General features: G+C 38.4%; 1 protein-coding gene across 1 annotated transcript; it reads right to left on the reverse strand.

The window, feature by feature from the left end:
* Window positions 1-28,273: 28,273 nt before the first annotated feature.
* rpa1 (replication protein A1) lies at window positions 28,274-59,461 on the reverse strand. The gene is made up of 17 exons (XM_060888395.1): window positions 59,284-59,461; window positions 57,835-57,882; window positions 56,192-56,270; window positions 55,626-55,734; window positions 54,744-54,832; window positions 53,015-53,113; window positions 52,067-52,184; window positions 51,858-51,960; window positions 51,692-51,760; window positions 51,183-51,375; window positions 50,365-50,501; window positions 49,415-49,563; window positions 42,242-42,371; window positions 35,263-35,439; window positions 34,201-34,308; window positions 32,722-32,808; window positions 28,274-28,944 (listed from the first exon to the last, which is right to left on the reverse strand). Exons 1-17 carry the CDS (start codon window positions 59,314-59,316, stop codon window positions 28,840-28,842), a joined length of 1,833 nt encoding a protein of 610 aa, XP_060744378.1. The 5' UTR covers window positions 59,317-59,461; the 3' UTR covers window positions 28,274-28,839.
* Between the last annotated feature and the right edge of the window lie 1,487 nt (window positions 59,462-60,948).

Raw genomic sequence — 60,948 nt, forward strand, 5'->3', positions numbered from 1 at the left:
GACAGAGGGGAACAAGAAGAATGTGATTTGTCAACTTGTATGAAAACATTCGAAGATGTTTGTGCTGAGAGACACACTGTTAATGATGCTAAGAGCTCTACAGGCTAAACTGCAATCTTGTCAATGCTGTCAGGTTCTGAAAAAAAAGCAGCAGCTCTAGCAACAATTCTGCTTCCACGTCGGAGTGTTAGTGGAATTTATTTACAATTGAAACGTTTCCTTACAGCTACTAAATATACCTCTTCCATTTAACACGTGAACAAAGGATTAGGAAATGTATGACACTGACTAAATTGGAGAGGGTGGAGAGGTGAGCTGCAAGAAGAAGGGTAGAGAAAAAGAGCAGACAGAGAACAGATGGTAGGAGGTTGGAAAAGGTGGAGGATTTATCATGGGGCACACAAGGGTCCAGGAACTGCTGGAAAACAGAAACGGTAATAATGAGGACCAAAAGTAAATGCAAATATGGGATTACATTTGCGCTGTGTGATACGACTGTATATTGCTGATGAAAAAATATCCATCATAGAAAGCTTATCAAGTCGAGTCTGAGGAAGAAGAGAGCATACATGGGTCTTACTGCTTCTTCTTCTTTTCTTTTTTTTTTTACTGCTGTGCGAGTTTGATGCTTAATTAAAAAGCATGCACATAGAAAATTAAAAAGGCAAGCAAGCAAGAATGACAGAGAGATGGGGAGAGAGAGGAAGAAAGTGTGTGTGTGTGTGTGTGTGTGTGTGTGTGAGAGAGAGAGAGAGAGAGAGAGAGAGAGAGAGAGAGAGAGAGAGAGAGAGAGACCAAATGAGGAGAACATGATAATTAACAGCGAAAAGAATAAATCACAAACACCAAAGCACCTGGCTCTTAAGCAAGCTCTCCTCTCCCCTTCCCTCATTCTCTTGCTTCTTCCCCAGGTCCCTCACTCCCCAATCAATCACAAACTAATATTGCATCCCTCTATAGAAGCCCTTCAGTCTTTCTGCAGTGCTTTTTATTCCATTTATTTATTTAGCCTGAAAATCCTATCAGTCCTCTCACAACACCTCACTCCCTCCAGTTGAAGCGTCTGCATATAAAACAGCAGAATAAAGTTATCTCGCTCTTCTCCACCCTCTGTCTTAGCTGACCATAGAAGCCTGTGATCTTTAAATTCTGATATAAAGGACCTAATTACAATACTGCTGCAACAGAAAGTGAATATTTCTGGCAAATCCCTTGACTGTTGACTTAGTTGATTAGCAGCCTGCTTGTACTTTTTCCTAGAGTTCCGACTTGGACTGTGTTTGGAAGTAAAACCCCTGCTGTGGTAACACATCTTGTGATGTTTCCATTGGCTTTCCAGTGATTTCCAGTGGAAGTTTATTACATTCATTCATTCATTCATTCATTCATTCATTCATTTTCTACCGCTTATCCAAACTATTCTCGGGTCACGGGGGGCCTGTGCCTCAGGCATCACCGGGCATCAAGGCAGGATACACCCTGGACGGAGTGCCAACCCATCACAGGGCACACACACACTCTCATTCACTCACGCACTCACACACTATGGACAATTTTCCAGAGATGCCAATCAACCTACCATACATGTCTTTGGACTGGGGGAGGAAACCGGAGTACCCGGAGGAAACCACCGAGGCACGGCGAGAACATGCAAACTCTACACACACAAGGCGGAGGCGGGAATCGAACCCCCAACCCTGGAGGTGTGAGGCAAACATAGGTTTATTACAGTCTTTGGTAAATACAGTGCCCTATATACAGTGCTGCTCTACCTTGCAGAGCTCAGACTCACTGAAGGCACTTCTGTCAGGCCTGCAGCTGATCAATGACTGCAATTAACAGAGCAGATCGATTTGCACGAAGGGAGCCCAGGGAGTGCGAGCCTCTAGCAGCATGGCCCATAGCCCCATCACTCCTGCACAAATCCCAAGCTGAGACAAGCCCCTGAGCAGCACGCCTAATGACACACACACTGAACTATCTCTCCTCTGACTAATCACACACACCCTGCCACTACACCATATACACTTCAAACTATGATGGCACTTTCCCCAGGCTATAATTACAAGATTCAAAGGGAAAATAGACAAATGGTCAGTGATGAATATAGACAAAATGATGTAGAGTATACCAAATGTGTGTCTCAAATGTATGAAGGGAAGAGAACATAACAGGATTTGCACTTATAGCAAAATAACAAATGGCTGAATGATGTAATGGGCCCAATATTTCACTAAATGCATGTGTTTTCCTCTTATACCACAACAATTAGGTAACAAGTACAGTTTTATGTTTATTAACCAATAATGTACATTTTATTAATTTATATTTGCATGTGATTAACAAATGATGGAATATACATGTCCATTTATTAGTTATGTTATAGCAGTTATAAATAAGTCTTTTTCTCGCCAGGATCTTTTTACTTTTTTTTTTTTAAATGACTAAAATGAAATAAACCACGCATCAGCTTACCAAGAAACCGGAAAGTACAAACAAAGGCAGACACCAACGGTTACGAAGTGCTTTTGGTTACTCAGGTTACACAAGCCTCCTTCCATAAGTGTTCTGACAGAACATCTGAGAGAAATCTTCTCGGTTTATCATTGGCCTTAGATTGTGGTGCGTGTCTATCATACAAGTCCCTGTGTATGAGTTGTAGAATGGGTACGTTAATATAAACCTGTGATTTTTATTCCCAGTTATTAATTAACACCTTCTGACTAATCAGATTCAAGAATTCAATGGAGCTTTTGCATAATTCCTTTTGTTGTTTCATTAATATTGATGAACATTTGTCTGATTCACATTAGACACATCTGTGGTGTTTGAGCTATTTATGCTGAAGCAGGGATACCTTAGCATACATCCCTGAAACCAGGTCAGAAGAAACAAAACAAAACTTTAAATCCTGGACTTCAAAAAACACAGTTTTTCAGGTGGTAAGAAGTGCATTTATGGACAGAAGTGGGCTTGAATATCACACTCTTCTGGCAAATTTCAATTGTCTCACCACCTGTCGCCTCACTCCACCCACATCAGTGGAGGCATGGTTTCTTCCGTTCGCAAAATAGCAGCTGAGCGCACACGGGAAAAAATAGCTTCACACACCCAAATTAGAAACGCACTGGAAGTAACGAGTATATAACACTTGCACAAAAATCTAAACTTGCAGTCTTAATGGCATCCTGCAAGTACAGCATATTAGCTCTTAATTTAATCCACCAACGGCTGAATCAGAAAGATGATATTTTAAGCTCACAAACCTCTAGAATGTGAATGTAGAAATGCTAAGCCTTAGTAGAATTAGAGGATTCTCACATGGTGAGCAAACAGCCTCAAACTGACCAAGCAATTAAACTGGAGTGTCAACATCTGCTGAGAATCTGTAGTTTATCCTTGTGGGCTGTTTTTGTTTAAATTGCATCATACAAATCATTAATCTTTATGGATAAATAACCTGCTCACATTCAGACATTCAGAGGTTATAAATGTATTCAAGTAATCATCATGAGAATAGTATGTGATCATTGTATATATACCACATCCATTCATTTTCTGTTTTAGGATACGCAGGGAATCTGGAACCTATACCAGGGGACAGAAAGCAGGCACAATTGCACACATACTTTTAATTTAGAGATGCCAATAAGCCTAGAACACATGTCATTGGACTGGAGGAGGACACTGGTGTATGTACCTGGAGGAAATCCCCAATGCACAGAGAGAACCTGCAAACTCACAGGTTCAGAGGCTGGAACTGAAACTTCAACCATGGAGGTGCAAAGAAAACATGCTAATCACATAGCCATCATGCACCTATAGTAAAAAAAAAAAAAACATACTAAATAAAAATGTCAATCATACCATGTGAAAAAAAGTGATTATTCACATCCTTTACATTACAGTAAAGGATGAAGTTGAACAATTCAAAAACTTGACATGTTTTTAACTCCAGTTATAAAAGTGGTCAAAAAAACATGACTTTAAACCCACACTAATGGCATGAATGAACAAGAAAGCTTAAAAAGAAATGAAAAGGAAGAAAATGTTTTGTTCTTTTTTAATAATGGATTTGATTACAAATGAACTTCAAATTTAAAAAGGGCTAAAGAAGACTCAACATGAGGTCACTGTTGGCCATTGAGTTAGAGCTTGTTAAACAGTAGGAACTTGACAGTTTGGTAGATGAGTTTGCATGGTGAAAAAAGTGGGAAAAAATGGCCTAAGTCACCTAATGTAATACTGCCATCTGCTTATCACTGAGATGACTAGAATAATCATAATAGACTTGTAATGTATATAAAAGGTTGATCGGGCTTCGTGCATTGGTTGGTGTGTGGGAATTGATGAAAGCAACCTGCTTAGATTTCTTCCCACAAGCTAATTATTTACTAATCCATCCCTGAGTAATGTGCATCATTAGTATTTTAACACTTCTGTACCATTTTATCTCCACATAAATATTCATATATGGATTTATGAAGTCATACACACATCAAATCAGATCAGAAACACTACATATCTAATGCCTGAGCTCATTTTATCAGTTGTCACTCATTTCTCCCTCATCGCTGAATATAATCGAAAGCCCAGCAGGAATGCAGGAGTGTTTTTATTAGCATATAACCTGAACCATCCACACAAACTCTTAGTGGTGTTATCCTCTCTCATCATCTCTGCTCTTTTCCTCTCCCTGTGGAGAAGCACACGACCCCCCTTGCAGCTCTTCCTAGATTGCAGTGCTGCATAAAGTTCCATCTTCTACAACATAAGAAGAAGACACACATGGAGTTTGTGTCTCTCTCCCTCCGCCTCCTCACTCTCTCTCGCTGTAGGAATCCGCGGCTCTTCTGAGGCCGAGTTCAATCTCGCCCTTCCATTTCATTCACTCTTTTTTCACTCTGTCCTGCCGATTTTTGGGCTCTGTTCCTCCTCCCTCTTTCACTGCGTTCCTGCCTGCAGCATCAGCAGCCTTTCCATGTACACTTTATAAACCCACAGACACAACAGACAGATCAGGCTGTAGAGATCTCTCTTTGCACTTCAACACAATCTCTCCGGAAGGCAATTTTTAGAGTTCAAAAAAGGAACTACTGTATATTAGAAATTATGATGCAGAACATGTCTCTGCATCAACAATGAAAACATTCCCATTAATATCATTTTATTTTGCATTTAACAGTGAACATCTCAGCTATGATTTTCATAAAGAGAAAAACACACACACACATTCTATATTGATTATGGTTTTATTTGAGGCATATTTCTACTGTATTGGGTAAACAGTGCTATACCTACAACAAACCCCAAACTCCCAATTTTTTTTTTTTTATTTTTTTTTTTTTTATAGTTTTATCATCAAATATAAAATATTTAATAAATGATAAAAAATATACATGGAACAATATATATTCATACATTCAGTCCATAGCAACATTTCTACACTATAAATCTGACAGAACTTTGTTTCTACAAATGAGTACTAAGTGCCACTTGATTCTATTCTGATTGGTCAGAAAGTGATGGTTAAATTTCTTTTATTTCTGCAATGATAAATTGTGAATTGTGTAACGCCCCTGTATCAGATAGGTGCTACAGAAAATGGATGGACGAATGATTATTTTCTTAACAGCACACCCTTATTCCTTATAAAATTTACAATAATCTTAGCCTGTGCCATCAATGGATTAAAATGCAATTTGTTTTTACAAAATTATTCAGATTGTCATTTCTCTCTCTCTCTCTCTCTCTCTCTCTCTCTCTCTCGCTCGCTCTCTCTCTCTCTCTTTCTCTCTCTCTCTCTTTCTCTCTCTCTCTCTCCCTCTTTCTCTCTCTCTCGCTCTCCCCCCCCCCCTCTCTCAGCAACACACTCACACACACACATACACATCCACACACACATCCACACATGCCTCTCTGTAACACAAACACCGGATATATCTGAACCCCAGGTATCACCAGCCTGAAAACTAGCTGACAATGTTTACTGAAAGCAAACTGGGGTGAATAACTCAAACAGAGCACGTCTGGCCCTCGTCCATACAGCCATTCATACCCTACCTGACACTTTTGCTCTGACACAAAGCAAATGTCAATCAGAAAAATTAGGGCTCTTCAAATAATAGGTGGTGAATAAATCACTCCTAATAGCTGAATTCATCTGGGGGAAATAAAGCCGAAGCCTACATTGTTGATGGCGATGTCTTTTATTTTCACAGCAGATCAAGCACTCACATGAAATAAATGTCCTCGGCGTACAAAATTACAGCATGTCAAACCAGCAGCCGAACAAGCAGGAGTTTACAAAACATCCTGATATAGGCTTTTTTTTTTGCTTTTGTGTTCCTGCTGTCTATTATTTCCTCAGGATAAAAATCCATTTGAAAAATCAACATAATTCAAATGTCACAGCGTGTCATATAAACTGTTTCCGTCTACTTGGATCAGTTTTCAAACAGAAACAGTCATTATGTTATCTCCAGCAATCACAATGTCAACAGTGGATCCAGTCAATATGTTCAAAGTGAAAAAATGTTAAACATTACAGCATGATATTAATAAAATCCACTTTAATGAAAGAAATTAAATTTCATGAGTAGGAACATTATCATAGAATTTGTTCAAGCCGGTTTGGATTGAAAAAAAAGCCACTATTTATTACAATAGTTTTTGTAATGTAATTCAGAAGGATGTGCTGAAATCCACTCAGGAGCTTTGAACAATGGCCCATGTTAATGTCCCTATTTATCAATCCATCTTCATGTCTATGGACAGGCGCATCAAGCACATGGTGCAGCCACGCTCAGGTGAGTCATTTAAGCACCATTACTTGGTTGATGGAGAGAAAGAGCTGTTTCATCACTTTCTTTCTAAGAACAGGAGGAGGAATATTATTGTTTTTTGGGAGGCATGGTTGTTGCTGTATTAACATTTTTTGAGCTTTGTAGACAAGCATGAGAGTTTTAAATCTGTGAGCTGCTACAGAAAGCTAGAGGATGAACACAGTAGTGGCGTGATTGTTGGAGAACTTGGGAAGGTTAAAAAACAAGTCATGCCGCTTCACTGTGGATCAGTTGCTGGGGTCAGATCGCATATATGAGAAGACACACCAGGGACAAGTTGCAGTAGTGTAAATGAAAAGACTGAAAGCACCTGAGTGACCTGTGTGGAGAGGAAATGCCAAATCCTACTGATTTTATAAGATACGCATCATTGTTGAACTAATGGATATAAAAATGCATCAGCTGTAGGGACATAACCAAATCCGAAAACATCATTCACATGAATGGCTACAAAGGTACAAATACACATATGAATAGGAGATACACTATTTATTTTTCTTTTCCTTTTTAGAAGGCTTTGCCAGAAGAGCTTACATGGCAATTAAGCATTGTTAACAAGTGAATTAAACAATTCAAGGAGTTAAAAAAAAAAAACAGATAAAAGTCTCATCTTGTTTATTCTCTAATTGAGACAAATTATTTATTCATTTGTTTTCAAAGACCATGCTAACAGTATTTCAACCTCTAGTTTTTTTCCAGTGTTTTTCCAAAGTAGTGCATATTTATTGCCAAAATGCTTAGTCCTAAAAAAAACTTCTACAAGGCTTTGAGTGGCAAGATATTTCAACCGAATTTGGAGGAGAAATTCCTGAAAAAAATAGTTCTATATTAATTGTATTAAAACAAAACCATATAGCATCCCCATGTTAATATTATATTATATTATATTATATTATATTATATTATATTATATTATATTATATTATATTAAAATGACACTAACATTTTATGTGAAGCATACGATATACTGAAGGTGTTTTTATTACAGTAATAAACAATGAATAAGTGTCTTCTAAATCAATGCTGAAGAATTTATGAAAGTTTTATGTCAAAACACATGAGCTGATAGTAGCAGATTATTGTGGCTTTGTGTTTGCATGAAAATAATAAAGAATGATCAGTCATCATCATGGGAACATGGATAGAGGTAGAGATTATTACAGCACTACTTTTATACATTTTTTAAAATATTGCACTCTTGTTTTACTAACAGTGAAGTCATGACCACTTTTGAGGGCAATAAAAATCAATTCAACTAGCATCTATATGGACTTTTTAAATAAGGGATGTTTTATTGTACAGATATTTCATATAGCTGTGCGAATGGACTATTAGCACTTTAGCTGAAGAGCAATCAATTTCCCACTCGTACAAGAGATACAATAAAGACAGTAAAAACACATGACAGGTAGACACTCACAGATCACAGATGATTGCCTACTACTTCATGAATGTGAAGTAGAGATAAAATAATAACCTCAAATATTTGATTAAAAAAAAGAAATTTGTGGCACAACGGTCTGGAACAGCAGGTAAGTCACGGTACTGGCCAAAGGCTTTGGACTACTGATCATACAGCTGGGGGTTTGAACGAGGCCCTTAACCTGGAATTGCTCAACATTTTACTGTCTCATTTGAAGTTGATTGAATTGAAGCATCAGGCAAATGATTAAATATACATGAAAAGTCATCCCATATTTGTAATAAGTCTTTTTCCTCTCTTTAATGTGAACACAAAGCAATATACAGAAAACTATACAAATAAATGTACATAAAATATGCAATTATAGATTAGAAAAATAATTTATAATTTATAACACAGGCTTTGGCCTACCTAATATAAATCTTGTAGTTATGCTTCATAAACATCTTATGAAATGCTTATTCATGTGCTCTAAAGGAAAAGTCCATAATTGCATGTGTTATTCATGCTATTAATTTTTGCTCATTTTCATGATGGGTCCGGTAATTTTGGAAAACACTGAATGTAATATTATTTACTGTTACACCCTGTTACACCCTGAACAGAATTTGAGTCCTCCTGCCTTCCAGTATATGACAGAGAGGGGGAGAGATAGATAGATAGATAGATAGAGAGAGAGAGAGAGAGAGAGAGAGAGAGAGAGAGAGAGAGAGAGAGAGAGAGAAAGAGAGAGAGAGAGTATTCACTCCCTAAAACAACCAAAAACCAGAGACTGACCAGCATGAGGGCAGCTGCAGCTATCCATTCCTACTGATGAGGATGAAAACACCAGGGGATAGAGTGGGTGATGAAACATGAGTGACGAAAGAAAATCCATGCAGAAAATTGTGCACAGAAATGTTCTAAAAATATTAGCTCCTACACAATGAAGCTGACAGATTTGAGGGATGGCAAGATTAAATGCAGAGATCAGAGGAAACAGAGAAGCAATTCGAAGGATGTCTAGGAGGACTTATTTTTAATCTGGGAATAAAATTATTTTAGGTGTTTCGGTGTTTCACAGCTCCCATCTGCTGTAATGACTTGAAGAGAACTTGCACAAGAAAGGTCTAAAAAAATAATGCTGAGAGGATGCCACTCTCTCAAGGGGCGTTCTCCACAGGAGACAGCGCTCCATGCCACAACCCCATAACTCTGACAGCCTCCAGGAACACAAGCTTAAGAGTGCCACTCTGCTACTCATGCACACACAAACACACATACTATGTTGGATGGCTAAAAATACTGCAATCAAGTTCACTTCGGTACCTCAGATTAGAGGCTCTGGGGGATGAACCACATTTGGTTTAGCTTGTTTTTCTTCCATGTGACATGTAAAGGCAGATCTGTTCCTCTCATAGACATTTTGACTTGGTAGAGTGTGTAAAACTGAGCAATGCTACTTTATCCTTTGAAGGCAAGACCTAGAAACATAATCACTGTAGATTACTCATCAATTAGGGCTTTGGAACAGGCAAGACTTTTTGATATTTTCCTGCTAGAATTGCAACCAAATAAATCTTCTCGGTTTCTGAATGACATTTTGGCATCCAGCTCAACTATGAGTTCAGTTCAAAGCCCAGCTGAGAGGGTAAATTGAGAGTGAGAGTGAGAGACATCCAGTTTCTTTGTCCACATCCTTCTTTCTCCATCTGCCCTTCTCGAACCTAACCCAGTCAATTAAATTCAGGCCTGTCAGATCAAACAGACTTCTATTTACTTTTATACGCATAACAACCCCCAGAAGAATGCAAGGAGAAGGATGGCAGGGCGTTGACTTTTATACTCAGTGAGGAGAGGATCAGGAGAAGAAAGCTGACATTTGAGGAGTGGCGAGAGTCATGCCCAGAGATCCCGTGACGCATGCACTGCCCCATCAACAACTCACAGCTGCTTGTGTTCAATTAGGAGAGTGCCTACTGACGGTGTTTGATGTGCTTTTAGAGCCAGAGAATAGGCCAATACTTCATCTTTACTTAACAGAAGCATAGACATGCACAAGTGAACACAGACACACACAGTGAATCTTTTTTCTTCTTGTATTGTTGATTAATGTCTTCATAAGTTGACTGCTCATTTTCTGTCATGAAAATTGGCCTGGTCATTCTGCTGAAACTGCACATAACCCACAGCATGTATAAAGAAAAATAATGGTTGTGAGTCTGTAGTGACATTTTTAAATAAACGACAAATTTATGTATGAGTATTAGCCAGTCAGCCATGTTACAGTATGACATAGAGAATGTCTGCAATACCGCCTAGAATTAAGAACCCTGAAGGGATGAGTCTGATCTTGCAGAATTCATAGTCCCTACTACTGATGCTGAATTCTGACCCAAGAATCTACATGCAGCAGCGGAAATCAACATTCCTGAACACCAGGCATTATTTATCTTCTAATCTTTAACTATTTAGTTTCTATGAGCCTGTTCACGCTGTAACTTCAGATTCCATGGAGTCCATTGTGAAATTTTGCTGCTCTAGCTCATCATCCCACTCAAGGTTCAACACGTTGTGCATTCTGACATGCTTTTAAGCTCATACGTTGTAAAGAGCCGTTACTGTAGTTACTGTACACTTCCTCCTGTCATCCATACAGGTTTACACGGAATGGAGCGAAAAACAAAAGAGAGATCAGAAGAGAATGATAAAACTTCAGTGGTTCAAGCTGAGAGGAATTCTAGAGGCTCCAATTCATATCCACCACTCTTTACAACCATGATGAGCAGAAAAGCATCTCAGAATTCACAACACATTAAATGTTAAGTTAGATAAGCTTTAGCAGTAGAAGAACATACTCCAGTCCTGTTAGGAAGAACAGACTTCTGAGGCTACAATGAGCAATGGCTTTCCAAAAACAGACAGCAGGCAATATTTCTGTCCAGTTTCAGTGAGCTTGTGTATACAGTAGCTTCAGATTCCTGTTCCTGGCTTGTTTAATGACTTGTGGTCATCCAGTCCTGTGGTATAGAAAATTTGGGAAAGATTGTGGAAAATAGGTCTCACAAGGATATTCACTATATCTAGTTTTTCTGTTTCTTTTTCATACTTCTGTGTAGGTGTTAAATCTCTGTGCAAAAATCCACTTTAAAGCTGTCAATATTGTATATTTATTTTTCCCTGGGGTGCTCACTTTAAAAGTGTCCACCTCATAAAAAAAACACTTTTAGCGTCTTGCTGAGTCACATGGAAAAGCAATCCTTAAACACTGAATTACCAACTAAAGCCTGAGAAAAACAGGCGTGCTGGAGGAAATCACATTAAACTCGACTATCCCACCATCCCACAGGATATTCAAACAAAACTAACGTTTCTGAGCATCAGTCAAGGAGAATATTACAATGAATAAGCCTGATTGATCATTTAGTAATTCCCTCATCCATTCTTCATTAACCGTGTAATACCAGTTAGGGTTGTACTGTTTTTTCTGTTTTTTCAGCTGGACACTCTGGATGGGATGCCAGTCCAGCATAGGGCACAGATTAAACCCAAACACACTAGAGCTGTGAGGTTGCAGTGACCTGCTGGCATTGTGCAACTTTCCAACCAAACTGAGATAATGGAAATGTTCTTAAATTGTTTTACCCCCTTACTGAGTCATAATTTCTGTAATATTTGGTGGCAGTGAGTTTATAGAAATCGTTCATGCAACTTACTACAGCTCCAGATCAATTTATATAAAAAATTTAATACAATGTTTCTGTTATATTGAGGTTTCAGCCCTTAGAGTATATTAAATACATCTAGCAAGATTTACAGAATATTGCTCCTAATTGGTCCTTACTATTTTGTCATCGAATTGCCAAACCTGAGCCTTTGAAATGATCATATTCTGGATTTTTAGGCAAAATGAATAAATAGGTAGATGCAGAACATACCGAGAAATAAGATTCCAAAATAAACACAGTAACATAATAAAAATAAAAAAAAAGAAAAAACACCCCCTCCCTCTCAGCCAAAAGTGCAAATGAGGTAATTTTCTGTATTTATTTATTTTTTTATAATATAAAAACTTCATTAATTCATTTTCTACCGCTTTATCCGAACTCCCTCGGGTCACGGGGAGCCTGTGCCTATCTCAGGTGTCATCGGGCATCAATGCAGGATTCACCCTGGACGGAGTACCAACCCATCGCAGGGCACACACACACTCTCATTCACTCACGCAATCACACACTACGGACAATTTTCCTGAGATGCCAATCAACCTACCATGCATGTCTTTGGACCGGGGGAGGAAACCGGAGTACCCGGAGGAAACCCTCAAGGCAAGGGGAGAACATGCAAACTCCACACACACAAGGCGGAGGCGGGAATCGAACCCCCAACCCTGGAGGTGTGAGGCGAACGTGCTAACCACTAAGCCCTGTCCCCTAATGACTACAGCCCCATTGACTCTCTATGTAAGTGCATTGATGAAATTAACAGTTGGATGCGTCAAAACTTCCTCCAGTTAAACAAAGACAAAACCGAAGTCATTGTATTCGGAAATAAAGATGAAACTCTCAAGATTAACACACACCTTGACTCTAGGGGTCTAAAGACACAAAATAAAGTCAGAAATCTTGGTGTAATTTTACAGTCTGACCTTAATTTCAGTAGTCATGTGAAAGCGATAAGCAAATCAGCTTACCACCATATCAGAAATATAGCCAGAATTAGATGTTTTGTCTCAAGACAGGACTTAGAGAAACTTGTCCATGCTTTCATCACCAGCAGGGTGGATTATTGCAATGGACTCCTTACTGGGATCCCCAAAAAGACCATTAGACAGCTGCAGCTCATACAGAATGCTGCTGCCAGAATTCTGACCAGAACCAAAAAATCTGAGCACATCACTCCAGTCCTCAGGTCCTTACACTGGCTTCCAGTTACATTTAGAATAGATTTTAAAATATTGTTACTCGTTTATAAATCACTTCATGGCTTAGGACCGAAATACATTACAGATATGCTAACTGAATATAAACCAAGCAGACTACTCAGATCATTAGGATCAGGTCAGTTAGAGATACCAAGGGTTCACTCAAAACAAGGTGCATCAGCATTTAGTTATTATGCCACCTATAGCTGGAATCAGCTTCCAGAAGAGATCAGATGTGCTTCAACTGTAGACACTTTTAAATCAAGATTAAAAACACATCTGTTTAACTCTGCATTTACTAAATGAATACTGTGCTGCTTCACACTGACTGTGCTTTTTATTCTGTTTTATTCTTTTTAACATATTTTAAACTGTTTTTATCAAAATCACATTTATTTTTTTTAATTGTTCTTTGTTTTTATTATGATTTTATCGTGTGTCTCTTATCTTTACATATATTTTTTTTTTCTCTCTTATAAACTGTTTTCTAATTTCTATGTAAAGCACTTTGAATGACCTCTGTGTATGAAATGTCCTATACAAATAAACTTGCCTTGCCTTGCCTATTATTAATAGTAGTAGTAGTAGTCGTCGTAATAGAAGCAGCAGCATTATTAACATTATTTATCCCTAATATTTTGTCCCCAGACAAATCTATAGACTGTAGAAACTGTACTGATGTTTAAAAGTGTTCCATTTCCCTGCAGTTTACCACGCACTTGATGATCAAAGAAAAAAAAGATGTTTCATTACACACGCTTTTGTTAATCAGTGTTCCATATCACAATCTAATTAGGAAGTTGATAAATTACATTTCTTTGTCGTTGTTGTTGTTGAAATGATACTAATTCTGAAACAGAATTCGAAACAGAACCTCCTAATTACCGTTTACAGCGATTAGCAGACATAATAAATCTATTTCAACAAACGGAAGAAAAACATTAGGATGCTTTAAATTTCTCAGTTCAAAGACAGTCTTAAAGAAAGGTGAGACTAGGCCAATTAATGCACCAATAAAAACAATGGACACATTTCTGTGGGAGAAAAACACAGTAAGAATGCACCTGACCTGAATTCCAGATTTTGGTAAAAAAAAAAAACAAAGACAGCTATGACCATTTCAAAGAAAGACTGTGAATAAATAAGAGCTGCCTCCATGTACCAGATTTGTGAGATTCCTGTTTGTTGTCTCTGTATCTTTGACCCTGTCACACAAACCACAAGAGTCTCTATACAATGCCAAATGCACTGAACAACAGGAGACATCTCATTTCAAAGAAATGATCAGAACGCTGGCAGGGAGCGGGTCAAGTCTCTTTGTCACTCGCACGGCTCCTACTCGGAGCAGCATTTTCTCATCACATGCTTTAAACATGTCAGAAAAAAGCAACATTTACTCAGGTTTACGCATCTAACCTCATGAACACACCCGGGTGAAAGGTCTCCCTGATGTCACTTGCCATCTCATTTTATTCTATGAATGGCCTGACAGCGCAGACATGAACAGGTCACACAGGTCTTGCGATGTGATTGAAATTGGACATAATCTGATGAAACGCCACAGCCAATGACTGTCTCCCGTCTCATCAGAGTGAGAATCAACAGGTTTCAGCAGAGGTGGCAGACAGCAACCATTCTGACACGAAAGGCCACTAAGAACAATGGCAAAAAAAAAAAAAAAAAAGACTAATTAAAAATAATAAATGTGACAGAATTTAGGTTATAGAAGAAAAAAAAAAAAGTTCACCAGCTGTCAGACCATCGGCAGTCTAAGTATCAAATTAAACTAACTGTCCTTCAATTGACCTTCTAACTCCTCTAGCAGGATAACATCAGCGTAATTGTTCACTGCTGGCTGACCTTTTCTTGGTGTTGGCACCTAATGGCACCTGTAATAATTATTCATTTATTCATTCACCTTCAGTAACTGCTTTATCCTGGACCTGGCCTGGGTCATGGGGGATCTGGAGTTTATCCTGGGAACATAGAGCACAAAGGCAGGAATACACCACTGATGGAAAGCTAGTCTATCTCAATGCACCAAGCACTGAATTTTTCAAATTATTTTGGTCAAATAAAATAATCCTATAAAAGATTATTTATAGATCTGCATGTCTAATCTCACGCCATCACATTCCTCTGCACTTAGTTCTGCTGGAACTTGTAATGATCCAAATATTTTTCGTAAACTCAGTAAAAACATTGGTATTACTGTAGTAAGCATTACAGCAACAGCATTACTCAGTGACACTGTTTAAACACATATTCAGAAAATCTAACATTTTATTTAAGAGTAGTGTTGACAGCTGACATTAGATGTTAATATAATATTGTGTCATAACAAAAACCCATATATACTGACACTGTAGCCCAGCAATCTTCAGGTATGTTAGACACAATATACAAGACAACATATCCCAAAAATCCTGAAGACACTTGACTCTGGTTATATGTTCAAGATTTACTGACACATCTGACACCAAAAATAAAAAGGTCTCAAAAGTTATTTATGTCACGAAGGCTTTATGCAAGTGTCATGAAGCCTTACAAACACTACCCTTAAGTAAACTGTAATCAGGAAGTAAAACTGTATTTTATGTTTGATGACACTTGGATAATGATGAAGAAACAAGCAAATACATTCATTGTAATCAAAGCAGGAATGATTGTAATGCAATGTTCAGGTCTATAACTGTGCTTCGTGACTACAATACATATAGAGGTCTGTTGAATTCTTCTCTTATTTCCAGCATAATGATATACATACACTGTCACTCCCAATTTCTGTGACAATTAGCCCGTGATCTTGTCATATGACCCCTGTTGCATTTCCAGCACTTACTGACACTGGGGCATCCAAGAACCTCATAGATGTCAAAACAATTTATCACTTAAGGATTTCTGTACAATCACTTAAGACTCCCTGAAAGAGCAAAGAAACATGGAGGAAGCAAATACACCACATAACTGCATTTTTTTTTCTCTTTTCATTCCATACTTAATTTCTTTTGTTTATCCAGCTGACCTTAGACTCTAATAAACTAAAAATTCACAAATTCATAAATTTGATGTTTTGTGGCTAGCATGAGAGCCTGCAGCTTTATCAGCCTTTTGTGAAATAGATTGAAGACTGTTGATTTAATATAACAGTGAAGTAACTACAAATTGCAACTGTCACATATTTCGGCTTATTCCCAAACTTCCATCTTGCTATTCAAGCATGTCATTCCTGGTCTGCTAGATGAAGCAACCATCCCTAGTGAAACCCCAGCACAAATGCTAGCCATTGAAAGAAGACTTATATACTCTATAAGGTCGATTCCTTGACTCCTGTCACTGCCAAGGGCAACTGCCATACCTTAAACACTGGAAAGGCTCTGAGGAATGCTGCTGGGTCCAGGCACACAATGTCCAAACAAACACCTATTTCCATTTACAATCTCCACATTGGATTCACCTTTACACAATCACCTACACGCTCATAAAAATACCCTGACACTCTAACAGACTTTGCTAAGTCTCACTCCAACATAGCCCCTTGAGAATTTGTTATCTGCCTATTTGCCTCTTTGTTTTGACCTTTGTCTGCTTATTGTTATCCCATTAACCTTTTTTAATTTATGCCTGTTTGCCAATTCTGTCTGGCCTTTACCCTTTCTCTCATTTTGAGCATTGCCTAGCCTTTTTTTTTGTATGCCTGAGTGTTTTATTAAAAAACATCAACCTGTACCTATGGACATCTATCCAACTCAATGACATAAAAAAAAAATAAAAAAAACTCAACATGGCCATAAACAGGAGCATTTAGGATCTAACAAATATTTTCACAATTATCTCCTAATTTAGTCATTATACATTCCCAATTATGTTTCCATTTTTTATACAGCAACTACCAATGCAAAAGGGTAAAAACATCTAATGTATCTTCTTAATCTGCCTCTCGGGTGACATCATAGTACAGCCGGAAAAAATGTTAAAAACATGATATTGTTATAGAAAGCCAGTGGTTAATGAAGAAGTTCAAACTCAGCACAAAATAGTGCTGCTGGCAAGTTAACAAGAACCATGAGAGAGGCTGATAAGCCTGAGCTGGATGATTATTGCACTATATAATGACTCCATACAGAGATAAATATACATTAGCTTACTGTCATTTTGTTTATTAAGAAACTAACATAGAGATAGGAAAACATGACGGACAGTTACGTCACATTCAAAAAACAATTCTCCAGAAACAAAAGGTTGCGGTGTTAAGAGATTAATTTGATGTCATTTCAGATTGGGTTTGTGAATTCTTTGACCTAGCAGCAGGACCCGAAAAGCACACACAGCTATACGATTATCTGCAAACAGCCCATTACTTTCAGTTTTTGACCTCATTCTGGCTTGCCTTCACAATTCTTTTATCTATCCTACACTATCTCTGTTGCCTGTTCTGGCCAGCCGAGCTTTCAGTCTCCATTGCCTCCTAATCATACAGCCTTTACTTAGGGCACAGTCCATTGAAAAGCCATCTGAAGCCATAATCAATTACAGCTGAATCAATAACACTTGGCTGGCAAAGAGCAAAGGGTGACAGAGTGCTCATTGAGTTGTCAATCAGATACTTACTCTTATCTCTGGATTTATTCTGTCCTGCACTTACAGGGGTATTTGAGGGTGTATAGATACTATATACATGGCAGGAATTACTGTCAGATATCAGTAATACTAATATGCAATATGTTGAGTCAGTAGTTACTTGGTCTTTGATACACTACCTTTGAATGCTTCAGAGTATTTGACCACTGTGCACATGTAGCCACAGGGCAAATTATCAGATCGTTTGTGCACATGCAGTACAAACTATAGAATAATAAATATGTGAAGCCATAACTCTGAGAGATGTTATGACAATAACAAAGAGATCTGTCTCCGATCACAAATAGAAGTCTGGAAATAAAGATGTTAGACTCATCCGTCAGCTCACTCCATCACCACCAAGTAATTGAAGACTGTTCCATCAGTGTGTTGGATTTATTGTGGTGTGTATGTTTACGAACCTAGGCTTCAGAAAAATGACAAAAGATAAGTGGGTGAAAAGTGATTTATGATACAGAGCAGAACCTCTTAGCAGGATTTCAACACACACACACCCACACACACACACACACGGTAGTTGCTTGCTGCCATTCAGTTATGTTGTGCCAGTGTGTGTTAACAGTAAGTTACAGTAATGTTCACAAAATAAGACCTTCGTGTTTTTTGGTAGTGTGTTTTAAGGTCAGTTTTAAAGCATATGCATTCATTTTAAGACATTTTGTCAATGCCAAACAAACCACTGTACATACAAATGAATAAAAATAGCAAGTATCTATACCACAGTAGGATGTACAAGCATGTTTAAGGGGTTAGATCAAACCCAGTAAGTAGAAGCAAAATCTTCAAATCCAAAGAAACAGATTCCTATATAGCACGTAAGTGTGTTTTAAACACGCAAGAATTTGCAAAAGATTAAAGCACATTTGTATACTAAAATGCACAAGCTCAGTGCTCAAGAACGGCATGAATGAATGAATGAATGAATGAATGAATGAATGAATGAATGATACAGACTGATCAAGTGATTTAAGAGGAGGGAATCTATGCCTAATTCCAGTATCTGGAGTTAATCTAGTTGCATTAAAATGTTATGTTAGAGAACTGAAAATAGTTTTTACAATGTAGCATGTATGTTAATTAGCTTTTGTACGTTATTGCAGCCATTCTATTTGCCCCAATATAGAACAAAGATACCATTAATCTGTTTTCTCCCCAACTTGGCCACCTTCTAATTTCCCTTGCCAGCTTTCCCCAGTCATACAACAGCAACCATGCCAGGGGGGCAATCTTCCTCCAAGACACGTGAAGCCAGGGAATTAAGTCTGCTCATGCAGCATCACAGGGAAGGAAGTGTAACACACCGTGAAAAAGGTATGTGAAAAACCTCTTCCGCATACACAATGCTCATGATTGACTAGTGTCACTGTGATTGATAGGGAAAATAGAGCATGCCATTCTTCCCAAACAAAGAACATTTTGCTCTTTTGACTTTCTTGGTTTGGTATTTAAGCAGAATGTCCATTTAATTATGCACACTTTAATAATGGTCCCTTAATAGTTCATAGCATTTTCCCCTTTATTCCACATGCATGCATAATGACACATTTCCAATGATGTTGAAGTACTGTGTATAAACAGGTTAGTCAGTTGGAGAAACTGACAGATGATTGCAGTACAGTTTAAACACTTTACTCTTTTAACAGCTTGGTATTCTTCATATTTTTGAATACTCAATCAAGAACAAATCTTGAGAAAAAGGGACAAAGGGGTTTTTGTTGCTAGCTAGCTACAATACAGTACATGTGAGACTGATTGTTCAGCGGGGTTGATTGTTCTGCACCTCTGATAATCATCCATTAAATCTTGTTGGCATTACAGTGCTACTGAGTGTTGCAGTCTACCAAAGCTAGCTGGCCAATATTAACCAGACAGATGCAAAGCACCTCCAAGTAGGCCGTTTAAGACTCTCATTATTTTAGCATCAAATTTCTTTTTCTTTGATGTGGCAAAAAATGGCTTCTATAGTCTGCTGATTTGATACATGAGAATCCAAATTATGGGGAAAAAATCCATGAAAAGAGACAAATATTGGAAAATAGTCTGTCAGAGTTGCTAAAGCAGACTGTGTCTGCCAAAAATCTAAATCTTTATCTATTGATCTATTACTTTTTTTGGAGCCTTTCCCAGGAACACTGAATGCAAGGTGAGAATACATCCTGTACAGGGTGCCAGTCCATCACAGGACACCATGAAAACACACATTAACACACTTCTTCACATCCAGCGGATAATTTACCTACCACCATGATCTTGGGCAGTAGGATGAATCAGGAAAAAACCTACATTGACACGAGTACATGCACGGTATCTCTGCAAAGTAACCTGAGCTAAAGATCAAGGGAGCAGTGCTTTACTGGCAATAGTGGCAGGCTGGTTAAGACATTGGGTTAATGACATACAGGTAAGGAATTCAATTCCCAGCACCAGTAAGTGCTGCTTGACCCATGAGCAAGGCCTTTAACCACTCAGCTGTATCCTGTCTTAGTCATTTTAGATAAAAATGAGAGCAGATTTGTATTTTTGCTCTTTGACGAACATAAACCTAATCAAAGAAGAACCCTTATTTCCATGTTTTGAAGCATTTCTATGTATGTCCTCAACCTCAAGAAATTCTCGTGTTATTTTTATTACAGGTACAGCTTTTATTAAGGTGCAGCTTCATGTTGGTGCCTGGAGATTCATGATGTATCTTGCCAGACCTCCAGCACTCAGCTGCATGGACATCTGAGGAACTGGACAGGAAAGTAAAGGTGAGATTATTTAAAATGGCAGACAATTCACTTGTCGTTCTTGGGCGCTTTGAAGCCCTCAGATGTGCTTGCTGTCAAACTGCCCAAAGCAATACTCACTACAGTGAGTCCTTATTCACACCTCCGCTTCAAGAACACGCTCGCAGTGTTAAAAGTGACACAACTCCTGCGTAACAGTCGTGGAGGCTTGTCAGATTTCCGACAGGATGATGGCAGAGTCGGAGCAGCAGCTGCTCAGACTGAACTGATGAGCTTAAATCTATGACATGAAGAGGTGGAGCAATGAAAGCTGTAGGTTACCAATCAGCCACTTTAACGCATTAAAATGAGCTAACAAACATGTCAAAGCATATAGCCTGTGGATTTCTAGCCTACTCATTGTCTTATCTGCTTCCTTACAGACCTCTTCAATAGAAGAGAGACATTATCCAAAGCTCTGAGAGCACTGGTTGTTTTCTGGTAATTAAATCTGGTTTGAGTTGTGCCACAGCCATTTTTCTACCTCAGTGCATCTCAGAGAGGCTGCTATTCTCACAACACTGCAGTCTGTTGGCTCATTTGCAAATATTATCCACATTGGTCTGTAAATACTATTCTACAAGCCATATACTGAATGTGCCAAAATTAACACAATTTGTTTGAATACATTTACACTGCTAATGAAAAAGACATCTGGAAATATTAGGCTGGCTTCTGACATTCTGCAGTACAAAAGACCATCATTTTAAACACTTAATGGGCCACATATGCCCTGAAAGCATGAAGCGAGATCCAAGAATTTTGCTAAGATAAAAGTAAAGTTAGAGTCACGGCGAATGAAAGGACCTCTGGGGATTCCTTCAGTGAATTCTTTACTTTCATTTCTGTCCTGTATGACTTCTTTTCAATCCACCATTCTGAAGACTCAGAGGTGGTTTCAGAGACTTATTAGCGTATGAATCACAGGTCCAAATCAAAAAACTTTTTTTTGTTACAGTTAGTCTGGTGAAAACCAGATATCAGTTTTGATCAGACAAACTAGGCAGAGACAGATTTATCCCTTCATTCAAGGAGACCATCAGCAAACTAATCGAGCAGTTACTGTTAGACAGAGCGAGTATGGCCGAGACGCTGTGTGGGTGACAGTGGAAACAATTACTCTGAGCACACAATATATCAGCTATGACAACCCTCATAGAACAAGTGTATCTAGGAAAGTTGCCTCACTTTTGGTTTAATATTTTGTGACAGTGATGATCTGAGCTATTCTCTGTGGGCTGATGAGACATGTACTGCCATGTCTACTAGCAAGTATTTTTCAGTCCTCAATTTGCAAGAATCCATTTTTCCACCAATCTGCATTCCAGCATGTTTTAGGTACTTCTGAGGCTCCTCAGACTCCTGAGATTATGACCAACCCTGAAGCATTTAGCAGTTCCAACTCAGCCCTCCTACTTTCCTGATTTAATCCTGAGCCTGCTGCATTTTTCGGGTGGAGTTCTAAACAGCTCCAAACTAGAAGCTTCAGGTTCATATCAACCAGCAGAATGGGGGAAAAATGTGATCTCAGTGATTTTGACTGGTGCCAGACAGGCTGTTTTGATTTATTCATTATTTATAGTATTTTCAAATCCTGGGATTTTGACACCCAACAGTCTCTAGTGTTTACTCAGAATGGTGCTATAAAAAAAAAACATCTCTGAGATTTGGTTGCGGAGAGAAAGGTGTTGATGAGAGACGTCAACGAAGAATGGTAAAACTGTTTTAAGCTAACAGAAAGTCTACAGTAACATAGTGTGGTGAGCAGAAAAGCATCTCAAAGAACAACAACAACAAAAAAAAACACATCAAACTATCCAAACCAGTACAGCTGAAGACTGGAGAAATGTAGCCTGGTCTGAATAATCTCAATTTCTGCTGAGGCACACAGATAGTAGGGTCAAAATATGGCACATACAGCATGAATCCATGGACCCAACCAGCATTGTGTAAACAGTCACAAGATGTCTCATTACAACAGTCTCATTACAAGATGATGTAATGGTGTGGAGAATGTTTTCTTGGCACACTTTATACCTGTTAATACCAACCAATAATCACTTGAATGCCACAGACTATTTGATTTTTGTTGCTGAACATGAGCATACCTTCATGGCCATAGTTTACCATCTTCTAATGACTTGATGAGCATGATAATGCACCATGTCACAAAGCAAAAGTCATCTTAATTTGGTTATGTGAACATGACAATGAGTTCAGGGCTCTTCTGGGACTTTTCAAGTCGCCGGGTCTGGATCCAATAAAATGCCCTTGGTATGTGGAAATTTGCATCATTAAAGTGCACCTGATAAAAAAATCTTTATCAATTTTATTTTGTCATAACAACATGGCCCACATTCTCAAAGGAATGTTTCCAATATCTTGTAGAAATCATGTAGCAGAGGACTAAAGCTGTTTTGAGAGCAAAGTGTATTAGTATAATGTTTGTTTCAACCAAAACTCCTGGTTTCCTCCTGCTTCTCAAAAACATACAAGTAGAATGTTTAGCCTTGAATTAACAAAGATATGAATGGTATGAAGTATGGAATGGTATTTAGGTATTTAGGTATGAATGGATTTGTGAATGTGCATGCATGGTGCCCTGCTGCCAGGATAAGCTCCAGAACCACTGTGACTCTGATCAGGAGATAAAGTGGCTACTGAATAAGAATGATTGACAGAATCTTAAACCAAAGTTCCCAGCATTCTGACAATGCTCACATGCCTGACTCGTTTCCTCTAACACATACACCAAACACAGCTTTTCCAATCCTGTTCAGTCTCCCAGGGCTAGACCAATGCTTTTGACAAGAAAAGCATTGGAAAAAGATTAAAAAAATAAAGTTCTAGAAAAAAGGACATTCAAACGATCAAAGGAAAAATGCAGCATGAGAGGAGTGTAGCTGTAGATTGGAGGCTGTGCTGATCTAAAGCTAGTCTTTTCCTACTCTGTAGTTGTTCTACTCTCTGGCAGCTCGATCCCTGAGGGCCAAGTCTGGGCCCGGGCCGCTCCACCGCACATTTTATCTGTAGACTGGTGCAGATGGAGGCTGAGAGACAGGCAGCTGCATCAGCGTGAAAGCAGTGCACTGTTACACATCCAAACAGCCTGTGGAGACATCTCCATAGAAGAGAAGGTTCTGTAGAAGAGAATGAGAGGAAAGGCTATGCAAGATGGTGCAGAACATAAGCGAAGACAGATGCAATAAATGGTCCCTTCCTACACAATTAGGCCACTATGTTAATTATGGATAATGAAATGTGAGGTCAAAGACACAAAACATTCAGTGTTTCTTCAGTGTTAATTTGATCTTCACTATGTTGTCAGCAAAACTAGACAGAGCTGTAAGGATCAGAGGAATTGTATATGTGTGTGTGTGTCTTCTGTTTCTCTCTCAGTGAATTCATTACTGCTACTGTCACAGTTTATTAAAGCTGATACTTTTATAAAGTCTGAAGATCATTAGATTTTTATTTAAGAAAAAAATTCAAATGAAATGGACAGTAGCAAATACAAGCACCATATTTTCTCAGTAGCCATGCAAAAAGCTTTTCAAAACAGTAATGTACAACTTTATCAAATATGAGCTGTTATATTGGCAGGGATATGACAGTCTTGATGTTCGTTCTTTGTATTCTGCTTGTTTTATGATTCACTTTGTAATCAAAAATCATTTGTTTCCTTCTCAAACACACAAGAACAAAGTAAGGGATAAACCCCAAAGCTGCATGCTGTTATAGGAAAACAATCAATGTCAGAGTGGTGTGATAAATCTCTGTGTGAAGTGGAGTTACTTTACCTACTGGAAGTTGATTATTTTCCAATAATGGCTTGTGTTTAATTCCTCTTACAAGTTTCCAATACAAACAGTTTGTTAGTTATTAAAGAATGACATAGTTACATTATTATTCAGCATAACTCAAAGTAAATGAGACAAAAAGAAGTGCTGGAAAACCACTTTATACCTAATGAGCAAGCCAGAGGTGATGGTGGCATGAAAAAAAGCCAAAAGATGATATTTATATTCATGGCATTTGGTTGACGCCTTTATCCATAGTGGACTTGGGATTCAAACTTACAACCACCTTATACATAATACAACACCCTAAACACTACGCTACCAAGCTATCTCTGATACTGGAGACTTCTTCCAAAAACATTAAATAAATATATCCTAGCAGAACCATATCAACTGCAAACATTTTTGAATATATGTATGAGGACTTTCTGCCATACAAGTTCAATTACTATAGAAACCATAACATATTAGAGTGAGTGCATTTTTACATTATTTGCCTTGCAGTTGAACTATTCTCTAGTGTTGCCTTGATGAATAATGAATCAACACCTTCTGACCAATCAGAGACAAGAATTGAGCAGCATTGTGAACAGCTGTGGAGAAGCTCAGACACACTGAGGAACACTGAATACTTCATCTAAACACATCTGTCAGTCATCATACACTATTAGAAGGAAAATGCTTCTCTTGATCTTTGGCTGTCTCTGGAAAGAGAAACTCGCTGTTGTAGACAAATGTACGTCCATTTATACAATTGGTTATTAATTATTTACAATACAGTATTATACAGTAAGTGTGCATCGCGTAAAACCATCTTGTAGTGTCAGTACATGCAAAGTACCTTATTAATTTCATTTCAAGTAAAAAAGAAAAAAAATCTATCACAATAACACAAGAAAACACATAAAAGAAAATATTTGGCACTGAAAAATAACAAATATTACCGCAAAAGTAACAAAGCAGCATGTTTTGTGAGGTACGTGGAGTACCTGAAGGAAATCTGCATTATTTTTTTAAGACTGTTGTAAATTGTGAGATTTCAGCAGTCTTTTAGAATGATTATTGTCATTAAATACAATAATTACAATAAAATCTTGCAACATGATCTCTATGTCAGATTATACAAATAAGATCCTGCAACAGTTTTCTTCTAAGAAAACGACTATGTTGTGTTTACGTCATCAATTACCAGGATCAAGGGATGTGGAGAAAATGGTGTTGCATAAACAAAACATTATTCATAGTGAGCTTGAGGCAGCAAAGATACTTTTCTGTCCGTTACCATGTTTTTGTTTGTTTTACCATTAACACTCCTAGCCATTTTTTTGACTGTTGGTGGCTGTCTGTAGTTGCGATGGCACGGAATCCAAAGTTGATCTTAATTCATGATCAAAGAATTCTTTGACAATGTACATTTATTGTCTGCAACAGCAAAACTGCATCTGGTGGATTGAACAACAGTGCCGCTCTACAACCTAATCTCCTTTCTGGGGGCAAAGTGAAGCCTTTTGTAGAAATTTTAGGTACGTTTTAGAAGATATACTTTGTGCTAGCATATTGCATACCATTGAACTTGCGTACCATAAAAAGAGTCGTATTTTTGACCAATTTCAGGGGTCATGCCACAGGTCAGAGGCACTGATATTCTCAACTCAACAAAAGGTGAAAGGGGTGAATACAAAGGCTAAAGCAGATACTGATAGAGTTCCTGTTCTCTGCACAGGTGGTGTGCTCCTCTGACTTGATCTTACCGTTGCCCTGCAGAGATCTAGTGAGTGTGAGCTATCAGGAGAAGCACACAATATTTCTCTTCTCCTCGGGTGTCCACGTTCACTCCAAACTGCAGCTTTTAAGGGAGACATACACACTATCTTTCCTTCCATCTATTACAATTAGAGTGACACTGCTGAGGTCTTCTGGCCCATCTGTCTCCATAGCACTGACAATGCTTGAACCACACATAAGAATCCTTCGAAAAGAACCACCAAAAAAACTCACCCCCCGAAAAAAAACCTCACTCCCTGCTTTACATGATGATAGACCTACTAGGAGCCATTTAGTAGAGTGACATGTTCATGAATTGTGGCTGTGCTGCAATCCTCCAATTCTACTGCAGGAATCATTGAAATGACTGAATATGCAGCAGACTTTAATGATTAAACAAGGCTCTAAAATTTTAATCCATTAAAACATAACACCCCTTAGCCAAGAACCAATCTGAGCGCAAATCACATTTTCTACAATCACCACATCAAGGACAAAGAGGAGCTGAACAAATTGTTCTACTGTACCGTGATCCACAATTTCAAAAGTAATCCTCATCTGCAGGATATCTACTATGTCACCGTGACACGACAAATCTATTTGATCCACTTCTGTGAGCAAAAATCACTGTTTGAGGTCTTAATCAGGTTAGAAGGCTTCAGGGCAGACCAAGCTGCAGGGAAGCATCCAGGCAAACGAGCATCATTACTGAAGGATTGGAAGATTTGAAACATGCCAAGAAACTCGCTGTTGAGTGAGTAACAGAGGGAGAAAGAACATCTCTGTGTGAGGCAAGCATCTGAGATTAAGCTTCAGCTTCTCCTCAATCTCCCCTGCCATTTATTCGAGTTCTTATCGCATCAGGGATTTGTTACACTTTTCTCAGGGTTTCGATATTGTTAACTTAATTTGACAACCCTTTATCAGGAAGTGTCCATCAGAAAACCAGACAAAGATAAAAAAGCCCAGAAGTGGTTCAAGGTAAACATGTCACAGTCAGCTTCTAAATAGAAACAGAAGAGCATGAAGAACAAATCTAATTTCCATGTTTCCATAAATTACATGCATCTCATTTCTCACGCATAACTATCTTATGAACCAAAACCATGTTTGAACTTGCACTTTGGAGAACCATGAGACTGGAGTAACTCATTCTCCTCTTTTTATATTGTTTGGATATTTAAGTGACACGATGGCACCCACTTCATACCAATTTTTGTTAGATTTGATCAAATTCACTCATACCTCAGGCACAAGCGGCACCACAGGTGTCCGAGGGAGCAAACTTGGCAGAGCTCTCCCTACCCTGTCAATCACAATGCTACTAGCAGAGCATGGAAGTCATGTATGAGTTAGAGGGCAGACAGCACTTTCCTCTGTTTGAATCACCTGTTAAGACTCCATCCTCCCTGGTTGGAGCTGGCTGGTGCAAAGGACTTGGCAGGGGATCAAATTAAGGAGAAAATGTGGGCAAAAAAAGCTCACCAATCCACACAGCATCAACAAAATAATTAATTGAAGCCAGACTTTCATGATCCAGAAGCCAAGGACTACAGTGGTAGCATGTGGATCATCTAATTAATAAATTCATCACTCATTATGTCTGATTCAAAAGTAAGAATTTCCAGAGCAAATAAGAAAAACAAAAACAAAAAAACAGTTCCACAAAATCAAACATAGAACTAGATGTTCAGGTTGGGTTCCTCAAGAAAGAGGATCATAAAAGCAATTTCAAAGGTTACAGGACAATAACAGACCAGCAAACATGCAGCAAAAGCCTTTAACTGTCCCTGCAGTGAAGAGAAAAAAAAAAGTCTGTCCTTCATTCACGAGTAGTTTGAGCTACAGTACACTAACATATGGACATGGACATATTAGAAAGAATTGTCATTGACAGAGCATTACAAAGGATTATTGGAGGCTACTGGAGAGCTGTTTTATAGCATATAGTGAGATTTGGCACTAAAAAAAGAGCACAAAGGGGCACAATAGAAAATGATGTGTACTGTACATAAACAATTCATTACTACAAGATTCAAATAGAGGAAATCTGTTAGAAGTGTCAAATACAAAGTGTGATGTGTGTGCATGCTGTAATTGTATTAAAAACAAAGAAGAAAAGCACTCAATAACAGGATCAACAATATCTTTATTTCTTGGGCAAGTTCTCCAGAGAACAACAGAGAAAATATCTACATGTACAAAGCGCTTCTGTATCTGGGAAGTAAATTTGCCCTTAAACTGTGCAGGTTTAAGCAAGGCGAGCTCAGAGACAGGGAACCTACTGACCCGGTTGCTGAACCAACACATTAGGAAAGGGCAGTAGAATTGCTTCTGCTTGAGATCCTTGTGTGGATGCACACTGACCAAAATGCAGCCACACCATCTTCTTACAATTCCCTTTACTTCTCTGAATTATACGTCGACTCAAATGTCAGAAGTATCTCTAAACCACCAACAGCTAATTGTTACCATGTAGGGAAACCTGCACAAACATTTCCACGTTCAGCCTGTAACACTCCTGTCCAACTTAAGCATCTGTTTCATATATAAAAAAGGTATTGCGTAGCAGAGGAAACAAAAATGGCCAGACTTCAATAGCATAAAACAAAAATATCCAAATAAAGAAAAGAAAGAGCACAGACATGTACACTGCAGGTCAAAGACAGAAGTGCTTGAAGAGAAGTAAGTGTTGCTAATGTGCTGCATGTTTCCTGATGCTCATGATCAGCCTCTTGCTGTATTCCTTGTGATCCACAGGCTTGGCCTCCACCACCGTTACTTTAATGCGAGATTCATCCTAAACAAAGACAAGACAGCATATCAGTAGATGGAGATTTTTTTTTGGTATTTCTTTAATGATTACAGTCAATGACATGGCAAAAAAATATCAAACCATTAAAGAAAATTCTGCGAAAGTATGTTTATATTTGTAAAGGTTAAAGCAAGACTGAAAAAAAATTTTTTAAATCTGAAAAAATCTGCACAATTACTTAAAGAAACTCTTAATAAATCAGTTCAAATCAGCAGCTAAAAACATTAAAATGCATTACATAGTTTTTTTTTTTTTTTTTTTTTACATATATTTTGTTTCAATAATCAACACATCTTACTTATATTACAAGAGGGCTCCTTCAACAGGCCTGTGCAAAACAACATGGAAAATTTAAATGAATGCGGCAACAATATTTTGGGGTTTTTGTTGTTTTGTTTTTTTGTTAACCGAGCACATCAGCGAAGTCACCGTCAAAGGCTGATTTAATATCCAACTTCATTATAGCATTCTAGGAATCTGGATACTAATGTGCTACCAAGAGCAAATTTCCCTGCACAATAATATAAAGCTTTAAACACAGCCCGTCTCTGCAACTCTTCTGCACACTTCCTAACAAAATTTAATGGCATGCTTTTGATATAAACAGCCAGAGCTAGAAGGATGTGTCTGTTTTTGTGTGCTGCAGTGTGCATGAGGTGAGAACTACTGCATCTCCTGTATAAGAATCGGTCTAAATATCAAACGCTTGGTCTTGGCTGTGAATTGGTCTAAATATCAAACAGTCAGCTGTCTGTGCATGTGTTCGTGTTTGTGGAAGCAGTGGAAAAAACAACAACAGTGTCCAAACCCCTCCATCTTCTCTATGTTTATGCCAAAATCTCCCTTTACATCATTATAAAAACCTCTACTGTTTATTTTTTTCAGGAATACAATGCCTGCTTTTTAAAGCAACCCAGAAACTACAGCCTAAATCTCAAAATATGATCATTCCAGACCCTTTTCTGCTGGTACCATCGAATCATTGTGAATAGTAGACAAAAGGTGTTGACTGACTTAGAAACAGCCACCTGAGTATCAAGGATGTAAAATAAACAACAAAAACAGGAAGAATAGCAGTATTTACGCACAGACTAAGGGAAGGGGGATACAAGAATAAATAATAATTAATTTAAAAAATGTTGAAAAGTCTTCAGACCTAACATCAAAGGAAATCAAAAAGCTTAAAACAACTGAGATTATAAAATATGTCTTAGACAGTAAAAGAAAATATTAAATAGTGAAACAGCACAAAAGTGTTTATTACCTAAAAACCTGTCTGTAAACACAGAAAACACAAACCAAAAAGAAAATTCCACCTTTTTACAGTTACTGATTTCACTTTCCACTAACAGGATCTAAACTTTTTTGTCCCCACACCTTTTACTCCCCATTTGCCATCACTCCCACCCAGCTGAGGGGAGTGATGGCAACCCAAGACCATTAGAGGTCTCCTCTAAGGTGCTGGTCACACGCTTGTTGTGGTCCAAATCAGTGTATGATTTGCTTTCAGTCATCACAAATGCAAACAGAGAGACACTTTTTTCTTGGTACCATTAAGCACAGTATGGCGTCTCTCTGCTTTGTTGCACAACGCTCCTGTCACTCATGGTACGTTTGTGTTGTGGAAAGTAAGCATGACGTTATCACCTAAAACACATGCACAGGTAGGTCACTTTTGTTTCTGAACAAGTGTGGACGTGCCCATGATTCGTGTGAATGTGAACGTGGCTCAAGTTTCAGTGCAACTGAACTCAACCCACAGTGTGATCCTAGTGCACGTGACAGTTTTAACATTACCGACTGTTCACACAAGACATGAAGCCAACCTCCAGTTTCACACTGCAGAGTCACAGAGCAGTGTAATATACTTCAGCTCATATACGTCCATGATTAGTGTCTGGTGTCACTGATTGACAGGGAGAGAGTATGCCATCCCTTGCACCTTGAAAGCATGGCCAATTATGCTCTCTAGTCTCCTAGCGACCGACAGCTGTGGCATTATTGGGATTTGTACTCGTTAAACACATTTCTGTTGTGGGAGTCAGTAGCAAATGCCAAATTTGTTGACAGCATGAAGACTAGTGGATCCAAACATGTTGCACCACAGAATGTTTGCATGATAGAATAGTAGATGACAATACCGGATTTGCAGCACATTATTTTAAATTTAGAATCAGGAGATGATGGGAGAGAAAGTATGGCTAACTGCATATTACCGCATACATAACTGCAATAGCATCAAGCAAACAGCATTGCCCATGAATTCACAGCTCACCTAAAATTAACTGGCTTTTCCGCAAGGCCATCTTTATTTGCCGCTTTAGTCAAGCGGCTATAATGCAGCTCCTGCACCACTGCTGCAAATGTTAAGAAAAATCCTAAAGGCTGATGTCAACTCAGAGAAGTAGGCATCTCTACATTGTAAAATTTCAGTTCTACTATTAAAATGCAATAATTTTAAGATGTTGGTATTGAGAACAGTTGAAATGTCTGCAGTCAATTCGACCTTGCAATACCGCTTTGTTATAAACACAACACAGCTCCTTTCTAAGTGCATCAACAAGTACCTGTTCAGCAGACGTTCTTTTTCCATTTAGCCTTTTCATCTTTTGAAGTATACTGCTAGTACTATTTAGCCCAGAATCGAAGCTATACCTTGCGCCGTTGCCAAGTAACTATCCATTATCCAACTATCCATGACACCTGAACAAGCGTGCAGTGTGCGCACACAAACATTTCCCAAAATCCCCCCAAAGACTTCTACAGTTTTGATGCTTGGAAGTTCTTTGATATGATATAGTAAGTTTTTGCCAGGAAAATAATCATTCATTTTGTTAGCTACTGTTAGCTAATAGGTACATCAACAAGCCATGACAATAATACCACTGGTAGATAACATTGCGATGGTTAAATGAGTGGGTCTGAGCATCTCGAAAACAGCATGGTGTGGAGTAAAATAAATAGAATATCATCATTATAAGGGAGTTAAATAAAATGCTTTAATAGGTTTTTAACACAAGTAAAAAATACTGTGCTAATTCTACTAAGTGGTCCTATGACACAGATATATCAAACAGTCTACATTGTAATGCAGGTGTAGTTAGAGTGACAGACAATTTAACACCAGAGAGTTTAAATTTCTGATGGACCAGAGGTAGGGAGGTAGTCAGCATGGCATATTTTATCCGAGATAGAACAGTGACTCCACTCACTTGTCTCCTCTAGGTATGTGTACCTTTTCTTTTTCATCTCACACAAATGAAAACAGGCCTTAAACCCCACTCAAGGCTCCGCAGCCTTCACGATACAACAATCCAAACAAATCCACTTTACAATGTTTCCACCCCACACAGCCTAAGGAGAAACAGCCCCTTGCTGATAGAAAACATGACACTTTTACTGCAACTTTAGTACATAACCAGGCTCAGATACACCAATGGAGACAATGCTATGGCAGTCTGCTTTTTTGTATACATAAAGTGCACCACACACAGTGATGCTTCTGTTCGGTTAAAAGGGGAAATTGTCCGCTTGAGCAACGTTGTGTTTTTTTTTTTTTTTTTTTTTACTAGAACACTACATATAATAATCTCTAGATCAACAAGAACATAAAAAAAAAAGAGTGAGTATGTGTGCATGTTTTGGGGGGGTGGGTTGAGTGGTTTGGTGGAATAATGAGCAACTTCACAACTTCTGGTTCCCTGGTTAAGTGGTTTGCCCAAAAAAAAAAAAAAAAAGATACCCAGTTAAATATATACTCACATTGTAGGTCTCCAATTTCACTCGGTTGCGAAAGACAAAAGTGCTGAAATTGGCATGCTGGAAGACCTCATCAAAAGCGGCCTCATTCTGTACAAAGATATAAAAGGAGAAATAATAAAGCTCACTGAGAAACAAAGTCATTTGTTCAAAATTAAATCTTGTGCAGAAGCAAAATCCAGTCAATCGGTTCTAACGATGCAAGATCTCGTAGACCTGGTTTAGTGCTGAACACTGACTGATGCACCACAGACAGTGAAGTGAGCCTCCTCTGTGTGAGGCTGTCTAACGCATTTGATTTGAAACTGCTGTAGGTGTAATTCAGGGTGAGATTCACTTGATAAGTGAGCAAGTGCTGAAATGTAAAGTCAAACTCGTTTCCTCAAGCATGATACGTGGCCCAGCTGACCAGTGAGAGGGAAGGTTGCTGCTGTCATGTGAAGGACACACGTTCTATCTTTGGTAGCTGCAAAGTATCAGTAGTTGTTTCAGTAACAAAGCAAATGAATATAATCTTACAGCCAAATAAACTGCAGATCAAATGTCTGGAAATATTTTGGCTTCATGAAGACAGACATCCTCCAACAGTAGGTGATTTGCAGAACATGATGAAAAACAGTGCAAACCTCTTGTGGCTGCACCACAAACTTATAAGAGCCTCTCAGACGGTACCACAAATCGCATCATGATGAACGTTTAGCGAATGGGAAATCCGGACAGCCTCCAAGCTGTTAAGCAGCCTGTATTCACTCAAGCATTTGGAAGGGTTACGGTAGATGAGAGGAGCTCATGCAGACACAGAGAAACAACAATATACCTGATAAACAAGAGGTATGATATACCAGACTGATGTGTAATTTAAGTTTTGTTTTAATGCTCTTTACTAGCTAGCTCTTAAGCTGTGCCCTTTTGTCATATTTGACCATATTCGATGGCTAGGACTAGCCTGAAAACACGTAAGATCTTAGAAGAGCCTGTTAATCTTCAATCAGCCATGTCCAATCTTATCCACAAAGGGCCGGTGTGGGTGCAGGTTTTCATTCCAACCAAGCAGGAGCCACACCAGAGTCTACTAAAAGCCAACAACAACTGACTAAACAGGTGGAATCAGGTGTGGCTTCTGCTTGGTTGGAATAAAACCTGCACCCACACCGGCTCATTGTGGATAAGATTGGATATGGCTGACTTGGACGGCTGGCAATTTATAAAAAAATTTTGGGGGAGTTTAATCAATGCAAAACCATGTATGCTACTTACCTCATGCATTACAAATTTTATTAAAAATAAAAACCCCAAAAGATGCTGGTCATACATCTCATTGTCGTTCCTTTATTTATTTGTCTGTATTTGATATGCAGTATTTATTTAGTGCAATTAGTGTAAAAAAATCACAATGCTGGAGCAAACAAAAGACAAGTAGGCAAGTAAGCAAACAAACAGCATACCAGCCAGATTTATTTTTTATGAGTTGTGCAAACTTACAGAGTCCTTGAGTTGGCCAATGTAATCAGATTTCTGGCCCAGGATGGTCTCAGCAGTGTCCTGAAAGCATGTCACCCACTGGTTATCTCCAAAATCTGCAATATTTGCCTGAAATACAGAAAGCAAACTATTCATCCACATTTTAGTGGTTTAACTAATAAGGTAGGACTTGTTGAAAATTAGACTGGATGGACAGGAGCTGTGTTTGGTACAAATGTCTTTTTTAAAATACTGCATTTTCACGATTCAAGATTCCTTTATTGCCACAATACTGAGGACAGTTAAATTAAAGCAGCCCTTACAGTACGATTCACTTTGAAATTAATGCAAGCTACAATTATAAGAATTAACTAAAAACAAAACAAAAAAGTCAAGGCGATTGTAATAAAAAAGACAGTTATTGTAAATGATCTATAGATATAAATTAGATCTATAAATTAAATTATAAAGTATGTAACAGCAATGTAAGTCTAAATAACAAAAATGATAACTGATCCAGAATATTTACAGGGAGCAAGCTTACACATTATTACACATGGGACAAAGTCAATGTCAATAGTAGAAAGTTGAAGGACAACAGGTGTGAAAGTACTTATTCAAGACCTATTCACAAAAAACCTGATGCAACTAAATGTGCTGAAAATGAAAATATTCATTATTTTTGCAACCCATCACAACGGGGAAGTTTTGATAGAAGTACTGGTGCCATCATCTGTACAACACACTCATCCACAATCAGTACTGAGCAGAAGTTTGTCATCTTATTGAGAGGTGTGTGTGATACTGTGTGCCTGTCTGGAGAAGTATACAATAACATCATCAGTCTCACACTTATTGGCTGATGAGATATTCACTGGAAGCATAAAAGCATGAAAATCGAACCAACACTAAGAATATAATGTTGCATCACATTTCACAATGTGCACAATGTACCCTCAAATTTTTTAATCACATCGTGTTTCCCCTCATGTAAAAAATACGTGTTATTTTAAGAAACTTTAATGGTGCGTATGATGAGATAACAGTGATAAGTAGGTGGAAGTGTAAGAGAGCCTGACTTACAGAGAGCATGAGACGATATTTGAAGTCAGGAAACTCTTTGTCACACTTCTCACAGCGGTACATTCCGTTCTGCTGGTCCACCACCTTTTTGTTGCAGTCCTTGCTGGGACAAGCCTGATACAGACAATTCTCCTTCCTCATGTACACAATGGTGGCGATACAGGTGAAGTAATCAGCCTAGAGAAAGAGAGAGAAATAGAGAGGGAGAGATCAGCACATAGAGAAGACTGTACTATCACAAACCAAGAATAGACAAATTAAATTCCTTTGGACAAATAGGTTTTATACCCATGAAAACACTTCGGAATGACTTTCAAAAATTAAAGTTTCAGATCATTTGGTGTGTAATTTTCATGATGTTTAAACACTAGTGATGCACATCAATGCTGTAACCACCATGCTATTTATCCCAAATCCCTCCACTCGCTGCACCAAAGTCACTACATACTGCTGGTAAATTGTATGATTTATACCTTATAGATTAATAAGCAAGCGCGGATGACAGTCCAACTTTATCCGGTTTAAACATTAAGTGTATTAAGCAGACAGATATGCTGACTTTGAATGTTGGCCTGTGAGTTATTGTGCCACATTCAAAACTTTGCCAGAATAAAAATAGAAACGTTTGTATTACTGCTAGATTGTTATGCATTACATAAACGAACACTTTTTGGTCATTGGGGCAACCAAAACATGGATCTAGGGAAGCATACTGGAGTTTTGAATAATGAAGCTACTGAATTTCTGACACGTCCACCCCTGCAGACTGCGAAAGATTTAAAAAGACGGGATGGTGCTATTTACTGTGAAGCAGTGCTGTAAAATAGCACTCTTATTTACATAACATTAAGCTTAGTCCATTAATCAAAGATTATACTGAACATGGTGATAAATAAACGTGTAAAAATGCTTACAAGTGCCACACATTACGAATACCAATGTGCATGTTAACTGAGCGTCAGGGGAACACTGTGGATTTGTCATTCGCCTTAAACAAACATTAAAATATAAAATACAAAGGGGGGGAGGCAAAAGAGGAAAAAAGGCAGAACAAGTTAAACCAAGCACAGGTCTGGAATAAATGATATGGGGCAGGGGTGGAAAACGCTTGGTGGGCAAAAAAGCAGCAGCTCAGAGCTCAAACTAATGAAGAAAATCCCAGACAACTAATTCAAGCTGGAGTGGCAAGAGTGCTGCTGATGAGAGCAGCCATGCTGCATTACTGCTGCCTTTTCCTTTTCCTCTAACTAGAAGTGACTGGAATAAATGACGAGAGCCATCTAAGGACAGCATGCTGTTTCAGACTCAATCCCAGAATCACGAATCCGTCCAGCTTCTGGGGAAGCTGTAAGTCAAAGGATAATGACCGTAAAAGCCATCACTCTTAAGAACAAGAAGCATGAACATCTTGCAAGAAGGCAAACAAAGGCAACTTATTCAAGCTCATTTAATCACCCACTGGGTATACAGCATACTTCAAATTCACTCTTCCTTATAATCAGTTACTCCTGAGCAACAGTTAGAGTATAAATTTAACTCTCCAGTAAAAAGGCAGAACATTCAAAGGACACATGGCCTTTTAGGACCTCCATTTATGTTTAGTCGACACACGCTTCAGGCAAAGCCTTAATCTGAAGTTTTCTAAAGAAATAAAAGGAGAATGGAAATGCAGAATGGAAAGCTTCACGCTAACAGAATTGACTTCTCTCATAGCGTGAACAGGTTTAATGCTGACCAATCTGATACTACACTTTGAATATTTGACCCCAATTAACTTCAAGAGTAGCGGAATTGATATTCTGCATTGCTTCAAATAAACGTAAAGCTCCAGGGACCAGCTGAGTGACAATGCCAGAAGGCAGGAGAAAAAAATAGCTGTGTACTCAAACAAAAACCGGCTGTAAATGACTGTTATTTCAGTCTGTGTTTGGGAATCTCAACATTTCAGATTCTCTGAATAGCAGTAATTAATCAAGTGAATGCCTATATAATTATCCTTTCATTCATTTTACCTCAAAATTAGGCCAGAGAAGGGAAAAAAAAGGCAAAAATACATTACTGGCTGTTCTAATGGCTGGGTTATACAAAAATACAACAGCCATATGGTAGAAATCCATTCGCTGTTTAAGGTAGAGGAAATTTTGGAGTGTGCGCGTGTATATATGTAGTATGAAAGGGCAAACTCAAATTGGTATTAGCAGAATGTCAAAAGGCCAACATGCAATGGGAGACCATACAAAGACTGTGACAAGCATCATTAATTACAGGTGCTTTCAGTGGCTTGACCTTTGTCTCAATAAAATCTATGACTGCATTAGTGCAGATGGAAACCTGTGTTTCAGTGACTGGGCACAAGGTTATGGGAAAGACAGTGGAAAGATGGTTAGATCCAGAGGAAAGGGACAGATATTTTTCTCTCATTTCTATATCAAACTCACCAGGGCATATATGCATCATATATGAGATATACGAAGGAGAAGCTGTGTGTGCTCTTTGCCGCTGAGGTCATTTATCTGCAGCAACAGCAAAAGCACAGCACTGAAGGAGATCGCAAAACAGTGGACTCACATGCAGCATGGCTTTTTGTCATGGTTAATAATTAAAAGCTAATATTCTAGGCTATTAAATGAGGATCATGTGCGTTCTGTATTCACTCAAACTGGTAGTCACTCCATATTTGCATAGTTTCTCAACTTTTTCGCACCACTGGACACGCCTCCCCTCGTCACCAATGGCTGATGCCGTGCATGTCAAAGGAAGTGCCAGTTCTCATAAAAAAAAAAGAATGGTCTGTGAGTCTCGGTGTGTGAATGAAACCAGATATTTACCGGTACTCATGCAGCTCTAACCTTTAAATAAGTGCAGAGGTGTATGGTCTCTATAATTTGAGTTTCCTCACTGCAAATTTAAAAGTCCTTCCTCTGCAGACACAACCTAGAAAAACACCTCTTTAACAGCACTTTATTTTTAACTTGAATTCACCAACTTTTATATTAGTCCTTATTCCTTTAAACTTATTTCCAATATTTAAGCAGGTATGTTTTTTCACCACATTTTAATTGGTGTATGGAGTGACAATTTTTTTTTACACTTGTTCAAAACAATCTTTAAACATCGACTTCCTTCACTGTTAGCACCTTATTAAATTGCTGTGGATAACCGCATCTGCTGAACAACCAACTGTAAATGAAAGTCAGCAACAGTCAGGTGACATGACTGATTTAAGACAAGGCTTTACGATCCTTTACTTCTTACAGCCCTGAACACATTTCAATATAACTTAGTGTCCTAGTCTCTTCTGAAATCTACAGTATATAAATCAACAGCACCATGTTTGGGTTCCTCGTCAGTAATCTAGCTCTGACTGGTGAAAATGCCCCCCCGATTTTTCGCTCTCATGTCTCTCTATACTGTGATATTGAGACACTTTATTTTGCAGCTTCTGTGGATATCCCACTGCAAATACCTCCCTTTAAAAAAAAATATATATCGCGCTTCTCTGTTCATCACCTGATGCTTCTTTATTCTCTCTCATCTTTGGGCACCCTTTCTTCATATTCAGATCTCTCATCCTTCAAAATAAAAACACGTTCTTATGTTCTGGCAACAAGGTTTACATCTTTTTTTTTTGAAAATCCTGAAATGATACACCTATTTGTCAGCACAGTACTGACCCCGAAGTGGTAAATGTAGCCTCAGTGAAGTCAGATGGATTTATTGGCATTGGTGCAAATCACATCAATACAAGCAGGTCTTTGGGGGCAGTGGGTTTATATGAGGCTGCCTTGGAAAACTCATGAAATTGAGCAAGGCATGGACACACACAACCAATTTGCCAATATAATTGTCTACACATACACTGTGGAATTCACGGTGTAAAATGTCATGTTAGAGCCATCGCAATTATTTAGATGTAGTGCTACAGACCTCATCCTACACACGCAGAGATCTACATCTTCATGCTGATGTACATCAGGAACCTGAAAATGAAGCCCTCACACCTATGTTACCTTCTTTAGGATTGTCTGCCGAGTGGTTAGTGAATGAGGATGGAATCGTATACTTCAACATCTTACACACATCTACACGAATATTCTCAAATCTCTCAAGTGACAACCTGCTCAGGCACCTTAGTCATAAATAAACCATAATACATGTGTGTGGCAGTCTTCAAACATCAGCTGGATGCTGCAGTAGAAAAACTGAGTTTTGACCAGAAATGAGCTTTTCTGTCAATAACATAGTCAAAATATCTCTCACTCTAGGATAACACGTATATTTTACAAACACAGCATGGAAAAGATTCTACTGGCGTTACCTTTGAAACCTGTCCTCGATGTCTACCTGCACAGTACATTATCACAAGAAGCCAGGAATTTTTGTTTATATAAAATAGAATAAATATACAGTGTGTATATATAAAACAATAAAATAAAATAAAAAAATAAAAATAAAAAAAATTAATAATGCAAAAAATAATAAAATATAAAAAAATTATGCAAAAAAAAATTATGAATATTAGAATTGGCATAAACCACATCAACAGACAGAGTTCCTAAAAAAGATTAAATCATTTAACATTAAAACGAGGGGGGTGGGGGGTGGGGGTGGGGAGCAAAAGTGTAGTGTTTGGCAATATTATTTTTATACAGTGGACTTTTTTTATACAATGGACTTTTAAAAATAACAGGTTATAACATCTCAACTATTTTGATGTAGTGCTACAGTGCCACTAACTCACAAAGATCTTGTCCTGAGAATTCTTTTGGCAGCACATATATCTATATGAAAGTAAATGAAGCAGTTAACAAAGTCAGTCTGCCTAAGGTTGTTTACAACTTTGCAAGCTAAGCGAATACTAATAGGCTTTTGTGATGCCTGTGATGCTCCTGTGCCTTCACATCGTCACCAAAAGAACAATTACATACTCTGTACAGATAACAGCAACGTTTTAAAACATTAAAAACCTATTAAGGAAAAATTGTCTCGCCGCTCATTTCCCCACCAATGGTAGTGTGAACGGAGATCATTCGAGTGAAAAGACAATAATGAGACGTGTTTTAAAGCAATGTGACTTTTACCTCAGGTGATGAGCCTGTGATTGACATAGATGATCAAAGTGAGATCTCATTTCCTGTTACAAATGTGGAATTCTTTACAATTTGCAATTAATGCCGTTCCATAAGTAGATTGGGTTATAAACGAGAGGCAGGTGAGACTTTGGGGAAAAAAGCTGCCAGCAAATCAAAAGCTGTGAAATTTACACAATAGAGCACAAGAAACAAACGATAACAGAGTTTACACACATGAACCAGTTCAAAAGTTTATACGCTTGACTCTTATTACTGTGTGTTGTTACCTGGATGATAAACAACCGTTTTGTGTTTGTTTTTTATTTACACACACACACACACACACACACACCTCAAGCTTCTGCAGGATATTTGCGTTTCCAGCACCTTCTGCATATTTGCAGTCACTGATGATCAATAAGACAACATGATACAGTGAAAGTGAGGTGGATGTAAACTTTTGAACAGGATGGTTGGCGTAATTATTTTGTATAAAGTTCTTCCACGTAACAGAAAGATATATTCATGTTTCTCAGAAGACTCAATAACAATCTACACTGATCTTTAAGTTCACTATCCCCCAAACTACTAAACCCCCACCCCAAGAAATACATTCATTTGATAAAAACGTTGTCTTGTGAACTATATGTAAACACCTGTTATGTGAAATACACTCCACAAGACACAATGTTTTATCTTTTTATCAAAATAATGTGTATATATATATATATATATATATATATAGTATTGTCTTTTTCCTGAATTCACAACAGATCTATATCATATTCATATTCAGCCTCAGAACAGGCATCATGAACCTAGTAAGAATGTAAGTGAATGTCCTTGGGCGAGTTCATGTAGTTTGAATGTCAGGCATAATCAATACAACCCTGTTAAATCCACTGGAGCATGCCAAATCACAAAGTTTAGGAATATCACAAATATCCACCTGGTCTAGCCTATAAAGTGCTGTATCCTACCACTGGGATTTCTCCTCAGATCCCAGGTAAGCTGTACAGTAAGGTGTTGCGACAGCTGAATGCTGTAGCTGAGAAAGGAAGATATGGGTTTCCTGTTTCCTATCATGTGCTACAGCGTTCATTCTGATGTTTACATCACTGGTTGGAAACACAAAAATGAGTGCTGGCAATCAGCTTGTTAGTGTCTTGTGGAATTAGTACATAAAGCAGTGAGATTGTGCTCTCCCACTGAGACAATGATATTAAACTCTTAATTATAACGCTTAAGAGCTGAATTTAATGCAATCTGATCAATGTTAAACTAGACATATTAATGAGGCAGAACTAAAACAGGAGGAAAATCTGCCTAAGATAAAGATCCGTAACGTAATCAAAGCGTCTGCATCTTACTTAGAATGAAAGAAAGTAATGTTCAACCAAAACAAGCAACTTTTGTTGCCAAGAGTGTAAATGAAGCCAAAATGAGCAGATTTACTGTCTGAACCATAAGCTCTTAATTATCAAGCTCAATAAAGCCCAACTAATCTGTCACCTCTATCTCATCTCAGATCCTTCAGTAATGCTTAATGAAGCCTAAACGGGAAGGGCACAACTGTGATTTTAATAAAAAGAACTACATCAAACACAATGAGTATTGTTCAAGCTCAGCAACATTATTTACAGATGAAATGATAATGCAGTGACAGTTTTTAAAAAAATAAAAAAATAATTCAGAAAGGGATTAAAATTGTTTTGCTAATTTCAACAACATTCATTATTTCACGATGAATTTAGTTTCTGGGACTTCAAAACTGAGTTTAGGATGACCTTCATGAGCCCAAAACATTCATTCGCATACACCATTGTAACCGTAATGTTTTTTTCTTGGGATAAATAAACTAATTGGCATTTTAGGTTTTCAGCATGTTAAATCAGAAGAGCGTTTACCTTGTCGCCGTGACCCAGGTGCTCGTTTTTGACATCTGCCAAAGTCTTCCAGTTAGTGGGGCCTCCGCCGCCTCCTCCTCTCATTTCTGTCATAGACTGACCATCTAGGGCATGACCCTCTTTATCATACCTGTCAACATACAAACATAACATACTAAGGTCTCTGTCTGTCTGTGCATGTGCGCGCGTGTGCGTGTGTGTGTGTGTGTGTTTGCCCGCAACTTTTCACCCTGGTATCTTAACGGCTCAACTCAGCAGTCAATATCAAAGCTGCAAATAAAAAGCTGAGTAAGCAGCTGTAGCTGGAAAGAAAGTGGGATAAAAGCAGCAGCAACAATGGCAGCAGCGGGGTTACTTGGGAAATGAATCAACAACACGGGGACAGTTGAGTAAGGTGGTGTGGGGGTAGGGTGGACGAAATTAGAAACCCACTTCCGTGGATTGCCACGTAAATTAGAAACCCACTCAGGTTGGGACAACATGTGAGGGATCAATAATTTGTTCTAATATATAGGCTGGAGGCCTGGGATGCTGTGAGAAGCAACGTGGTAAATACCGGCTTCCAGCCTTATTCTCGAAAACACTGGTCCTTAATTGTAAACGGACCCATAAATGAGTAAGTAGGTGGCACTGGCATGTAGGGGGTCTGCCAATTTTACTTCACCCTGAAAAATGAGTTTAATTCTCCAGCACCGTATAGGGTCCCTCCTTGCTACGCTCTTTTTCTGCTTTGTTATATCCATTTGCGCACAAGTAATGGTCTAAATATAGAGTGCCTAATGAATTGAAAATGAATCAACCTACTTCTGAAAAAAGCACTATTTCTGTCAAGCTTGTTCTGGTTAGGTGTTTCATTTTTAACACTGATCAGCATCAAGAGCTACATCCATAGCAGGAGCAAGATCGTACAAAATAAGTGTGAATAAGAATAAAAATCTATAAATTAATACCTGGGTAGACAAGAGGCACACAAAAATACATAAGCAAACATGTACATGGAGACAAGTGAATAGGACACATTTTAAATAGTAAAACAACTGAAACAGTACAAGTGTACAGTATTTCACACTGAGTAAAGTGAGTATGTTCCGGAGAAATCGGGAAATATAGGTTAAAGCCACATTTAGGCCACAGGATAATTGCATACAGGAAAAAGAGAAAAGCTGCAGATACAATCTAGTACATCTGCATCATTAAGAACTAACAGCACTCTGCTTAGACTTGACCTATAAAACCAAATGATGTCGCTGAATCAAATGACAGGAAATTGCTGACTGAGCTGCAAATATGGAGGAATAAGCAGGGCCACAGCACAAAGCATGTGTATGGAAGGAAACCACAAGAGGGACAAATTGGAGCTGGCGTGAGCTATCGAGTGCTGGACTGACGAGCAAGTGCTCACTGCAGCATGCCTAAAGTGAGCCAAAGTGACTGAGTCAGACAGCAGGGAAAAGAGACTGGACATAAACCCATTTCATGACACGTCAAGAGGTGTATACACAAAAAGACTGAAACAGTGCAGACAGAGCAAAGGATATATTGCACAATAAGGGAGAACATGTAGACAGACACAAACGGACATGCACAAGAAAAAACGAACACAAACATGTTCGTTGATGTACTTGATGAAGAAGGATAGCTTACTTAATGGACACACTCAATATGACATGCAAGCCATCGGTGAAATTTCAACTCTTATGAGATGTTAGTGAAAACTTAGTGAGAATACACATGACTGCTTTACAGATGCTTTACAGAATAATTAGTGATCTCCTTTACAGATGTTCAAACACCTGACAAACAAAGAAACAGGTATGAAAACATCTCCCGAATGAGCTGCTTGAAATGATATAGAATAGATTAACATTTTCTCAGAACACTGTTAAAGCTGAAATAGTGGATTTGCTCAAATAATGCAGGGGGGATGTGGAGAGGATGACACTTGATTATTCTTCTAAATGTGGGAGCTGAGGAAATGATCTAATGCAGAAGCAGATCAAGCCTGATACATTACACTAGTTTAAAAATTCTCAGTCTAGCTACTCACTGGTCACATTAATTGAAACGTGTAAATCTGCTTGTTCTAGCAAATAGGCAATCAGCCAATCACATATCAGCGGTGCAATGCATAAAATCATGCAAATACGGGGCAAGAGATTGAGTTAAATGTTCAAACAGGCAACACTAGAATGGAGGAAATGTGATCTCAGTGACTTGGAGCGTGGCAGACAGGCTGGTTTGAGTGTTTCAGAAACTGCTGATATCCTTTGATTTTCATGCAAAAATTTCTTGGAAATACTTTGTTGGTAAAAAAAGACAGCTGAGGAAAATAGCCAGACTGCTTTGATTTGATAGAAATGCAAGTTACTCAAATTATAGCTAAGCTTTTTTGTAAATAGTAGTTAAGCTTCTCAGAAAGCACAAAAAGCCAAATTTTGAGGTGTGCAACAGCAGAACATCACATCACATCTGTCCAGTTTTGGCCAACAAGACCTGTGTGTTAGGCAACCTGTGTTGGGCAAATGGATATTTGAGTTACAAAAGCCCTCCTGTCTGCAGAAACCAGTTTGGCCTTTCTCTTCTGCCCTCTCGCATCAACAAGGCCAGCACAACTGTCACCCACTGGAGGTTTTTCTGCTTTTCAAACACCACTCTAGAGACTGTTGTGCATGCAAATCCCTGGAGATCAGCAGCTTCTAAGATTCTCAAATCAGCACCAACAAACATGCCACTGTCAGTCACTTAGATGACATTTTCCCCAATTCAGATGTAATGCTGGAGTTCTTGGCCTGAATTTTGCATGATGTTATTCACTGTGCTGCTGCTACATGACTGTCTGATTAGATAAATGTACGAACGTCCAGGTCGCCCCTTTACAGACGCCCCTTTTAAAAAGTGGTCGTTGAGGCGATTTATACATGAAAAATACATTTATAAAATATGAGTCTAAACGTTAAAAATAAATAAATAAATACAAAAACATAATAGAATTATAAATGAATCGTGCAGACATGAATGATTTTTCTATTATAGCGCACACACAAATTGAGAAAGAAAAAACACACTAAAAGGCCAAATAAACCTAACAACTACTGGTTGCCATCGATGATGCGAGCAAAGACAAGAAACATTTGATTTGTTTAATCAGTTTAACTAACGCTAGTGACAGAGCCACAAAGACGTCTGTCAAAAAATGTGAAGAGTCTGAAATGAAGTTTAACAATGCTGAACTTGCATGGTACAGCATTATTACAAGGTTCCTTGCAAAAAAAACAAGCCATTTGTTTCCTAGGCTGATGATGACAAGAGTATACAACTAAACCCTTTGTAGCCCTGACATTCTAAATGAATGAATGAATAATGCTGAAGATCTGAAAAGAATTACAGAATTATCCATTAAAGCAGTTTTAAACATATTCATTCATTATGAAACTGTTAGCTGCAGCCCTTCATCCTACATATTCCTACACGGAAAGCTGAAAAACCCAAGAGCGGGCCAGACTGTACAAGGACAGATGAGGGCGAGCTGAAAGCCTCCTACCATGAGGACAGGATACAAGTCCACCAGAGCTGTGATGCCATCTAATGGAGAACATTTCAGCTGCAAGACGTCACATCAGGTTAACTCTTAACAGAACATAAACCAAACTGGGGCAACTTGACTATAATCTAGTGATTAACTTGTTCCGTCACAGTGCACATACATGTGTTTGCAGCAAAACAAATAAACACAGAAACTGTGAAGCATTAGATAATGGAGGGAGTTAATGATCATTGAAAGCTGTAGCAAATAAAACATTCAACACAGAGTATTAGAATTAATTTCACAAAATTAATTAGCCATTTTAATTATTTAGTACTTGCTTAAGGCGGAGACATGGTAGCGCGAGAGCTCAGAGCAAATCTAATTTTTAATGCAAAGCCTCTTTCATTTAAAGATGCAGCAGAAAGATCTGACAGCATTTTATCAGTTCTTCCAGTTCTACATCAGTGCAACCTGGAAAAAACCTCAAGAAGTGTTCTAGGAGATAAAATGGTGCAGGATTCGAGTGGGATCATTAATCATCCATGTGGTTAACTACAGAGCAATTAAAGACTTACTCTGTCTCTGTATGCGTTATATGATGGACACAAAAGGCTGAGGATCATTTTCCCGCTCGTTTCCCCTGGGATCATTTCAATGACATTCACCAGCCTTTTGTACGATCAGACTTGGGTAAATGGATTATCAGATGAATTAGCCCATAATGATCGACAGGCTGTGACATACAAGTGCAAGCTGAAGCCTGAAAGCACTGAATGCAGAAGATATTATACAGTAAACGGACCTGATCTTAAGTGCTTTATCTGTTACTTCTGTGCTGCCGAGTTGTGGTGCCTCTGACTATGGAACCAACTTTTCTGTCTCATTATCCCTAAAGGGTGAAGGGAAGATTCCAGAAACATCGAAGAGCCAGACAGCTACTTTTCCTTCCACATGAGCAAAACACACACCAGCCTCTTGACTTAAGCTCCCAAACTAATTAATACCACTCACCGAGCGTCTTCCTCTCTCAGCAGAAGGATGGACATTCGGGGTCTGAAATCTATACACAACTGGAAGCAAACACACCACCAGTGCTCACGCGTCAGTTTGCCTTTCTGATCATCTACATTCCATGACTCTCATTATGTAAATGAAACCATCAGATCGCACTAAAAATAATTACCCACACAATGTTTACAGGCTTTAGAAAATAGAGCGTTATTGAACGGCAAATGCAGCGGAATATAATGCAAAATTCATGTTATTTCACCCATTATTTACAGCTTTCATCCGATTTCCCCCGGGGACAAGACCCGTGTTATTGGGAAGTAAATAAATGAAAACACACTGGGTGGAATTAATCAAAGCTCCAAGAGACTTGCTTTTATCTTAGACTTCAGCACTGATTGTTAGCTTGAGTGGTAAGATCTATAATCAAATGGACAGCTCAATCGATGTGAAGTGGAGTGGAGTTTAGTGTGACCAGAGACACGGCACCTAAACAATGACTGCTTAGCATGCATTTTGTCTTCTCTACAGCGCTACACTGAAAATGTTGCCAATCTTGAATAATTTCAAACAATGTCAGCTTTCATTTAAAAAAGTCTTATACCATACAAATATTTACTATTATATAAAATATTATAGCATACAGCTATAAAATAGTGAGGCAAGACTTCCAAAAATAAATAAAAACAATATAAGAAGCAGGTTTTGCTACATAAGTGCAGTAAGACTTCCTGTGTAGGTATAACTTCTTCACTATCGATATATTTTTCAAAAGGTGGTGTTTGGTATTTGAAATCTTAAAAATAAATAATTAATTAATTAAAAATCAGTCATTGGCAAACGTTTGGCTATGCGCTGCAGTGTTCTCTTAGCATCACAGGTAAAAGATCAGTTCCTGCAGGAGTTTAGAGCTTTCATTGTTGCTGCTAAAATGTTCAAACTTTGCAATGCAACTTTTTATTTTTTGCAGCAAACTGGAGAACAGGATTCTTCTATTAAACTACTACCAGTGAAGACACATGCGTAATTATGTTCTATGATAGACGCACTCCTTGTAGGTGAATCAAACATTGAGGACGTGATGGTTCAGTGGTTAAGGCTTCGGGTTACTGATCAGAAGGTCGGGGTTCAAGCCCACAAGGTGCTGAGACATCAACGTTGGGTCCTTGAGCAAGGCCCTTAACCCCGTCTGCTCCAGGGGTGCCGTACTATGGCTGACCCTGTGCTCTGACCCCAGGGCTCACAATAACCTGGGATATGCGAAAACTTAAAGCATTTCACTGCATGTGACAAATAAAATTTGAATTTGAAATTTGAAACAGGGCTTTGACTGAATGTGTGCTGTGATGACGGCACCTGGCACAAAGATGCGATTATTCTGAAAAATCTGCAAGCTAATTAATCTTTTCCCGGGTGCCTGGGCTAAGGATTTGTCCACCCCTGTGCAATGCTCATCATCTGTTATTATTAGCATCTAAGCAAATTTGTTAATAAGGTTGTTTATTTATTTTTTTTTTTACAGACCACTTTCAGTTCCACACTTTACAAGCCCAAGGATGCAATAAAACCGTAATGATGCTGTTTTACATTCAAACAAGGCGATTAATTGTGGTCATTTTTGCCCTTTTGAATAATAATGACAATGCTGCCGTGTGTAAAACAGATACATTATTTCCCAGTTCTGCCATGCATGGTAGTGCTTGATCTTCAACCACGGCTATGTTTTTTTAACCAGTCCTGTGATTTTAGCAAGCCTTCACATGACAATCAAGCTACTTGTTTATTGCAGTACAGCGTAAAAATCATGCACCATAATTCGAGTAATAAATAACTGAACTGGCAGGAAAAGATGAAAATATGAGTCATGGCTGTTTTATAATTCCTTTTGCAGTAAAGGCCAGTAAAATGTTCTGCAAGGAATAAGCAGGGTCTTGTGTGCTTCTAATGGAGGCAGACATGAGCATGTGGATCAACCCAGTTCTGCTCCTTGTCTATCTGTTACACATTCTCTTTCCCCTCACTTCATTTATTTATTTATTTGTATCTATTTTCAATGTGAGGCTTGTTCTACATTTGCTCATACACAAGGCACTGCAATACTTACCAAAGGCAATGTAAACTACCATTTATGTGTGAGTCACAATGGACATGTAAAATACTAGTGCTGGGTTATGATTTAGTGCATTATATCAGATCTGGAAGAACTGTCTTGCGCTAAAAATGCCCAATGCAGAAAGCTACATATAAATGGCTTTTGGTAGCCTCATCTTAGCTTGTCCCAATTCTCACAAGTAGTACAACACAAAACCAGTCAAAAAAAAAAAAAAAAAAGGAGATCTGCCATGTTTCTTGTGGCTGCATATGACAGAGCCACTGCACAGTTCACTGACAGTGATCAGGTGACATTAGAACATACCTGAGGTCAGTCACAAAGACAAAGCACAACATTTCATGTGTGAACCTGACAACAATTCTAGAAAGATGTGCACCTATTTACAATACAAATCCTGCACTCATCTCTGCATCTCTGTACTAATGTTACAACGTCATTTACTCTCCGTTTCCTCCACATTAACACCATTCATCATGCGGGATCAAGTAATTATATCGGTAAACCAGTAATGATACAGATAACTCACCAGCCTCGCAGTTTGTATGCCTCAGGAATGTCAGGGTTAATCATCAGTGTGCTGCTGTAGAGAGTGGAAAGAGAGCGCCCTCCAAAATCTGAGAGTCTGGCACCCTTTATTGCCAAGATAGGCTGTCCGGTGCCATCAAATGTCTCTGCCTGAAGGGACGAATGGCAGACAGAGATTAGCATTTGCAATGATTCTAAACTTCTTTTTACTTAGGATATTAGCTAATCTATTAGCTTATTAGTTATTCTATAACACCAAAAGCTCTTCACAGCATGTCATGTAAAGCATATCGGAATGAAACACTATGCTAACCGCAGTGGACAGATTACATGTGCTGAGGCAGGGCGCAGAACAAGATCTCTACACACACAGGCCCTTTTAGACAAAACACTTAGCTGTCATTAGGAGACATGATATGAGGATCATAAATGTACAATCCATAAAAGGCTCGGAGATCTGATGGAGTCAGGTCTGGAGCCGATCATATGGGATGTGTATGATGTCACTGCTCGGATGATAAAACGGGAACAAGATTGTGTTGGTATTTTTAAGGACATCTGAAACACTTTACATAACCCTGTTCGACAGCTAAACATACGTTTAATAAGAATGTATAGTGTGTAGCAAGGTGCCTTAATCCAGTACAGGATATTGATTAGCCTGTAACGCTGGATCAATACATTATCTTTTCAGTTTCCTAACTGATTCACTGATGAATTTCATGCCAGGTTAAAGGAATATCGCAATAGACTAGGTGTAAAATATGTCTGACAGGATGCTGGTCGTTTGTTAGTTTGGCTTTTTTTAAACACCTAGTTTCTAAATTACTGCAAAAGTTGGAAGAAAATGCAAATCATTTTATTCTTTCTCTACATTTTCATGTAAACATCTAATGACATTTTGTTTCCTGCTTTTTCATTTCCTACTTCTCCTGGATGTGCACGGCTTACCTCATTTCCCCACATGGTGACTTGGATAATTTTGCCAGACATATCCATCAGCTGAATGTTCCTCTTGGAAACCTCGCGACTGTTCTTAGTTGTAATCCGTGTCACATCCTCCACACTCTTACACACGCCGATCACATCTAAAGTTATAAACAACAACAAAAACAGATGACATGGAAGTGCTACATATTAGCTGATTATTACACAGGCTGGCTGATGGCGCATGTAATGAAACGCTTGTCACATATTGCCTGAGTAATACTTTATATATACACTTTAAACACCTTTGCTGCAAACATGGTTGCAGAAACATGGCATTGGACAGACTCACTCATTTTGGATGTAATCCAATAACACGTCAGTTTCATTATGCCAAGCTTCCATGCTTGCTCCACTCAGCCACCATTTTTAATCCTCTTATCTAATACCTTTATGACTCATTTGAGCACTATTAAGAATATTTCACGAATAACCGCAAACACTCATCTCAAAACCTGCCCGGATGCAGCACTTTACCTTGCTCCGGCTTCCATTACCATAATTACTACTGCGCTTATTACCTTCTTATTTTATCGGTGACAGAGACTTCCCCTCTTTGCTCCCCTACCAAAAGGACTGGAAAGTCAAATTGGGCCACAGGCTATTACTGTCATCACTATTATTAACCCCGAATTCATCACCGCTGTTACAATTACGGCAGCCTCCTGGGCCAGTGATGCATCAATCTCAAGAAGGTACCAGCTCACCCTAGCTGCTCTACTGATGTGAATCATCAGAATGTCTCTTATTAATGATGACTATCACACGACTGGCACGCTCACCCACAATGGCGTCCTTATCCCGAGCATCCAAATCAGCAATGGAGACAAAGTCGCACTGCACCATGGGAACGTCAGAGCTGTCGTCACAGGGGATGATAGACGACTCGCCGTTCAGGGTCATCTCATAGTCGTTCTTAAGGGATGTGAACTGTTTGTTGGCGATCTTCAGAGTGCCCTTAGAGATGTAGTACACCTGCCATAGAGTATAAACAGATCTGAAGGTTTAAGAAGAATATCCACTTGTCTAGAATGTTATTTGATTTGATCTTGTTTGAATTCTGGAAAACAGTGCCAGATATGTCCAATTCTGTAAGCCATGCAGCCAGTAAAGGTCATTTATAAATGTTAAATCAGCAACAGTATGTGCACCTACTAATTAAGATCTAGACTTATTAAGAATTAGGACATTAAATTCCACTCTTTGGGGGAAACATTTCAATTCGGTTGACACCCTCATGCTAAGCCGTTACTAATCAGAAAAGGGACAGGAGAAAAAAAAATCGACTTGCCTTCCCCTGTTCGATCAGGGAGAAGAATTTGTCCACCTCCTGATTAAAACCAGTCACTCTAATTTCTCCCTATAAAGACCACAATCAATGAAAAGTCAAGGGTTAACACACACACACACTGGACAATGTTCTCCTACAAAGCCAACTCCAAACGTTAGTTTCTTACACTTTCGTCAACAATCTCCATGGAGAAGAGCTTCCCATCCCCTCGAGAGTTGCTCCAGGTACGAATGGCGCTCTTGTTGGTCACTCGTGCTCTAATGGTCCATCTAGGGAACACGGATCTTAGCTCAAAAATAGCAGCACACATTGATGTCGCACACACAAATGCCTGACAGCAAGACAAGAAATCAAAACGGAGGCATTTCTACTAACTTTGACTGGTAGGGATTAAGGCTGGCAATAGGCACTACTTTTGAAGTGCCTCCTGGTGTGCTGGGAGCTGTCATAGGATTCTTTCCAAAATCACGACTGGAGCCTCTATTCATGGAGCCTAATGAGAACAGAGTAAAAGAGAAGTCACTGAAGCATGCACAACCTGGATGAGACAGCCAAAGTTAATTAAGTATCCACTACTATGCAAGAGCTCTTATAAAAATAAATGCATTTTTAACATGTAATAGAGCCTCCATGACTGGCTGGATATACACTTATTTAGGCAAACAATTTTTAAACAAAACTGAGTCTGTGATCAATCATTGATCAAAAATCCATTTCACGCATGGCTTGAAGTTTCTGGAAATTTTGATTCGATGCATATAATCTACATATTAAAGGACATGAAACTAATTTGATCTTGTGACTATATTTTTTGTACAGCATGAAAAAAAAAAGAAGAAAAAATAAATTATGAAATCTTTATTGCAAGTCATGTTTTTGCCATTCATTACTCATCTGACAGGAAATACATCAATTCAATTCAAGTTTATTTGTATAGCGCTTTTTACAATGGACATTGTCACAAAGCAGCTTTACAGAACATAAACATAAAACAAAAGATAAACAATCCTCATCATGATTTCTATTACACCTGTTTAAAAGCTATGTGCAGATAAAAATGTTTAATACAACTACCAAGAGAATGATGGAAGCCATTACAGAAGAATTTTGGTCACTAAACTGTGCAAAAAAAAATCTTGCCACCTGCTGGCCATGTGTGGGAGTGCACATAAAATGCACACATTGTATATACAGGTTTCAATACAATTATGCATGCAAAACTTCAAATGTAGCCCATGCATTAGAAAAACAAAAAAGTAACATACTGTGTTGATGAAACAAATGTAAATAGTTGTATAGGGTTGTTAAAACCTGGACAATTACCTCCATTTTGTGGCTGCAGTGGACGTGCAGAAGCAGCAGAAGTAGCCGGAGAAGCAGATGGAGCATGAGCAGGAACAGTCTGTGGAGCCTTGGATTGACCTGGAGCAAAAAAAAGTGTACAAAACCAACTTAAAAGCAAACACAAGGTTCAGTGGTGTTTTAAATTAGGAGGCATGAAACACTTTTATCTTGGGGCATCCAACACCAAGCACAGAAGTGGACAAACTGGTAGCCTGGGCAGCCAGGACAAACAGATTACATAGATGGCTCATTAGGTTTACATTCACAGTTGCCTGCTGGACAAGTAGCTTCATTGAACTGTTACAATATAATGGTCAATAGTAGGTTGCTTTTTTCAGCCACCAACAACAACCACCAGAAAAAGAAGAAAAAAAAAACACTTCCTAATGGCTTGCACAAAACACTTTTTGATGCATGTGTTTAAACATAAACCATTCCACTTGGTCCATATGTTTCTCAGTGGTGCTAAACACCTTGACGCTGTAATGCATGTGACTCGTTCCCGAATCCTGCCACCTGCTGCAATGCTGGGGATGCGGTCTGGATGACTTCAGAAATCATTTTTTAGCTTGAACAGATGACAGAACATCTTTCCTCAATCAGAGATATGAAAGGATGGTATGTGGTAAACACAGTACAGTGTGGATAAAAACAGTTATATAACTAACCTCTCGTTTAAACAGTTCATCAAGGAAAAATAAAAATGGTAGCCAGACTTAAATAACACCTTCAGACGTGATGAGAAAACACAGCTCAAGAGTAAAACAGGGTTCCCACTCTTTTTCAGAGATCATTTTCCAGGACTTTTCCAGGACATTTCAAATTTAGCAAAAAGAAGACAAAGATCACAGATTCACGGCCTAAAGTAATATGTTCTTCTCTCCAGAAGTCTTAAAAACAACGTACACTTTATGGCTATTACTTAACTATACTTTTAAAGACAATTTGTCATGTGAATGAAGTTTCAACATTTATAAAATAAAAAGACCGCACATATTAATACCCTTTCCTTTCTCAGGCCAATGCCGTCATGCATGCTTTAGTTTGCTGTGCATTCCCCTTGCACATGATATTCAGATTAACAAAGTTAATATAACCTGCTTACCCGTCACCATTTGCTGAAAACATTCGAGCACTTAAACCATTCCTAGCACCTGAAACCACCAACACAAGACAGCATCATCCGTCACAGCGAGATTAAACAGCATAACAAAAAAACCGTCAAAACTCAGCATCCCTGAACAGAGCGCGTTCTGTTACTAACGTTAATTGTTTCGACCAGTTGTAAACTTCTTTAAATGATCAAGAACATTTAAAAATAATAATTTTCCAGGACAACAAGATTTTTTCCAGGACAGTTTATGTTTTCTCTCATTTTCCATGTGTTTTCATGAACTGGAACTGGAACATTGGTCATTAATTTTCCAGGATTTCCAGGTTTTCCAGGACGCGTGGGAACCCTGGTAAACTGTTTTCTAAACGGCTTTGTCTTTTATCTTGAGGACACAAACGCCATGCTTTCCTACTAGAGATATCATCAAGAGAGGATAAAGGCTCAGGCTGCATAAACTTAAATTAAGTTAGATAATCTGCAGGCAGATGTCTCACAGAACAGTACCTAAGATTTGTCTACTAATGAACAGATGAAACTGAAAGGATGTTTATCATCAACCCAAGCAGCTAAACACATTTCCTGGTCTGTACTCACCCTCAACATAAGGAGTTGGGTCTCCGATTTTTCCTGCCATCTGATCTGCAGATTTAATTACCTCCAGGTCCAGGATAATTACCACAGTGCTACAGCATACAAACAAATGACAAATATTCAGAACAGTGGAGACAACTACATTCTCATAAATACAACGCATAAATCACTTCTCTTCGTAAGAGGTCATTTACAATCTAGGATAATGTGTCAAGTATAGTTAGTGTCTAAATCGAATAATCGTAAATCTGCGAGATGAAAATTTCAGTAAAACCATATTCAATAAAAAATTAAATGAATGAATGAGTTAAAAACATTTCAGCAGATCGAACCAACTCTAGATATTTTTTTTAAACCTGGACCATTTCAGCTTTTGAAGTAGTTTCTCTGTTGCAGCCAAATCACATGCTTCTGTGTAAATCACAGTGTAAATGACTCATCTGAAGGCAGCTCATTGGGAAAGGGTTTGAGTGTTATTTAAAGTCATGATATAATCATTAATGATGAAGCATTAAAAGGCGACTGTCATGGCTGTAGTGACATACAGCAACGATTTAGACATAATGCTTACAGATTGTTTTAAGATTATTTTTTGTTGCACTGTACAAGTTGATTCCAATCAAATTTGTTCTCTGTGTCAGGACTAAGGATTCCTTAACTAGGGGTCTTCATCAGTTCATGACAGGACGAATGACATGACAATTTCGTGACTTAGTTTAGTCAACACATCAGGTCCCACACACATTTCAGCAGAATACTCAGCAGTCTAGAAAGTCTAGGCTAAAGTCTAGGCTATTAGCCTAAATTCTTTAGGCTAATAGCTGCTACAGGTCATGAGTAAGTCAGATTAAATCAAGTGTCTCAGAGTAGAAGATTTGCTCTGACCGTCCATCCTTTAGAACATTGGTGACACTTTTCTTCAGCAAGCACACACAGTTGGGAGCCACAAGGTTTTGTTCAGCCAAGGAGTTCAGAGGAGTGGCAAGCATGAAGGCTGCACCCAGAAAGAAATCAAACAAGCAAAACAGGCAAGATTAAACATCTACACATTCATCTCTCATTAAAAAAATGCAGAAATAAATAAATTAAAACCCGGCATCAATCTCGGCTCACATCTACAGCCTGTGTGCGTCCGCCAGAGAAGGTAATTAAGATGCAGCACAGCTGTGCTTCTTAATGGGTAATGAAACTGCTCTGTAACTTATGCATGAGTTTGCATGCCATTAACATTTTTACAACAGACTAAATTAATTACAGGAAAGGTTGCTTTTTTTCCATGACACAACTTTTCCCACTCTTTGATCATTTTAAACAGAGCCCGTCCACAGTCTCCTAAAACATCTAAATTTTTCAATTGAAGAAACTGATCTGAAATTATAAATGCCTCAAATCAAATCAACATCAGAGAAACAAATCTCAGTAAGAAAACAAGGTATAACAGTAAAACTTACAGGACATGGTGTGAAGGCCATCGCTCATCATGAGGCGAAAGCGAACTGGTCCATTACCTGAATCGAGCTTTCGAATATTCTACATACAAAGAAAAAGTGTAAAAAAAATTTTAAATCCACTGATGTACACTGTGTAGACATAACAAGCACTCTCTCGTTTCTCAGAGACTGGATATTTTCACTTTTCTATAAAACATGGATAGGTTCATGTGACACTGGCCCTCAGGTACAGTAATGTGCAGGTATGAAGATAGACACCTGCAATCACTGGCCACTTTATTAGCAAAACCTGAACATTCAAACCCTTATCTAACCAGCCAATCCTGTTGCATCATCCCCATGCAAAATGGTTATATAGGTACAGGTCAAGGGCTTCAGGTACACTCAAGTAACATCAAAATAAAAAAAGTGTGATCTGTGTGACTTTGGGGCATGGATATCCGTACCAGATGGTCTGGTTTGAACATTCAAAAACTGCTGATGATATAATCACTCTTTACAACTTTGGTGAGCAGATAAGCATTGCAGCATCTCACGTTATAAAGAGTGGAACCCAATGTGGTCCTCTGCTCTTGAAGTCCATCTACCTTAAAATTCAATGTTTTGTGCATGCTGAGATTTTTTCTTTTCTGCTCGCCCAGGTTGTACAGAGCGATTCAGTTCCTACCAGCTCCTACAAATCTGGCTGTTATCCTCTGACATCTTTTATCAACAATGCATTTCCGCACACACAACTGCTGCTCACCCAGTGTTATTTATTTATTGTTCTATTCTGTGTAAACTCTATAGAGACTGTTGTGTGAGAAAATGCAGAGATTAATTTCTGAAATACTCATGCAGGTTTGGTTAATATCCCCCATTCTGACGTTTGATGTGAACCTTACCTGAAGCTTTTGACCTTTATCTGTATGATTTTTTTTTTGCATTAAAATGCTGCCACACAATTGGATGATTAGATAACAGCATGTGCAGGTGTTCCTAATAAAATGGACTGTGAGTCAAAGTGGCCTTCTACACCTGTTGCCTGGATGTAGTTGCAGATACATGTTTGCTGAAGTATAAATCAATTCTAAACAGAGCAAACAATAAAATGGTTCTATACCCTGGAGGCTGCTGATTTTTACAGTTGTTTCAAAATAAACGAGTAAAGGACATGAACACAATGTCACCATTGTTTAGTTGTGAATCCACAAAAATTCATAAACAGTAATAAATAAAAGCTTGGTTTATTAGTAACAAAACATTATTATTACCTAGTTGTAATAATGAAAAAGGATCTGGTTACTTAATACAGACCTTACTTCAAATTTTACTTGAAGTTACATACACAATCAAACACAGTATGACATGTAGAGAAATGCTTGGTGCGACTGCCCTATAAAAAAAATTTTAATTAGTGCTATGGTTAAAAAAAAAATTTCTGAAAATTAAAACATGCCTTACAGATATTTTAGGGAAAACAATTTTTAAAGCCGTGTTTTATTTGTGTTTCATAATGTGTGAGGGAAATGGGAATTTCTAAGGTAGAACTCTAATACACTAAAAATCAGAAAGTTTAGATGTCAAATGATTGAAAAGGATCCTTACAGCTATATTTACACACATCACACAAAATAAGGCTAATAGTGATAGTAGCTACTTACAATAAGCTGAAGAACTGGGTTTGTAACCTCTTTCCCTTTGATCAGGGCCTGAAACAACAGAACAAATACAACTGCATTCAAGAGCCAAGCGTCACAGAATTCATTACAAACAGAATCAAGTCAACCAACTGAAACAAAACCTTGAACAAACTGACACTGTTTCCTGAAATGTGCACCTAATGCATTATTTTGAGTCAGTATTTAAAAAAAAACAACAAAATAAGGCTTTATTCAAAAGCGCGGTCATCTGTTATTAGTTATGACATGATAACATTATAGTCTTATCTGGATTGCAATTATACTATTCTACCTATCTATCTACCTATCTATCTATCTATCATGTGGCAGTTTTGATCCACATGTAAAACACACTCAGACTCAGAGGTGTTGGTAAAACCAAAGAAGTAAAGAAGGAATTTTATTTTGCTGCAGCAAAAGGCATCTTCCATACAGTGTAAGGTGCCAAGTCCACACAGTGAAGAGGCAAAGTTTAGTGATTCAGCTCTTCCTTTTGTACCCAAGGTGTGAGCTTGTGTGGCCTAGTATGTGTGTGTGTTGGTTTGTGTGTGTATTTGTGACATCTCAGTCACCTCAGCAAGGTCTGATCTTATCTTATCTTACACATATACACACACACACTCCCATAAGGTTTAGATCCTTTAATCACAAGGCATGTTTATGGCAGGAACATGAGCCTCCTGTTCTCTCTCCCTAATCTAACACAGAGTTTACTATGAAAGCACCATATAAACACTCATGATATTTAACATATACACTATCTATCTATATATCTATCTTAAAGTAAAGTGTCCATGAAACTGACTCTTAATAAAAAGCCCTTCTTGGAGCAGAAATGATATGTTTGTGCGATACTAGGTGGTGTAACCGATAACACTGCTTACACCTGCTGTAAATATTCATGCCAGTTTGTCCAAATCTCTAAAGAAACCTTACAAAAGTCAAAGTGAGTCTAGTAAAAGAAGGAAACGTCAGATGCGTTTGTGCAAAGCATAAGACGTCCAAAATACAACCGTAGTTTCTCATCAAAATAATCACAAGTTCTCCAAAAGTCCATAATCAGAAATCATTTCTGAATTTCCACTTTTACAGCTAAAAAATATTGACTTGCCTGTTTACTAACTGAGTTAACCTATGCCAACTAGTTAACTTATGCTAACTCAGTTAACTTATGCTAACGAATCTAGAACCTTAAGTTATTCCGTTTCTTAGCAACAACAAGTTCTCCATAACTACGAGCTCTTTAATAAACAGTTTATTAAGAACATTACAGAGTCACAGAGATTATAATCTATAAAGTAGCTGCTGAGACATTAAAACGCTACAGTTTATTTATCTATGTTTTACGGAGCGGCTTTGACTACAGGCCTGTCCTGACCATTCCTCTATATATACTGTATTTATTTATATCTTGTGCACGCTGTCACGTACCTCAATTGCGCCCTCGGACAATTTAACCGTCATGACTTCTCAAAAAATTTGTCCTGGTTCAAAAGATATCCTGTTTATTGTTGATTCACGGAGTCTCGTGCAGCAGCAAAGTGTTCTGTTGTGCTAAGGCTCGTGGCGCCAACTTCCACTCAAAACGCGCGAAGTTTGCTAGCATTTCCGGTCCGTGACGTCACTACCGGCAATTCGTTAGCACACGTGACCACGTGTATGCGTTTTCTGTTAGTACCTTTCTATTATTTAGAATTTAACTTATTGTAATTTAATGACAATAAAATATTTTTATTAGTAGGGTTCAAGCGCGAAGCGCTGGAACACTATTGTATTCGTTCTGCTTTTTATTATTATTATTATTATTATTATTATTATTATTATTATTATTATTATTATTATTTACATACTTTTGCGACCTAGTCCTAGGTTTTTCGCCTGATCGAGACCAATCCAGTGCAGTAATATTCTCTGGAGTCTCAATGTCAATAATTATGGAAAAAAAGTCGAAATTTCGATTCAGGGTCCTTAAGGGGCCCCAAAACGTTCGGACTGTGAGGAGCCAGTTTTACTAAAATGTCAATAACTCAAGAACTAAAAGAGCTATCAACACCAAACTTGGGACACATGTGAAAGAGGTCAAACTGAGGTTACAGTTCAAAAACTGCGGCGATTGGCCACTTATAACGGAAAAATCACTAAAAACAGCCCTTTTTAAAAAAAAAGGCCACCAACAGTCCAAAAACCCAATTTTGTGCTGACTCGTAAGGCAAAGTCTCAGAATCAGAAGGGTCTTTATTGCCAAGTATGTACCGATATGACTTTGTTTATTTTGGGGAAAACTGGACAGGTGAGTACTTCACATGACATATACTGTGCAACACGTTGGTAAGCTTTTCTGTATTAGAGACACTAGGTTAGGAGCGGGTGCCACCCTCTGTAACTTGCGGGTCACTTTGTGTATGTGAAAATCCTTTAAGGCCTTAAACTCCCTAAAGGCCTTAAACGCTTGAACCCGGGAAATGCTGCTTGCAGCTTTAATTATAATTATTATTGTTGTTATTGTTATTAATATTACTGGGGGGAACGGTGGCTTAGTGGTTAGCACGTTTGCCTCACACCTCCAGGGTTGGGGTTCGATTCCCGCCTCTGCCTTGTGTGTGTGTAGTTTGCATGTTCTCCCCATGCCTCGGAAGTTTCCTCCTTGTACACCGGTTTCCTCCCCCGGTCCAAAGACATACATGCATGGTAGGTTGATTGGCATCTCTGGAAAATTGTCCATAGTGTGTGAGTGCGTGAGTGAATGAGAGTGTGTGTGTGCCCTGCGATGGGTTGGCACTCCGTCCAGGGTGTATCCTGCCTTGATGCCCGATGACGCCTGAGATAGGCACAGGCTCCCCATGACCCGAGGTAGTTTGGATAAGCGGTAGAAAATGAATGAATGAATTAATATTACTATTATTATATTATATTCATTCATCATTCATCTTCTACCGCTTATCCGAACTACCTCGGGTCACGGGGAGCCTGTGCCTATCTCAGACGTCATCGGGCATCAAGGCAGGATACACCCTGGACGGAGTGCCAACCCATCGCAGGGCACACACACACACACACACACTCATTCACTCACGCAATCACACACTAGGGACAATT

This window comes from Tachysurus vachellii, chromosome 15 (genome assembly GCF_030014155.1).
Source record: "Tachysurus vachellii isolate PV-2020 chromosome 15, HZAU_Pvac_v1, whole genome shotgun sequence".
Classification (NCBI taxonomy): Eukaryota; Metazoa; Chordata; class Actinopteri; order Siluriformes; family Bagridae; genus Tachysurus; species Tachysurus vachellii.

What these genes read in the sequence shown, in the direction of transcription:
- rpa1 (XM_060888395.1), bottom strand. Translation starts at nt 59,316, where the DNA reads ATGACGGTTAAATTGTCCGAGGGCGCAATTGAG. An exon ending in TGGCCTTCACACCATGTCCT is followed by an intron (nt 55,735 to 56,191) that starts GTAAGTTTTACT and finishes TTCTGGGTGCAG; the next exon opens with CCTTCATGCTTGCCACTCCT. An exon ending in TGAAATTGGAGACCTACAAT is followed by an intron (nt 28,945 to 32,721) that starts GTGAGTATATAT and finishes GTCTTTGTTTAG; the next exon opens with GATGAATCTCGCATTAAAGT.